Below are 60,948 nucleotides of genomic sequence, written 5' to 3'. Positions count from 1 at the left end.
GTGGCTGCGAAAAAGTGGCTTACAATAGCCCTGCAAGGTAGTTCAATCTTAGTATAATACTAATAATTTATTATTTCTATACCCCACCTCTCCCAACAGATCATTAAAAACACGATAAAAGATCAAACATTAAAAATAGTACAGGTTAGAGCCTGATTTGGATTTCCCGTCAAAGCTCCCTCCTCCAAACACGCCTCAAGTTGCAGCAAAGGCCAACCTCCTGAAATTACACCTTCCCGGCCCAAATCCAATACCCAAAGTTACATGCTCTTGCCCCATTGGTTTCCGTACAGACTCTCTGTTCTTTTCACAGTTCAATCCAATGCAAGTTTACTCGAAAGCTAGTCCCAGGCTGTTCCAATTGTGGGGAAACCTTTGGCCCTCCAGATCCTGTGGAACTGCAACTCCCATCAGCCCCCAGTGCACATGGCCAATGACCAGGAGTGATGCGACTTGTAGTTCAGCAGCATTTGCAGAGCCCATTGTTCCGTGCTTGGGAGTCAGAAGCGGGGGAGAGCGCTGTCGTGCTCCTGCTCTGCTTGCGGGCTTCCCAGAGTGAGAAGAACAGGGCGCCGGGCCTTATTTGCTTTAATTCAACAACATAGTAATGTTTGCTTATGTTCTTACAACGCGCGCACACACACACACACACACACACACACACACTTAAATGACGACGTCCTGATATTTTGAACTGCATCTCCTATCTCCCCCCCCCCCCCCCCCACAAACTGGCTGGGGCTGACGGAAGTCCAGAACAGCTGGAGGGCTCCACGTTACGTGGAGGCTGAAGTAAAATGGCGTAAAAGAAGCGGAAGTTTACGTCCGAGTGTTCCTCTGAGCTTCACGCGGCGCTGCGGGGGCGGAAGCGGCTCGGCCGGCGGCGATCGTGGGAGCGTGTCGAAGGCGAAGGCGAAGATGAAGATGAAGCAGTCCAAGGCGGCCAAGCTCCGCCCCGTTACCGGGTGAGGAACGCGGCCCGCGCTATGCCCTCTCTCCCCTCCGCCCCGCGGCTCCCACCCCTCCCCCTCACCTCGGGTGCTAGAGGAGTCCTGCGCGCCGGCGTCGCGGTCCATGCCGTTGCGTTTGCCTGCCGACCCTCCAGACTCTCTTGGGGCCCCCAAAAAAAATTTAAAGGAAAAAAACCTGGATGTACATTTCCAAAATAATAAGATAAAAAACAAATAAAATAAATAAAATAAAACCTACATACAGCAACAGTGTTTTGTGTTCTGTAGGCTCCTGTGATGTAAGTAACCAGGCCTGCTGGCCTGCTCCCTAAAATATCACTGGTTTGCTCATTTCTATATATAGGGTGCCTACATTCTGCATGTGCAAGTGGCTTTAGATACCTATTAGCTCCATAAATTACCATATAGCATATATTCAACACAAAAAAAGTGCGACAGTTTGTTGTTGACAAAGGACAGCTGGACATATAAAGGGCCCCATGAGCTTAGAGCCTCATCAAACCTAAATCCGGCCCTGGAAGGCACCCTGAGGGTTCTTTAGTCTAATCCCCTGCAATGCAGGATTCCTGCTCACTGCTGTCCCAGGATTGGCTCAAACCATCAACCTTCTGGTTTTAACAGCCAAACGCACTGACGCATTTCACCACAGAGGGTTGATTATGGGAGCAGCCATGTATCTGTTCAGCAGTTTGCCCCCAAAGTTCTCATAGAAGCAAGATTGGTCTCCAAGATTGACTAAGAGAAACACACACACACACACACACACACACACATACCAGGAGTCTCTCAAAATGAACACCTCCTATAGCGTCTGCATGGTTAGCTTGCTCCTTATCAACAAAACATAATATTGCTGTTGGTAGTTGTAACTCCTGTAGCATTTAAGAACATAAGATGAGCCTGGCGGATCAGGCCAGTGGGCCATCTAAGTCCTGCATCCTGTCCTGGCAGTGGCTAGCCAGATACTTATGGGAAACCCACATGCAGGCCTTGGGCGGGGGGCGCAACCCACTGTGCAATCTTCTAATTGTGTGTGGCTGGGGATTTAAATTGTGGAATTGTGTTACAGCAAGTCTGCAGTTTATGAGGGGGTTACATTACTGGGGATTGTGCCTAAAGCTAAAATCGTGTATAATCATAAACCCATTGGGTTCAGTGGCAGGTGGGATTGCCAAAATAATTTTCCCTGGATCCCCACCATGCTTTTTATTTTTTAGAAATCTTTTTGGCATGCGTGTAAAGCTGAATGTGCACAAGTTAAATGTGCATAAATTGTGGACTTACTGTAGTTCATTTCTGCCTTTGTTTTGATTTTTCTGATTACTATAAATTACCTAAATATAGTTAAATGAAGGAATTTGCCATACTTACTCAGGTTAGTGTGTAGTTTAGAAGGCTTTTAACACTTTAAGCTAGAGGAAGTAAAATGCTAAAGTTACACATTAATCTGAGTATGTATGGCAGATATATTGCAAGTGGTTTGACTTGCTATTTTTTAAATAACAAAACTGTAAAAAGTTATTTTGTTATGTGATGTGACAGAGATATGACAAAGCTTTAAGTTCAAGGGGTACCAGACTTGGTACACTAGGGGAGATTTATGCACTTCTGTAGCCTTTCACTCTTGACAAATATTTTTCTAACATTATTTCATTTATTAGATTTATATACCGCCCTTCATTATAAGATCTCAGGGCAGTTCAGAGAATAAAATAAAGAATAAAAGCAAGTAACTAAGTAAAACAAAACAGCAAAACAATACGCCCCTTCCCACAGACATCTGCAGGACCTACCTGCACCGGCAGATGAGCTGCAATGGTGCACGAATCTTTTCTAATATACCAAGACTGGTACCCCTTAAATTTAATATTTGTCACATCACACAACAAAGTAACTTAATAAAGTTTTGTTATAAAAATAATTTTGAGACAAACCACTTGCAGTATTTTTGGAAAGACAGTATAATTGCTCCTTCTCTCAAATGCATACCTGACATTGATTTCTGGCAATGTAAAAGTAATCATACAAGAATCAGAGCTGTCTCCTGTTTGTTTTTCTCCTCCTACATAGTGATTATCTCCTTGCAGTCTATGATTTTTGCAATATATTTTCTTTTAATTGGAAAACTGCTGCGGAAATTATCTTGTAAGATTGAAAGGCAAGGTAGAAACATCTAAGCAAAAGTAGGAAAAACTGCAGGCTGTTGATTGTGAAGTGCCATGTGTTTATTTTTCCAGAAGTCCATGGCCCATTGGCTCTGGAAGCAGACATATGTGCAGAGACTTCTCCGTCTGTATACTTACAGCAAATGAAACACTCATATTGTACTAATTCTTCAAAAGTAATGACATGCACAATCTGCTTGGTTTTTTTCCATGGATATTATTGGTTTGTTTTACCTGTAGTTTGTGCTTTATAGGACAGTACTAAATGGGATCTGATGATCAACTTTATCTCTTTAATAGCAAAGCATGTGAGAAAGATGCTGCCACTGTATCGAAGGAAGATTATGTTGTGGGTGAAGTGGCCAACAGTCTGTTTCAAAATAAACCCACCGCACGTGGCACAGGTTCCCTGGTCCAGCTCTTCAGTGCTCCTGAGGCTGAAATACAGCCAGTGTATGTTGCTGTGCCAAGAGTAAGCACATTTCTTTACCTATGTAATTCCCAAAATGTGAGTTCAGTTCCCAGTACTGAAGTATGCCAGCATTTGGAATGCTTGACGTCCCTTAAATAAGACTGTAGATGTTACCTGTTAACAGTTCCATATTTCAACTCCTTAACCAGGCTATGAGACTGTTGTTTGCATTCATGTTACGGACACTGAAGATGACAGATCATAAGGATGGTCATAGCACCCTTATTTTTCACACTATGTTCTTGTTTGAAACTGTTGATACATCCCTTTTGGTGTTGCGGGCGGAGGAACAAGCAGCTGATATATTTTTAAAAAAGATTCTCAAAAACAGAAGCTGTGCCATCATGATAGGTCTTGGGTGCCATAAAATATTTTAATGATTGTTCCTTCATTGAAAGCTTATGAAACTTAAAGGTGCTCTTAAAATATATTTGTCAGCTGTCATTGGTAATGCTTCATCTTTTTTTTCTGACAGAGAAGAATCAACAGAGTGCTTTGCCACCAACAAGTATTATAGACAGTGCCTCTAAGTTACATTGGGCTTCTGAAAGCAGAATTTTATCCAGATGTTCATCCCCACCCTCTCTCAAATTACCTGATGAAAATCTGCCACCCACCCAATACAGTCTTGTTGGTTGTGTGATTACCGATCAAAACAACATAGGATTTTCTTTTTAAAATAAATAAATGTCTTTTTCAGTTTTGGTAGAGGCCTGATTAATACTTCACCAGTGTTGCATGAGAACTGTTTTCACTAAGGCTGGTCCAATGCTGCACAGTTCATGTTTGTAGAAACTGCATTATAAACCCAACTCACCTGCTTTTTGCGGGGCTTCTGTAGTATGGGAATAGCCCATGTAGTATCGACTCTGATTATACAGATGCAACTTATGAAATGACCCTTGTGTGAAGTAAAAAACCTTAAAAAGAGAGTCAATAAGCCCTTTACACCTGATTCAGTTTAATTCTAATCATCACTACCTTTTAAAAATAGCTGTTTAAAAATACCTTTCCCTGAGCAATTATCTCCCATTCTAAAATTGCAAACTATTACAAAAACCATCTCAAAAGTGTGAGATCCTCAAGATTATTTTATACAGTGGTACCTTGGTACTTGAACAAATTGGCTCCCGAACAAATTGGCTCCTGAACGCCGCAAACCCGGAAGTGAGTGCTCCGTTTTGTGAATGTTTTTTGGAAGCCGAACATCCGCCGCGGCTTCCAATTGAGTGCAGGAAGCTCCTGCAGCCAATCGAAAGCCGTGCCTTGGTTTTTGAACGGTTTCAGGAGTTGAGCCGACTCCCGGAACAGATTAAGTTTGAGAACCAAGGTACCACTGTATCTGAAATCACATGTGAGAAGTTGCTTAAGGTATTTTTTCACATAAAAATTTCATGAATAAAGGAGTGGGGCGGGGGTAACATAAAACTTAAGTTGTCCCCAAAGTACATATTATCTTATTGCTGTCCGGTGACCTTGTATTTCCCCAACCCCTTGTATGACCACGTTCTAACTAATTCTTTAAAATCACTTTTCTAAAAGGAATATAAGAAACGGAAGCTTACGGAAGAAGAAACTGCCACAGAAGTTCAGAGTTCGTCTAGTAAAGGAGAGCCTTTAAAAAAAAAGCTAAAAGCTAAAAAGAAGGATATCTCTCTTGCAGAGGAAAGAGTAGCAAGCAGGTAAGTTAAACACTTTAAAACTGATTAAGTTCAGAATAATCTATTAAAGGCAACCACCTGTCCTCACTCCCCCATGGTCTGACTTGAAGACCATTAGTAAGTCTTACCAAATTCAATAGCACTTACTCCCAGGTAGGTAGGGTTAGGATTACAGTCTAAACTGTTTGTTTTAGTTTGCAGCACTTAATATAAACCAAATTTTATCATACTTGTCATTTCTGTTGATTGGTTATCTTCTCTGGGTCAGAATTTAGAAATATAGAGCGAATTAGGGCACATAATAAATTTTGGGTTTTTTCGTTGAGCAGTGTACATTTTATAGAATGGCACTGTTGTAGAAGTAAAGGTACTCTGTCTTCGATTAAAACAATTTGAAGGCCAACAATGATTAATAGAACAGAACTATGCATGTTCCTTCAGAATTAAACCCAACTGAGTTCAGTTAGACTTACTCTCAGGTAAATATGCACAGAATTTCAGCATAAGCATGTGAAATATGCACTGGCTCTTAAGAGTATAAATTGTATGCATATCTACTCAGAAGCAAATTCCATTTAGTCCCATTCAGTTCAGTGTGATTTACTCCCTTATAAGCGTGTAAGACTGTAGCTTTCATTTATGTCACGCTCAGCCCCACTAAGGTTTGTTGACTGCTTGTTGCTTGAGTGACAGTAATTGCATGTTTTCAATATCGTTGTTGTCAGTCTCTCTAGCAATGTTGTCCGTTCCCCCCACCCCACCTGCTGTTTCCCCAGACAGTGGATTAGTAGAGGTAAAATATAGATTTTTTGTGACTATTAAAAAAACACCTGCTAACAAAGTTGTTGTACTTTTTCATCGTTTATCAAGGGAATGTGCTTTGGATGTAGCAGATGAAGAGGAGGAGAAAAAAGAAATACAAATTAAACAAAAACTGAAAAATAGACGTTCTAAATTGGTTTCCCAAAAGCTTTCAGATGAAGATGCTGGACTAAAACAAAAGAAAACACAAGTTAACCTGGCTGAGGAAATGCTAAAGAATAAAAGAACAATTTTTGTGGGCAATTTACCTGTTAGTTGTAAGGCACAGGTAAGTTTGTGGGCAGAGGAGTTATGGTCCCCAGTATAGCAAGTGTTCAGGAGTTTGTTGTCACATACGGTATCTGCATTCCCCCATTTTTTATCCATGTAGAAGTTTTAGCACCATATATTTTTCTGTGCTTCTTTGACCTAACTGAAGATTATATAATTCAGTTACAGATAAACCAGATTTCCCAGTTCTGTGTTTTACTACTCCCTCCCATTTATTTTTTTAGAAGATTTTGTACTTCTTGTCCTTAATACCATGAGCCAGATAAAAGTTGTGTAGGGACCATCACGCTGTATGGATGAAATATTTGCTGCTTATTATTTTTGCTCACATTTGCTCTGACAAATTACACCGTATGCTTGTTTCAATTTAGATGCTGAAAACGTTTTTCAAAGAATATGGGCAAATTGAATCTGTTCGTTTCCGCTCTTTGGTATGTTTTGGTTGTTGATTTTTATAATATTAGCTGCATGTATCTTCATGGGGAGAGAGTCTCTGGGGAAAAGCAAAATTGTGCTGTATGTGGGGAAAGTAGTGGCTCTTTATACTTTTACCCATGAGCTATTGCTACTTTGTTCTCATACAGCTTCCATAGCAAAAGGGTTAGTTTTGTGGCTGGCAATTTGTCACAGTAGAAAAGATGCTGGTTTTTCCTTGTTACCTACCTACTGCTTGTTCCAGTATTAAAGGGCCACAACAGGCAGCTGCGATGGTGCTGCCATTTGGAACTGGAAGAAGTAAAGCTGGAGAAGCAAAGGAGGTGAGGGAGAATATGGCAGGATAGGAGCAGAAAAGCATCTTACCCAGTGTAAACCAGTTTTGGCTTGGCTTAGCCAAGGCATAATTTCTAGTTAGCACACATCCTCCCAAGTTCTGTATCTACACTCTTCCAAATAGTGCTGGGCTTTGTAGCTAGCAGGAAGTGCATCAACGTGACCTCAGAAACCCATGTCCTTCCTCCAGCAAAAGATTAGGGAAGGATCTAGTGTGGTGTTGAGTTCATAATGTGATATGATAACAGAACAACACCAACCAACTAATGCACTACTTTTTTCCCTTCCCTTTCCAGATTCCAGCTGAGGCTACTGTATCCAAAAAAATGGCAGCCATAAAGTAAGTTATAATTTTTTAATAATTTTTTATAAAATGTGTTTAATTTTTAGAATAGGGAAACTCTACACATTTTCATTTCATTTTTTTTCTTTTTAGCAGTTAAATTTTGTTAATTGTTGTTATTTTCAAAATAAATACATTCAGTAGGTTTGCTAAAGACCAGGGGTTCTTTCTACTGTTCTGGAACAAATTGGGAACTGAGGTTATTCTGCCATTCATTGTGTTGATTGGTATAAATGGTAGAGCAGTGAGTAGCACTTTGTGCTATAAGTGTGGCATAATAAAGCCACATCCAACTTCCTACTTGGAAAAGGTAGAAACTATTTTTCTACCCAATTCCTTACTATTGCTGATTGATTTCAACATCCATTGTGCCGAAATAATGCATTTTTTAGCTAAATGAAGACTCCTTAAGATGCTTCCCAATGGGGCAGGAAGGGGCCCTGTCTCTCATTCCAGCAAAATTGTCTTACATTTTTGTACTGATGAAGAAATATCAGGAGAGACTGATCCTGTGTATTCCAGATCAAGAATGTATACAACTAGACAGTTCCTTAAAAAGTTTGTTAAGTGCCATTGAATTCAGTAGAATTTGTGTCTTAGCAAACATGCTGAGGATTGTGCAATATATTCTAAAGCAGGGGTAGAGAACCTTTGGCTCTCTGATGTTGGACTCAAATTCAAAGGAGGATGAGAGTTGTAGTTCAACAACAACTGGAGGGCCACAGTTTCCCCACCCCTGTTCTAAAGCCATCCATTCAGCTTGCAAGCGTACATATGTAATTTGTAATTAAATGTATAGTAAACTTCATTTTTTTCCCTTCAGGCGAATGGTGCATCCTAATATGAAGTACATTAATGCTTATGTCGTTTTCAAGGAGGAATGTGCAGCCAATAACGCCTTAAAATGGTATTTTTAAAAAGAATACTTGATGCTGGATTTTATAAAGTATTATGACATGCATTTAATTAAATAAATCTTAACAAAAGACGTATCCTAAATTGTAAATACCTTTTCTGAAGTAACACGCTGTGCAAACTAGGAAGGTAGCTGACTGTTTTTTTTTCTGATTATTTTTTCCTGTTGTGGCTTTAATAGTAATGGAACAGAATTTACCAGTGGATTCCACATAAGAGTCGACCTTGCTTCAAAATCTGCATGTGTAAGTAATTCAATTGCTGTAGGAAGAACCCTCCCAACTGCTTCCTTAGACTGTTGATTCAATTCTTCTTGTTCACTTGTTTTACAGCACGATAACAAGAGATCTATTTTTGTGGGAAATCTCCCTTATGGTAAGTGTTCGGTGAAATTTTACACTCTTCCTTTCAAATCTATGTAGAATTCTCTTGCAGAAAAATGACAGTTTCAGAGATCCTTATGAAATACATTCTTTTTGTAGCTTTTGCAGACTATAAAAGATTTAGACTGCATCTAGAAAGCTTTTAATATACTGTAAATATATACTCATTTATAAAAGCTGCTTTCAGATATATCAATAATAATTTGTTTTGCCACAAACAATAAGACGATGCACATGATGTATTGTTACAGCTTAACAGAAATAGATACACTGCAACAGTTCACATTAAAGTAGTTGTTGCTGGTAGTAAAAAGTCCTACATTTAAGTCTTAAATGAAAATATTTTGAATTTTTGCCGCATACCTAAAACTATTATGTTTTAACACCAGCATACTTTTTTAAAAAAATGTTTGCTTACAGAAATTGATGATGATACAGTAAGAGACCATTTCTCTGAATGTGGAAATGTAATCAGTGTACGAATTGTGAGAGATCGGAGCACAGGCATTGGCAAAGGTTTTGGTTACGTTCTGTTTGAGGTACGTCGATAGCTATTCAGTATCTGTGATGACAGAAACTTAACATTGTATTAACACTGACTGAAGGGTAGCTGGTGTCATATGCTCAGCTGTTAGCAACATTGTAACATTAAAACTGTTATGGCAGTTACAATGATGCACCTTCTAAAGAGTTGATGGAAATTGCTGCCAACTCCACTGAGGGTGACATCATAGCTAGACACCTCTGCAACTGAATGGTGCAGCATTGGGGACCTGTCATCTGTGACAACTGACTGTGCTGAGTGGAGATTTTGAGAGTTGGAGTCCAAAGACACAGGTTCCCAATCCCTGGCGTAGGGAAGGCACCAGTTAACATTCAATAACTTCTACAGAATTGAAAACACAGTTCAAAGCAAGCAGTCTCACACAACATGGTTCACCTCTCCACTCTGAAATATCTATAATTGAATTTGTAGCCAAGCAAATAGAATTGTTCTCGTAAGAACTAAAAGCTCAGTCCTCATCATGTCTTATTCAGAAGCAAGTCCTACTGAATTCAGTGATCTTACTTCCAAGTAGGGACGTGGGTGGCGCTGTGAGTTAAACCACAGAGCCTAGGACTTGCCAATCAGAAGGTTGGCAGTTCGAATCCCTGTGACGGGGTGAGCTCCCGTTGCTCGGTCCCTGCTCCTACCAACCTAGCAGTTCGAAAGCACGTCAAAGGGCAAGTAGATAAATAGGTACCGCTCCGGCAGGAAGGTTTCCGTGCGCTGCTCTGGTTCACCAGAAGTGGCTTAGTCATGCTGGCCACATGACCCGGAAGCTGTCTGCAGACAAACGCCGGCTCCCTCGGCCTATAGAGCGAGATGAGGGTGCAACCCCAGAGTCTTCCACGACTGGACCTAATGGTCAGGGGTCCCTTTACCTTTACCTCCAAGTAAGTGGAGTTAAGATTGCAGACGGAGACAACAACGTTCAAATCCTGCTGCTAGCAGATGGTGTCTTTACTCTGTCTCACTTCTAACACCTTCACAGAGTCAGTATTTTTCAACACACTCCCAAGCTGATGTGCTGGGCCATCTATATTTAATTTTTCAGTGACATGTTCATGGGGGGGGGAGGATTAAAGGAAGAAAGTTGAAGTAGGAAACCTTGTTTGCAGCACAGACTTGCTCATACTTGATATGTTTGCAAGCAGGAAAATTTGCATCCATTTCATGCTCCAAATAATAATTTAATGCGAAAGAAGAAAATTGTAGGCAGTTGGATAGCTTTCCAGTGGCTATGTTGCTTCTATTTACTGTGCATTTGGGGCAGACCTGTATTTGCCTAGTTTTAAAGTGGATGTGCTGGCATGATTTTAAAAAAAAACCAAACCCCCCTTTTTTTACTTTAGTTGCTTTAAATATTTTTGTTTTTTTGTTTATTGATTATTTTGTAAAGTGGTTTTTTATTTTTGTGAATTTTTCTGAAAGGATAATAAATATTAGTTACCAAGATGTAAGATGAATGCCTAATTTTAGATGTTGCCCTTTATTTTCCTTAAAGACTACAGATTCTGTACACCTTGCACTGAAGCTAAACAACTCTGAACTGAAAGGAAGAAAGCTACGAGTGCAACACTGTGTTCAAAAAGAAAAAGCTCCACAGAAGAGTTTAGTCAAGAATGTAAAGAGCCCTGTTGGACTGAAGTATTCAAAGTCTTCTTCACTGAAAAATGCAAAAGGATTATCGAGTAACTCTTTTGCTGGTGAAAAAGCAACCCCAGTGACAAAGAGCAAAAAAACCAAGTCAAAACACATAATGAAGAAGAAACCGAGAAAATCCATTTGAAATAGTTACGCTGCAAGTTTTGAATTGTATTTTTAAATAAATTTTATTTCATAGTCTTTTGGGAGTTCTGCATATTCTGTCTCCAGAGTTTGAGTTTAGAAATTAAGCTGGATTAATTCATAATATTAACAACAGAAGTCACACTAAGAAAGTTCAACACATAACAATTCTACTGGCCCATCTTCACTCACTATGTAGTCTAAAAGGGAAAGAGACAATCTACTCCAGTAAAGTTTACTTAAAGAAGATTTGCTAACCACAAGCATTTGATCATTTACAAACCTGTTTTTACTAGTGATTGTCCTTTCTACTGTTACATTATGTTTGTTTCCAAACCTTCAGCAGTATACTGTTGCATGCCACCCCAATCTCCAAGCAGTGTAAGATTTCAGGGGTTCCTGGCGCTTACCTCGGGTTCGTGCCTGGCGTGCTCTGGTCCATGGGGTCACGAAGAGTCGGACACGACTAAACGACTAAACAACAACAAGGGTTTGTGCTTCCATTGGAATGAGTTAAAGTGGAGACTAAGGTGTATTCATGATATATGGTCTGTTTACATATATATACCACGAGCCTACAATGGAAGAGTTCACAGCATTAACACCCCAAGAGATTCTTGCTTCTCCCATAGCTGCAGCCGTGGATTCCAACAGTGTTCTGTCTCTGGCTTCCCAGCCTGTTGCTTCCAGCTTCTAGCTCAAGGCATTCTGCTGCCCTCAAGGCCTTTTTGGGTGGCCTTCGGCAACATTTGATGCCCCCCAGCTCCGCTGGAGGGAGAGGATCCACCTATTTGTCCTCTGGCGCTGAGCCACTTCTTTTGTTACCTTAAAGACCCATATTTAGAGGGCTATTATCAAACCAGGAAGCTAGCCAGGCTATTTCAGGAATTTGAATCCTTCCTTAGATTTTAGCCCTTGCTGGATCCAAGAATTATAAGGGTCTCTGCATATAGCCTACTTCCACCCCCCAAAACTCAACAATACTTTTAAGCTGAAAATCACCACATTATCAAATTGCATCTCCATGTCCAAGTTTAAATGTTCCTGCTTCTGGAGATTTTTTAAAAAAAGATTTCCCTTATGTGAACCAATTGATGAAAATACTTTTAAAGAGAAAGCATATTACTTCATTCCTGTATTTCAAACTTGCAACTGTTCCTGTTGTATTGTTATAAGAATTTTAAGGTCATATATATAAATAATAAATGTTCATAACTGTATATATAAACCACATGTCTGAAACCCACACAAAAAAAGGTCCTGAACAAATTGACCTCATATTTCTCTGCAAGGTCAAAGTGGGAAACCTCCCCATTGTCTCTTTCCTCACAAATCCTGTCCTCACAAATCCTGTCTTAAAGGCACATTCAAGATAAGAACAGGGTGTGAACCTGTGACCTAGATTCAGGAATTAAGTACCGTATTTTTCGCCCTATAGGACGCACCGGCCCATAGGATGCACCTAGATTTTTTGGGGGGGGGGAATAAAGGGGAAAAAATTTATTCCCCCCCCCAGGCGCAGGGCTGGGGCAGGGGAAGCCCGAGCTTCCCGCGACCCCAGCCCCCAGAACAGGACCCAGAGCCATGCCGAAGCTGTGCGCAGCTTCGGCATCGCTCTGGGAGCTTGCAGGGCTGGGGGAGGGGGAAGCCCAAGCTTCTAACCAAGTCGGGGGACAGCGGGATGGCGGCGTTCCGCCTCTCCGCTGTCCCCCGAGCTTGTGGGGCTGGCGGTGGGGCTCTCCTGAAGCCTGGAGAGCGAGAGGGGTCGGTGCGCACCAACTCCTCTCGCTCTCCAGGCTTCAGCGAAAGCCTGCATTCACCCCATAGGACACACACACATTTCCCCTTTATTTTTGGAGGGGGAAAAGTGTGTCCTATAGGGCAAAAAATTCGGTAGTTATAATAACAAAAGAGTGGCCAAAACCCAGATAATGAAATCAGGTAATGGCTCAGGGGTAATGGCGCATATGGCTCGGGGTCCTCCTCTCTCCTGTGTGTGGGGGAGCACCCTGTTGCAGCAGTCAATAAAGATCAGGCTTACTAGCTGCTTTGCTTCTCAATATTCTCTGGTTGCGCTGTTATTTTCTCCTACCGATAGAGAACCTACAAAAGGACTTTATATGGGCTCTTGGGTACCCCACAAGGGAAAAGGATAAGTTTTTATTTATATCATTATCTTTGCAGCGGGTATCCCAAAAAGGTCCATGTAGCATCTAGTCAGGAGAAACTTGGCCATGCTAATCATGGATTTTTGTGGGTTGTGTAACAGAGCAGATTTCTTCGATAGACTTCGTTCATGAACCCAAACTGACTTCCAGGTTGCCACCAGAGCTGGCTGAAACATGTAAACAATTTATTTATGATTTTGGTCAGTTCAGAGACAGGTTATAGGGGAAATGAGTGATTATTAACGAAACTTAAGAGGCATTTGTCTAATGTAAGTAAACTTTGATTAAGCCATCTGTTTCTTTGAAGACGACCTGCTTGACTTCTAATCTTGTACAGGAAACTACTGTGGAATTTTCTGTACCAGCCATCAAACATATTGCATGGAAACTGCAGCAGTGCTGATCCCACAAGATTTGCTGGTACTGTATCCTAGCAGTTTTATGCCTGCAACGTAAGAGCCTCTGCGGCGGTTAAATGCAGCGAGCTCGCGACACCCTTACGCAGAGGTTAGCCTGGGACACGCTTAGCGTAAACGGACTCCCGGGGACGCTAAAACAGACGTGACTCCTTCCACATAGTTTAAGGGGGCGGGGGGGAGGAAGAGTCCCGCGCGAACCCACCACGCATGCGCCGCGCTCCCGCGGAAAGCGATGCGCGCGTGCGCAGTGCCGCTGGGAAACGGCTCGATTTCCTGCCCATGCGCTCGGGTCTCGGTCGCTGGCTGATGACGCATTCCGCCCGCCGAAGCGAGCGTGTGTGTATGTGAGCGAGAGGAGCCGCGGTGGGCGGGGTCTTCCTCTTCTGCTGGCTCCAAGGTGCCTGTGAAGTACGAGGCGGGCTCGGCAGGCAGGATGATGGGGGGAAAGAGCAGCGCCATCGCCGCGGGCCTCTGCGGGGCTCTCTTCATCGGCTACTGCATCTACTTCGACCGCAAGAGGAGGAGCGACCCCAACTTCAAGAACCGGCTGCGGGAACGTGAGTCGCTCTCGGCCGCCCGCCTCCTCGTGCAGCCGCTGCCCCACCCCGCGCGGAGCCGGCCCTGGGTCGCCCCTCCGACCTGCCCCCCTCCCCGCCCCGCCCCCGCTCCATTGGCGGCCGGGCCTGTCAGGGTGGCCCTCCGGGGAAGCCCCGCTGCCTCCCAGGCTGTGGTTCCTTCCGCGGCGCGATGGAGGGGGGTCCTTGCTCGCCATGGGCGGGCGCGGGGATTTTGCGGTGGCCCCGAGGACAAAGCAAAACCAGGCCTCCCAACTGGGCATGCCTCTGTCGTGGCCGGCCTTCTTCCCCATGCTCCCTTGCATCGCCAGACTGGCCTTCATTTCAAAGGTCACAAGCTGCAGGTGTTTGGATGAGGATCGCTTCACACGCTGTTAGGACCCACCTAGTGTGTGTTTTTTACTGGATGCACGCAGAAACCTAGTGTGTGTGTGTGTGTGTGTGTAGCAAACACATTCTCCCTGCGGCATGAATCCTGGAATTTGAGATAGGCTGTAGCATTCTGCGGTGGATATGCATGGTGTCTCCTGCCACGTGTTTTGAGAAGGGTCCCTGGGAGTGCAGAAGCTTGTTGCATTTTTGATACTTTGTTTTGCACAGGTTTCCAAAAACTTAAGTATCTTAATCAAGCTGTTGAGATTTTTCCTCCTGCGTGGAAACATGACTAAAGACCACCTAGGTTATTTTGTCCCATGTTCATCCCTCTCACGCTGTGATTGGGTTTGTCACCTTTCAGGTGTTGCAAAGTGAACATATACGGCCTTTTCTACTCATGTAGACTTCCCATGTGATTTAGAATCCTAGAGAGTTCAAAGTCCCCTATTACACAAGTACCCCCTGAAAGCTGATGAAGCCTCCAATGAGCCCAGATGGAGGAAGTGGGCTCACAGGGAGTGGGAGAACGAATTTTGTAAAGTTAACCTGACTTCTTAGGTACTTACCATACTGTTACGCATTCTCAAACCCTCCTGGTACTGTTGCTGTTATAACTTCCAGGATAAGGATGGATGCAAGAGGAAAATGTAGAGTTATCCAAAATGCAGAACGTTCTCTCGTACTTCTGCATTATTTCACCTCTTCAATAAAAAACTCACATTCTTTAACGTGATCATTCTTCCTTAAAACACACGCTCACAGAAACTGTTTTAAGTGCCAGATTGTGAAACATGTTCTCAGAATTGAGCTGGTAGCTTTTCTGTGCTGAATTTTTTCAGGGATTTATACAAACAATGTAAATATTTTGTGCTTTGTCTTCACTTCTTGATAACATTTTCTTCCAGTACGGTTTGCAGTAGAACATGATAATGCAATAGGAAGCAGTTAACTTGTCTCGGGGTGATGGGGCAGTCAAGTGCTGTTGGGACATGTGATATGTTAACTGTTTCTCTGTAGCTGTTCAGTATTCCTGCCATTCTGTCACTATTCTTATAGGGCATGTGACAAATTGAGGCAGAATAGCTCCCCCACCCCAGAAGTGTGCTTCAAGGCAACATTGTATTTAATTATGCCACTAGGTGGTAGGGCTTCTCACAGTTATTAAAATGTTACCTCCACTCCTGGTAGCAGTGGTCCTCCTGCTCTATAGAGCCTGCAGTGAGCTCAGGGAAATAGTTTTATCCTAGGAAGTGTGTTTACAGGCAGTATAAGATGTAATTTTGCATAAGTTCTTATAAATAATTCTCTATATGCAGGCCTTTGTAGATACGAAATGTCCAAGTATTGTTCTTCCCCCCACGTCAGTTTGGAGTACAAATAGTATTGTGATTCAAAGATCAATATATCCTTTTTTCAGTAGATTACCAAAATATAGAAACTGAAAATGCGCGGTGTGTTTAATTCATAGGACGGAAGAAGCAGAAACTCGCCAAAGAAAGAGCAGGACTTTCAAAGGTATTGATACCCTGTTGTCTTGAGTTCAGTTTTAGTTGTGGTACATTATACATGGTGTACAGAATTCATTTCAAATTGGATTTTGGCTTGAAATTATCATACAGGCAGTGACCATTTTGCACAAGGGTTCTGTTCCTGACCCCCACACGCATCAACAAAGCACACATAAGCCTGCCCATTCCACCCCATTTTGGGGCCACTTCTGGGTTGGCAGCGACAAGCATGTGCGTGATTGTGCAATAATTGGACACGTAAAATGGTTGCTGTCTGTACTAACAGCTTTTTTGATCTATGTTAGTCAACTTGAAACCAGATAATTTCCTGCACCACTCACCAAAAGTGTATTTCGTGTTTTCTGGCAGTCGCCCTTGCTCCCCAAATCATAGGCAATTCAGGAGAATTACTGACCCTCAGAAGATTGCTTTTTTGAGGGGGGGAGTGTTGAGGGGCTGGGGACAGCACTTTCCATAGTCCCCCTTCCATGGATATATGTCTAAATTAATTATTTCCATGGAAAGAAGTTTCACAGTGTGGCTCAGTTCTGTAACAAATGCTGATGTGGAGGTGATCTCAGGAGTTCAGGCATCTTGCCAATGTTTAAAAACCTAACTTTAAAAAACCCCTACTAGAATGCTCTTAAGTACTGTATTTAAAAGCATATGTGAGGAACGGGATGTTGTGACATAAACGGCTGATTGCATAAATGTCATTATTACAGTTGCCTGATCTAAAAGATGCTGAAGCTGTTCAAAAGTTCTTCCTTGAAGAGATACAGTTGGGCGAGGAACTGCTAGCACAAGGTTGTTGAAATTTTTACAAATGTGGGGGAATGGGGGAGTAAAATATATTACAGTTCAAATAATGTTAATTTTTGAAATGGGACATAATGGGGAACAATAGTTAACTGAGGACTTCCTGGTTTGTATGCATGTGAAGTGGCTATGTGTAAGGCAGTGAGATTTGTTTATATCTCAGCTTAATAAGCCTAGATATCATCATCTGGATACAGCCATTATTTAACAAGATAGCACATCTGAACTGTCATGTCATATAAATCTAATACAGTGGTACCTCAGGTTAAGTACTTAATTCGTTCCAGAGGTCCGTACTTAACCTGAAACTGTTCTTAACCTGAAGCACCACTTTAGCTAATGGGGCCTCCCACTGCCGCCGCGTTGGCGGAGCACAATTTCTGTTCTCATCCTGAAGCAAAGTTCTTAAGCTATTTCTGGGTTAGCGGAGTCTGTAACATGAAGCGTATGTAACCTGAAGCGTATGTAACCTGAGTTACCACTGTACAGTGGAACCTCTACTTATATTCACCTCCGGTTACGTATCCTTCAGGATACATATGTGGCAAACCCAGAAGTATTTTTCTTGGTTTCACCACATGCGCAGAAGTGGTCTACCGTGCCGCCTGCATGCGCAGAAGTGGTCCCTCCGGTTGCGGAAACCTCAGGATCCAACTGGAGCTCCGGAATGGATCCCATCCGCAACCAGAGATACCACTGTACAGATTTAGTACCCTATCCAGACCGGGAATCACCAACGTATTGGCCAGATGTGTGGACTGCAACTCGTGTAAGCACAGCCAGTGGTCAGGGATGATGGGCATTGGAGTCAGTAACATCTGGAGCTACATTGCCATATTGGCTACCCTGATCCAGGCTGCCAAATACCAGTCATATTTAAAATTGCTTTGTTAAAAGTCAGAAATTTCCTACCATGATTACATTATCATCACAACCACCCTATCTTAAAAAGATGACACTCAGTGAAATGGTGTCAAATTGGGCATTTCTGCCTTTCTCAAAGTCTCAAGTCAATAATGTATTTCGTTATCAGTCAGCAAATGGAGGTTTACTGTCCTCTATTTACTTGAAAAAAATATTCTAGTTGTAATGAGTACCTTGACCAGAAATCCTTCTCGGTTCTGGGATACTAAGCCATCCAAACAACCCAAATATCATCTGAAGGGTAGTTAGGAATTATTTCTATTTTATTTTCTATTTAAAAATGGCATCTGGGAATAAAGTGTTGGTAAATTGACTTAAATTCCCTTGGATATACAGTAAGATTTGCTATTAACTGAAGATGAGTGACAAATGAAGCCTAAAAGTGCAAAGCTAATGATTGCCAATTTAACATGCTTCGTATTTTACAGGAGAATATGAAAAGGGTGTTGATCACTTGACGAATGCCATTGCTGTGTGTGGACAACCGCAGCAGTTACTACAAGTTCTGCAGCAGACGCTTCCACCACCAGTGTTCCAGATGCTTCTCACTAAACTCCCCACAATTAGCCAGGTATGGAAAGCTGTTTTTTGCACTCCTTTTAGTAGTTTGAAATAGGAGTAGTTGCAATCAACATTGTTTGCCTGCTCCTGTGCATGTTTGTTCCCACTGCTTTTTAACAGCGTTGCTGCTCCCAAGAAAGTGTGCTCAGGATTTCAACTTTAAAATTGATTTTGGTGGTTTTGCTGATACTGAGACAAGTGCCTAATTCATCACATTGGTAGACTTGGCTTTAAAATTAGGGAGGTATTCTAACTGGAATTGAGCAAGTGGTGGCTCTGTTTTGTTTCATTTAGTGCAAATACATCCCATTTTTAACTCTAGTCCTCAAAGCAGCTCAGAAGATACAATGGGCACTTGAAACAAAACAGCTTCACTTGAGCAGGAACTAGCATCCCACAAGGCAATTGGTGTTAAAAGGCCCTGGGGAATCAGTCCAGTGGGAACAGAAGCAGGCACCTGGTGGTGTTTTTGCCTGTCTCATATTATGGCACGATTCTGACTTCTCAAGCAGCTCATGCAAGCAGCATTTCTGGCAATTGTGCCTACTGCCTGCTTGCTTGCTTGCTGTCCTTGAGACCAAGGACTGCTTGTCAGAACAACTGTAGCTCTCAAATCACGTAACATTAATTCCTACTATATGCAGCTACTCTGGGTTATATCCAGAAGTGTGTTTCTGTTAACTCTTTTGATGCCTCTGTGAATGGAAGGAGGGGGGAATTTATTTTCTATCCTGCCTTTCTTCCATTATGAAATCCAAGATGGCACACGTGGTTCCCAGGCAGTCTCCCATCCAGCCACTGACCAGACCCAGACCTGCTTAGCTTCAGCAAGTTAGTGGCCTCGTTTTGCCTTCAGGCCATCTCCTGGGCAGCGTGGAAGTGCGTTGCAGAGGGAGGCGGGGGAATTAGTTACCTCCTGCTTTCCATTCACAGAAGCTTTCATTGAATCAGTGAGCCTTCTGTGAGTGGAACAGCACAATTCGATGCAACCCTGTTGAAAGGGTTGAAGCAGATTTCCAATGTGCAAGAGCAATTATTTGCTTCCCTTTAATAAGAAGGGTTTACTGCGTCTGAACAAACTCACATATAACTCAGAATTAAAGGGAAAAGATGATCTAGCAGTTTTATATATTCCTAGCTCCCGAGATGTCCTCTGATAATGTGTTTTGTGAAAGGCCGCTTTTGAGGATTGTCTGTAAACTTCAATTGGTTCATGATGCAGTTGCCCACCCAGCTCCCAAATCCTAAATGACTGGGGTTCAGAGCTTGCCCTTAACTTCATGTCCCATCATATCTGACCATTTGCTGTTCTGGTTGGGGCTGATGACAGTTTTAGTCCAACTTCCTGGAGGCCACCATGTTTGTTACCCCTGTTCTGTGGTACAGTCTTGCTTTAATTGTCAGTGCCACCTGATACTAGTGCTGACAACGGGTGGTATAAAGGGCAGGGTGGCATGTGTGGTGGATTCCTCACTATAGAACTTTCCCTATACCATTTTGACAGCCCCATCTGTTCAGGAGGTTGGTTCAAACCATATTGTTCAGGTGAGCATATCTGGAAGAATGAATTGAACAAGATATTCCTGAAAGAGAGGCGTTCCAAAAGTGGTTGCAGCACCACAAGGAGCAGTAAAAACCCCTATTTGTGCATGAGTTCCTTTGCTGGAAACCACTGGGTAACATTAGATGCCATGCAAGCAGGCTTCCCCTTTCTTCCCCATGCCCCCAACCTACTCTGGAGGGTCCCCCAACATTCTTGAGCATATTTTAGGCAGCACTCGGTTGCAGAGGACAGGAAGTGGACTCCCATAGCATGGCTGGATGTTGCTTCCACTGGCAAATGGACACCTCTGGATTTCACCCACAGCCTGTTGCTCGTCAGACATTTCTGACAGATCTAAAACTTGAGTTTAAAACAAATAAAAACAAATCAGACCTGGGGTTCTTAAGAACTTGCAGCTGCAATCAGAATTTGGAAAATGGGCCACACTATAACTGCTAAAGGGCTATTTCAGTGTTTTCATTCTGGCTTAACATAAGAGACCTGCATAACCAAGATTTCTTGGTATTTGTTTCATTTAGTTAATTTCAAGCTAACTAAAGCAAGCGGAGTAAAATATTAACAGCAGCAATAGATGCAAGTTTAATTACTGGATCCCAGGTGCATCAAGTTTGGTTGATGTTCGCTTGGCCAAATATTGCACAATTTCATTTTTATAATTACTGTACAGTGGTGCCTCGCAAGACGAAATTAATCCGTTCCGTGAGTCTCTTCGTCTTGCGGTTTTTTTGTCTTGCGAAGCACGGCTATTAGCGGCTTAGCGGCTATTAGCGGCTTAGCAGCTATTAGCGGCTTAGCGGCTATTAACGGCTTAGCGGCTTTAAGAAAAAGGAAACAAACTCGCAAGAACTCGCAAGACGTTTCGTCTTGCGAAGCAAGCCCATAGGGAAATTCGTCTTGCGGAACGACTCAAAAAACGCAAAACCCTTTCGTCTAGCGAGTTTTTCGTCTTGCGAGTTTTTCGTCTTGCAGGGCACCACTGTATTTTGATTAGGAAGCTTATTAGATCCTTGCTGCACTTGCTGTTTACCTGCTGTTTTCTTACTAATGTTGATTTTCACAGAAGAGGGAGAATATAAATTTAATTTTGCAGGTTGCAACTCATTCTGTAATTCACCTGATGAGAGAGAGTCTTATTACTCTAAGATGATTCAAATATTTTCTTTTACAGAGAATTGTAAGTGCACAGTGCTTGGCTGAAGATGATGTGGAATGAGAAATTTCAGCTGGAAAAACAAGTGTTTCCTTAGCCCAAAATATGAGCATCACTGGGGGGGAAGAGCAGGGTAAAGGAGTAAGCATAGAACTCATGAACTGTATACCACATTTGAACCAAACAAAGTTAATTTTAACTTTGAGTGGGTTGGTTTGGCTGGACTTTATTTATTATCTAGTGCAAAGTGTATTTTGATAAATTCATTTTATAAATACACCATGTTGAGTTATAAAAAGTATCATTAATGTCATTTATTACCGATACAGTTGCAGCATTGTACATATAAAAGATGTATTACTACAACATAAAAAAACCCTGTGCTCATTTTTGAAAAACCCAAAGCTAAGGCATTAAAAGACGTACCTGCCCTCCCATGTGTATGTGTGCTCATTCAAATGTCAAAGGGATAGTGACAAATTTCAGCATGTTCTGTACAGTGCCCAGGACTGTTTCAGATAGCTCTTATTAACTTTATTTTGTTTTTGGTTCTTTGGATCTTACACCAAGTAAAATAACAAAGCAAAACAATCATATTGAAATCCTAAATAATTTTAAATGCAGTTTTATTGTAATCAATCTTGAAAAATATAACTAAGAAGAAAAATGTATTATGGGGTGCACAACTCAGAGGTTCATAGAATCATTTTCCTATTAACTCATTAGGACCTCACTACCAAATTATTATTATATAATAATATATTCATTTAATTTCTATACAATTTATATGTTTAAGAAAAAATCTCAAAGCTTTTTACAGCTGAAGAAATATAAAGTATGCATTCAAAGCAACATACTTAACAGGAAACTAAAATATTATCTTAAAGATTTCAAAATAAAATGTTACAAAAGAGGTCAACTACAGAATGTACATATAATACAGCATATTATATATACCTTATACAACACACACACACACACACACACACACACACACACACACACCTTAAAACATTTCAAAAGAAAACATTGCTAAAGGAAGTCAAATATAAAATTTATCATACAGAAGTGTTTTACTTACAATTTTAAATTGTTTTGAAGCCATTCCTGGTTCTTTTTAATATAGGCAGAAATGTCAGGCAGTCTGATTTTTTTTCTTTTTAAGAGAACGGAAATGTAAGAGAAAATATTTATGGTGGTCTTTTCCAGCTTGACCATTTCTTTACAAGTAATAGGGCTTTGTATTCCAAAGCTTATAGGAAGCCATGGCTGAATTTTTTTATATTGTTTGCCAAGCACCTTGTCCAAATTTTACAGGATGCACAACTTTGCTGTATTTTTTTTAAGTGACAGAATTACATACTAAACAACTTTGTTCTCCAGGAAATATTCAGACCATGCATTATGTACTTGTTTCCCTTCAGAATTCTTTATCATTGATTTGACCCAGCTGTGTCCATACATATTTCCTTTATGAAATATTTTTCTGCTTATTTAACATTACTTAACATTAGGCAGCCAAATAAAATACACACATTGGGTTGCATCTAAAGCAGCAGTTGCCCACGGGAAAATTTTCCATCCTCTCTTTCCACTTGTTACAGTTGCAGGTAGGTAGCCGTGTTGGTCTGTCGTAGTCAAAACAAAACAAAACAAAACAAAAAATCTTCCAGTAGCACCTTAGAGACCAACTAAGTTTGTTATTGGTATGAGCTTCCGTGTGCATGCACACTTCTTCAGATACACGGAAACAGAAGTCGCCAGACATTACCAAACTTAAAACCATGGAGAGACCTGGTCTGAATAGAGACATTGGATTCTTATCTCATTATACATGATAAAGCATGATTTACATGAAATACATGATTTTAGCCATCTCACCCCTTGCTTTTTCCTGTAAGACCATTTGCAGTCGTTAAGTCATCAACAGGTTTACCACACCTATCAGCCAATCACCTATTCCCACCACCCTTCTGAGTAATACCCCTCCCCACCCTCTCACTATATATGAGGGTCTGGTGACTTCTGTTTCTGAAGAAGTGTGCATGCACACGAAAGCTCATACCAATAACAAACTTAGCTGGAAGGTGCAACTGGAATGATTTTCTTTATTTTGTTTCGACTAGAATCATAGAGTTGGAAGAGACCACAAGGCCATCGAGTCCAACCCCCTGCCAAGCAGGAAACAAGTTTTGGAAACTAGTTTTGTTATGTTGCTTTAGCTACTACAAGCGGTGGTGCATTGCTGGTACAAGAGCCAGAAAAGCAACAGAGGTTGGGGTGCAGTGGGTGAAGGAGTTGAGACTAGTTGGAATCCTATGCTCACACTGAAGTTTTGCTCACCCCCAATGCTGGTAGAAGGCTTTCCTTGTGAAACTAATGTTGCAGTTCTCCCACTGAAGTAAGTGGAGAGCACTAGCTCGATGGTCTGCCAGCTTCTTCCTGACACCTCCTACCTCCAAGATGAACTCTACAGCTAATAATGACTTGGCCCTGCAGATGTATCAGTCCAAGTTAGGGTAAGGCACAGCATTTATCAAGGCATGTATTGTGGACTCGCATCAACTTGTCTCCTCCTCACAACTACTTTCTGTCTCAGTATATTTTTAACATCAGCAAAAATATTGTTATTCATTACTTGCTTGTTACCTAGAAAGGTCTCCAAATGACATGCATTTATAAACATAAAGAAAAATACATTGTACCATGAAAGGAAGGAAAGCCACAAAATATGTAACTTTTTAATAAATTTATAGCAATCCCTCCCAACAACAGAAAGCTTTGGTTCTACACTAACAAGAAAACATAACTCAGCCCAGCAAAGGCCTGGGGGAAAAAGGTAAGTTTATACCTGGTTCCAAAAAGATGTCGGTGAAAGTGCCAGGCAGACCCCACTGGGAAGAGCATGGCACAGGTAGGAACCGCAACTGGAAAAGGCCCTCTCCCTTGTCATAATCCTCAGAGGAGCGATCTGGAGAGAGACCTGGGATGAAGATCTGAGGGTTCAGGTAGGTTCCTATCAATGATTGCTGCAGTTCAGTATAAACAATACTATTTTGAGTTATTCCATCTTCCATCACAAATTGTTGCTGAGTGCCAGCTCATATAATTCCTTTGGGAAGTGGCTTCCTCACCAGGTGACTGGTTCTGGTGGTGGTTTTAGCTGCAAGGGATGTAGGGCTGGCCAACCAATCTTACTATGTCCTAGCTAGTGCACACACCAACCCCCAATGAAATCCTGGTCATTGTATGTTACCATGACCCATTATAACAGGGAACTTGTGGCACAAGTACATGGGAGGGACAAGGGTATCAATGGCTATATATTGCCTCCAGTATCAGTGGTAGCAGGCCTCTAAATGCCAGTTATCATTATCCCCACCTCTTCTTTGCCTGATTCTCTCCTCCACAACTTCACAATGTCTATGACAGCAGTATCTAAAACTGAAAATAACTGACCTGTAGAAAGGACTCTTATGGTTGAAAACAGGCTTATGTACCCTTGCTATCCATGAAAATATTTCAATAAAAACAAATTTAAAAATAAATAAAAATAAATGCCAGCTGCTGGGGAACAGGAGTGGGAAAAGGTTATTGCACACATGCCCTGCCTCCTATAGTTTGTGCAGTTATGTCATGCTCTCAGTTAATAGAAATCTTATTTAAAAGACCAGTAAAGTTAGGCACTGTGGAAAGCAGGATGTTGGATTGCACAGGCTTCTTGGATTTTTGTGTCTGACAGTAATGTAACAGGCCCAGCAGAACTCTACATCAGGTGTGGGGACCCTTTGGCCTTCCAGATGTTGCTGAACTACAACTCCCATCAGCCCCAGCAACCATGGCCAATGGCAAGGGATGATAGGAGTCCAGCAACATCTGGAGTGCCAAAGGATCCTCACAACTGCCCTACATGGAGAGACAATGTTATGGACTGTAACTGTAATTCTCAACTAGCAGTCTGGACAGGCCAGTCATGCAGGGTAAATAGGCTCCCACCGCAGGCCCCTTACATTCCCTCGGCTTCAGGGAAAAGTGAAGCCCCAGGGTGCAAGGCAAATATTTACAAAGTAAGACAGAGCATCCAGCTCTCCCCTGTCTCTTACCTGAGCACAGGGTAGCTTTCTTTTCTCTGTCTGACCTTACTGATAGACACACATAGTGTGAAGCCAAATAGCCTAGCCACATGAGGAGGAAATATCCCTTTGTGTCCATTCAAAATGCACACAAGAACCCCCCACTACCCACTTTTATGATAATTTATTAAGAATAAGGCTTTGGTGGGGGCATAATGGTGCTTTAAGAAAATAAAGAGAACTAGCTTGTTTTGGAGAACTAGCTACCTCAGGTCTAGAAGCTGCATACTCATGCAAAGGGTCTTTCTTCACAAGTTATGCAGCTTCTTCAGTGGTCAGAGGGGAGGATGAAGGACCATGAGGGACAAAGGAATGTTAGCAACATTCCTCTTTTAAGAATCTGAGCCAGTTCACTGCATTTGATGTCTGTGGTGACTGAGCTGGCTGTAAGCTAACTTAGCAGACAGGAAGTGTATACACAAAACCTGGTCTGCATCCTTTGTGTAGGTCATGGTGGAACAAGAAATCATAGCTATCCAAGGCACCATATGCCAATCACCATCCTGATCTCTTCCAGCTGTTTTGGACTATAATTCCCATCAGCCCAAGCCAGTGAGGAGTTGTAGTCCGAAGCTGGAGAGGAACAGTCTGGTGATGGTTGGATAGCAGATTTCCTCCTGAAATCAAAAGTGATGATTTGGCATGTGTGTGTGTGTGTGTGTGTGTGTGTGTGAGAGAGAGAGAGAGAGAGAGAGAGAGAGTACTTGAAGAGTGGAAATCACTAGAATGGAAAGCAAGTTTTGGTTCACCACAGAATTTTTTAATTCAGACTTTTGAAGGGGCTCCAGATATCCACTAGCTTTCGTTCACTTTGCATTATGTGCTACAGGCTGACTGGAAACATTATGCAACAGGGTTAAAACAAAATTAAAAATGGGTAGCCATGGCTGCTACCACTCCTGAAAGGAAAAAAACCTAAGTCAAGAAGCCCAGAATTTAAATGGAGTTCCCGCTGGTGAGGCTGTCTTGATAAAACTAGTAGTGGTGAAAGTGTTGGACTACAGATGTAACAACATTCAGATCCAGTAGTTACTTCTCTCCCATTCTGGAGATGTAAGAATATGTGACAATACCCAAATTTTCTGGAAATATAAACCTTGATATATCAAGGCCTGAGACCACTCCATAGGGAGGTTGAAGCAGGAGTTCTACACCTCTACCACTAGATGGCAATGTGGCACTCTTGCAGTTAGATAAATTATTTCCCCTCCTTCCTGTAAAACTCTTCCCACCCCCCTCACTTTATCTCTCACGAATTGATAATTTCATCCACCACCTTATGAAGACAGAGGGGGAAATTGTTTGATGATCCATTATAAATGTTGTAGTTTTGGACCCGTTCCCAGCGTTGTGTCTCATTGTAGGAAACAATGGTTCAAAATCCATCCTTGCTCCCTCTCCCAAAACAGGTAAATGTAACCCCCTTAGGAGCAATTAGTTCTGAGAAAAGCTTTTCTCAAACAATTGCCAGGAAATATTGTCCTGACCGATATTTCTGATGCAATGTCGGCTTTCTCAGCATTGTTATTCTGAGTGATTCCAAAGCACAGGGGTTCAAATCCGCATGCTGCCTTGGGCCCAGGGTCTCAGAGCCCTGGACTAGAATCCTAATGGAGGATTTTTGGCACCTCAGCCCACCTAGTTGGGGTACCTTAAAACATTAGACTAATTAGTTTGAGCAAAGGTGGCTTTATCTTTGGAAACAATAATATATATTCCCACACAAACTGACTGCTTCCCACCCTCTCTCCTTCCTCACCACTCTCTCCCAGCCTACTGGGGACAAAATTTGATGGAATCTGCTCTGGGTTTGCTGCTCTTTGACAATAACGTTTTAGGTATCTAAACTTAAAAGAAAATGTCTGCTGTAAGGACTCTTGTTCTGACATCACCTTCTGTCATGTACAGCAGCCATACTGTACTTCTTCTGGCCAGGAATCAGGATAGATGTTTTAAACTGCACTCCAAGTGAAATATGGAAAATAAACCCCAAAGGATTCTTGGCACAGCCTGCGGCCTATAGCAGACGTTTGCAGTGTGCAGTACAAACAAAGGGAGGGAAACTGCAGAAACTTTACTAAAAACAGGAAAGAGTAATCCAGTCCCAAGTTCGGTATTAAAGTCATGATCCTGTAAGTCCATTCATTCTGTCTTAAATGTCCTGGATCAAAATGTGGGCTTAGCAACACAGTGAGAAGGTAAGGAACAGTGACTTGTTTATCTTTGACTATTCAGGGCACACTCTGTTCAGCGCAGAATATCATATCATAGTTGGCACAGTGCTTGTCTTTAGTTTTCCCCTTGCTTTATTAGGTTGCTTCCAGATGACCTGTTTACTGAGCAGCCATCCTGATTTCTTTGCACAAAGTTCAGTGGGGAGGTTATACAATGCCAACTGTTTATTGAGCATTAATTGATTGCCGGAAGGTTATATGTTGCCGCATCAAGCCATCGTTATCCCATGCTTCCAAGTGCGTTTTCCCATCCCTTTGCTTATTGCAAAATGGCCAGTTTTATTGAAGCAGGTGTGGCCAGCAGGACCGTCACATCTTCTTTAGTTGTGCAACCTCAGTTGGCTGGCAAGTGATTGAATCCCACACGCAACACAGAGACACTGTGGAAGTGTCCTTACATCATGTTTCCAGACCTCATGATACACGTTTGAAACCATGCTGTTTCTGATGTTTGGCACAGAGTTGTTAAGCAATCTGCTAACTCCCTATTGGAAAAATTTCCCAGCGTGGAATTAAAGCCGTGGTGGAATGCTTCATCTGCGTAATTTCTGTGCATCGTACTGGTGCTGAAGGCACTGGAGCAGGGTTTTGTAAAAATACCAAAAAAACTTCACAACCCTTTGAATATGTATATTTGGATGAGTTCTCTTCTACAAGAACAGTTCTTGAGCTTCTCCATATATCCTTTTTGCTGTGTTTTCCTGATGACTTGTGCTCATGATGCTATTGGGGTGGCCACACACAATCACACTTGTCAAAGAGCTTGTGCCTGCAAAAGTTTTGGCGTTGTCACACTGCTTCACTGCCCATCAGTGCAGCTCTTGTAACCTCCTGCTGAAATCCTGTAAGTTTTTAGTCTACAAAGGTTCTTGTTTATTTCTGTCCTGCTTTTGTTGTGCTCAAGTCCCTCTGGACAGCAATAATGGGGAAGCACTGGGGATGCATAGGATATCAAACCAAACCAGAATAAATCTACCACTAAGGCACTATTACTGTGTTAAGAACTTGTTGCAGAATACATTTCCAATAAAGGACCCGTCTGCAGGGGCCTTCACAATCTCAATCTCCCTCCCTCCCCCCCTCTCTCTCACACACATTTTGAGCACCCAAACATGTGTATACACAAATTTACGGAGGTTTGAGAAATCAGCTTTGCTCTCTGGGACAGGGTGTGAACCAAAGCACATTCTGGAAGGCAGACAGCAGTGTAACCCTTCCATTCAGTCCCGTCTGCAGCTGCTTTTTATAAACTTGGCATAAATAAGTACTTCGTGAGGCCAGGCCTGTGTATCTGGAAAATATTTTCCACAATCCCCCACCCCACCCCCTCACCCTCCAAAAAAAAAGAAAAAAAAGAAAAAAAACTTGGACAAAGAGCCTAGTAATTGTGCATAGCGTGGAATGGCCTTGCTTGTGGTTATTTTCCATTACTTCCTCTCCTCATTTTTCTGCTGCCAATTGTAGAAGCCCATAAGTCATCGCTGTTAAACTTTCTCAGTTAAAATGTAACTCTAAGAACAAAGTAATCTGATACATTAGAGCCAAGTAATCGTCCTTTTAGAGGCTCTGACTTGGGAAAGGCTCCAGTGTGCTGGCAAGCTCAGCGAGCAGCAGGGGCTGTGATCCTGGGTCAAATGAGTCATGTGTGGGCCCCTGGTGTGTGGCTCTGACAGGCAAAGCGTTCCCATTGGACTGAATGGGGTTTTTTATTTTTATTTTTTTGCCTCCTGCAGCACAGCCAGCCCTATACTGGGAGGAGGCTCCCCGGCAGCTTCCAAGCATTCTCCCCCCCCCCCCCAGTCATGGATATTTGTTGCTATTCTGCTGCTTGCCATCCGCACTGGGGGACGGAGTCTGACAGGATGTCTCTGGGTTGTGTTTTACTTTGCTCCTCAAACAGTCCTTCTCTGCTCTACACTTCCTCTTCTCCATTACAGACACGCATGCACAGCACACTTAAAAATAAAAAATAATTATAAAATCATAGGAAGCGTGCAAGAGCAAATGTTACCAGCTATAGCTAACGTGTTTCTCCCTCTCATGGTTAATCCCCACAGCAGGTTAGGCTCAGAGGCAGCGATCAGCCCAAGGTCACCCAGTGAACGTCAACGCCAAGGGGGATTCGAACCCTGATCTCCCAGATCCTAGCCTAACACTAAGCACTACACCACATTACCTCTCATTTGGCTCCTGGATCTGAGATGCCCACTGCTGCCCCAAGGCTTGCACAAGAGTGAATAAGAGGTCTTGCACAAGACCTCTGTATTTGGCTTTTGTTTTGTTTTTTAAGTTCAATGTATGTTCTGCAGTTGCAGTCTCCATGCGCGTTGTGTGGAGATTTGGGGAGAATAGCTCTGCCCAACCGGCTTGTTGAAGTTTTGAATGTGCCTTCCAGCCTGCAGTAGTTGGTGGAAATACCCTTGTATCATTTGGGCCACTGGAAACAAAATGGCTGGGTTGTGCTCAGCTGAGGAGCAAACACAGGTAGGGGTGTGGCGATAGATGGCAGCCAGCAAAACATCACCACAGAGACAACATCTTGCCTGCCAAAAATGTTCTGCTAATGAGCTTCCACCCCAGCTGTGATTGCAGCCGTATAACAAATTAGTTTCTGTGGTAAGAGGAAATCCGGATTAAATGCGAAACGTTCTGCTCTATTCCCCCCCTTTCTTTTATTTTACTTGCGTTGACCACTGAAAATCTTTGCTATTGTGTTGTTTTGATTGATGTATTAATTGCACTGTATTCTTGTTGCATATTTCCTGTATATTGATATTGTTGTATGCCACCCCAATCTCTGAGCGATGTGAGATTCCAGGCGCTTATCCAGGATTCAGTTTCCTCAGAATGAGGGACAGCAGAGACTGTGGCATCTCTATGGTAGTATGGTTTATTTACACACATATATACAACCTGAGCCAATGATGGAGGGGCTCACAGCATTAATACCCCAAGGCGGTCTTGTTTTTCCTACAGCCACAGCTTTATGGTAATGCAACTGCATGCTGCTGCTACTTGTGGGACCATACATAGGGAATATTCAAACAGAAATCAAGCATGGCTCTGTCTCTCCAGTTGCTGCTGCTTCTAGCCCAGCTCACACACATAACTCTGCTTTAGTCATTCTAACTACCAGCCAATTGAGGGAGGAGGGTCCCCCCCCATCTGCCCTCTTCCTTGACCCATACTTAGGGGGCCATTGTCAAGAAGCTGGCCTGGTTATTTCAACAATCAAGTCCTTGATGGATCCAGGAATTAGAAGAGACTCAGGTATACAGACTACCCACCACTGCCTGCGCCCCAAATCCTGCTCTCAGCACTATGTACTTGTATTGTTTGCCACATGGGAGCCTTTCCACTAAAAATGGTGAAATATACTCAGAGTCGCAAAGTGATTTCATGCTCTTTATTCAGCTCATAGTGGTGAGGAGGAATGAATAAATGTCCCCTCACAGTATCTGCTTTATATACATTATTTACACAATGGGCTGCACATGATTGGCTAATTCTGGAATTCTACTGTAAGCCAATCAGGTTGTGGATTCACTTCTATCTGGAGCAGGATTGGGTGGTTCCTGCCAACCAATCATACTGCTGCATTGTTCTAGGACCAATCAGACTGCTGCATTCTGAATCCTATTGTTCTAGGACCAATCAGACTGCTGCCTTTTGGATCCTATTGTTCTAGGACCAATCAGACTGCTACAGTTTGGATCCTATTCAACTCAGTACATAACACCCCTCCCCTCTAAGTTCCAGTCCTGCCCGGGAGGTCGCATTCATAGTCCTCAAGGTATGCCGGCGGCCTACGTGTGCGTTGTGGCCTGGGGTGTTCCCTGGTCCGGGCTCCGGGTTCTGGCTCGTGTTCCAAGGATGCTGGCTGTGATGCGGCTGTTTGGTCTGGTGCAACCGGCTCGCTCAGTCGTGGTTCTGGTTCCGGTGTCCTTTCGGCCTCACGGGTCCTCTCTGTATTTACTGATTCTGCCTCTCCTGCTGGCCCCTCCTGCTCTATGGGCCTCACTGCCCCGCTGTTCCCTTGGGACTCCTCTGACCTGTCCTCCTCCTGGTTTTCTCCCGGGAATCGTCGCCGTATCTGGTCGCAGTGGCGGCGCCAGCATTGCCCCCCATCCGTTAGCACCTCGTACGACACGGGGCCAGTGACCCTGGTGATTGTGGCGGGTACCCATGCTGGGCCTGCCCCAAAATTCTTTGCGTACACTGGGTCCTGGGCCTCGAAGGTCCGGGGGTTCCTGCCTTCCCCCACCACTACCTCATCCTGAGCTCTATCGGGGTGAAGGCGGTCCAATCTGATTGCAAGGCGCCGACCCATTAGTAGTTCAGCGGGGCTCCGGCCAGTCGTTGAGCTGGGGGTGCTGTGCTGTGCTAGAAGGAATGTGGCAAGGCGGTACTCCCAGTCCCCTTGCGTCATGCGGCGAAGGGTGTCCTTGGTGGTCCGCACCATGCGTTCTGCTTGGCCATTGGTGGCAGGGTGGAACGGCGCCGAACGGATGTGGCGGATGGCGTTCTGCGCTGTGAAGGTTTGGAATTCTCCTGACGTAAATGCAGTCCCGTTGTCTGAGACGAGAGTGTCAGGGAGCCCGTGGGTTGCAAACAGCCTGCGTAGTACCCGGATGGCTGCGGACGTGGAAGTGGACGGTACCAGTGCGACTTCCAGCCATTTGGTGTAGGAGTCCACCACTATGAAGAATGTTTTCCCCTGAAAGGGGCCAGCGAAATCCACATGCAGGCGTGACCATGGTGCTCGGGCGGACTCCCAGGACTGGACTGGGGCCCTTGGGGGATCTGGGCGGGATTCTTGGCAGGCCTGGCAGTGTTTGACCCAGGCCTCTATCTCTCCATCGATCCCCGGCCACCACACATAACTCCTGGCAAGGGCCTTCATTCTTACTACCCCTGGATGTGTCTCGTGTAGGGCTGTGAGGACCCTTTTGCAGAGGGGCTGGGGAACAACGACTCTGCTTCCCCATAACAGGCACCCCTTGTGGGCCGACAGTTCATGTTTGCGGGTTGTGTAGCCGGCGAATTCTGGCCCGGGGCTGCTGCTGGGCCATCCCCTCCACACCCAGTCCAGGACCCGGGAGATGACCCTATCTTTCTTGGAATGGTGTGCAACTTCTTGTGCCTGAATGGGGCGGTCGGGAAGCAGCTCCAGGCTCATAACCTCTTGTGCAGGTGCTGGGTCAGGGCCTGTTTCCGGTAGTGGTAGCCTGCTGAGGGCGTCCGCATGGCCCATCGCCTTCCCAGGTCGGTGAATCAGTGCATACTGGTAGCTGGCAAGGAAAATTGACCACCTGAGGACGCGAGGAGACAGCACTTGGGGGGTCTGCTTTTCGGGGGCAAACAAGCCAAGCAACGGCTTGTGGTCAGTCACCACGGTGAAGGGCCGCCCGTACAAGAAATCATGGAATTTTTTTACTCCCTTTACGATTGCCAGACCCTCCTTGTCGATTTGCGAGTAGTTCCGCTCGGTTGTGTTGAGTGTCTGGGAAAAGTACGCCACCGGTACCTCTCTTCCATCCGGGAGTTGGTGCCCCAGGACAGCTCCAATGCCATAGGGTGAGGCGTCGCATGCTAGCACCACCGGCAGCCTCTCGTCGAAGTGTGCCAAGACCGAGTTTGAGACAAGCAAGTCCTTGACTGCCTGGAATGCGGCCTCCTGGCGCTGGCCCCACACCCAAGGGGCCCGCTTGTCCAGGAGTCTGTGTAGGGGCTCCGCTACCGCCGCCTTGTGGGGAAGGAAGGAATGGTAAAAGTTCAATAGTCCCAAGAAGGCCTGAAGTTCCGTCTTGCTCTTGGGCGCTGGGGCATCACAAATGGCCCGTACCTTGTCCCCAGTCGGGTGGACCCCTTCTGCGTCCACCATAAATCCCAGAAAGTCCACCTGAGGCACTCCTAGTAGACATTTTTCCCGTTTCACCTTGAGACCCGCCGTCTGGAAACGGTGCAGAACGGTGCGGAGGCGGTCCTCAAACTCCTCTGGTGTGGGGCCGGCAATCAACACATCATCGAAGAAGGGGGTGACGCCAGGAATCCCTTTAAGGAGAGAGTCCATTATATTCTGGAATATGCCTGGTGCCACGCTGACACCGAATTGCAGCCGCTTTACCCTGAACGCTCCTCTGTGCGTCACAATCGTCTGTGCCTCTGCTGTGGCCTCATCTACTGGCAGCTGTTGATATGCTTGGGCCAAGTCCAGCTTGCCAAAAATTTTCGACCCAGCCAGGGTGGCAAGGACATGGCTGACCACTGGCACTGGGTATGCGTGGGCCGTGAGGGCCTTGTTTATGGTACATTTGTAGTCTGCGCAGATGCGGACCGAACCATTAGGCTTGACGGGTGTGACGATTGGGGTTTCCCAGGGAGCATTAGGCACCGGCTCCAGCACTCCTTGCTCTACGAGTCGGTCCAATTCCTCGTCTATACGGGGTTTCAAGGCGAACGGGACCCGGCGGGCCTTGAGCCTGACCGGTCGTACTGCGGGGTCAAGCTGTAGCGCAATGGGGGGGCCCGTATACTGTCCCAATTTCCCATCGAAAACCCCTGGAAATTCCTTGCATATGGCGTCCACGTCCACTTGTAAGCTAGTGTGGTTCACCCCGGTGACAGCTAGCCCCAGTGGTCCAAACCATGCCAATCCCAGTAAGCTAATGTAGGGGCCCTTGACCACAAGCAAGTCCAGTTGCCGCGTCCGCCCTCGGTATTGCACCCTGAAGGTCCCCACCCCCATTGTGGGGACCTTACGTTTCTGGAAGTCCCGGAGGGTGAATGGGGCCGGCCTGAGTTTGGGACCCCCAGTGGGACACAGTTTCCTTAAGGTCCTTGCCGAGATTATGGATAGAGTTGAACCCGTGTCAAGCTCCATGCGGCATGGGGCCCCCTCTATCTGTACCTCTACATAAATTTTCTCTACGTTGGGGTGGGGCAACTGGTATACCTGGAAGTCCGTGAGCTCCGTCGAGTTGCCTTGGTGCGTTGGGCCCCGGGACCTGGGGCTCTTGGATTGGTCATCTGATGCCTGGTGTCGGGTGGGCCGAGCCCGACACACCCGGGCGATGTGTCCCGATTTTCTGCACTGCCTGCACTCTGCGTTGCGGAAACGGCAGGTCCTCCTCTCGTGACTCTCCCCGCAGCTTGCGCAGTTCCCTCCTTCTCGTCGAGGCAGCTGTGGTCTGTGCGCTGCTTGAGTGCGCTGCTGTACTCGGTGCACCTCCTCCCTGTCGGATCCTGAGTCGTCGGTGAGGTCTTCATGGTGGACCCTCGGTTGGGATGGCAGGCTCGGCCGTGCCTCTTGGGTCGACCTCTCGGCAGCTTCTGTTGCCAGGGCCTCCTCCAGAGCGACCTGGAACGTTAGGTCCTTCTTCGCGTAGAGGCGTCGTTGCAGCTTCTCATCCTTCAGGCCACCGACGAGGCGGTCACGAAGCATGTTCTCCAGCTCTGAGAAGTTGCAGAACCGGGCGGCTTGGCGGAGAGAGGTCACAAACCCAGTTATGGTTTCCCCAGGGGCTTGCCGCTTTGCGTAGAAGGCATTTCGACGAGCCACCACTGAGGGCTGCGGCGAAAAGTGCCCCTTCAGCTGTTCCATTATTGTTTTGTATGGAACAGTAGCGACGTCTTCAGGCGCAAGGAGAGCCCGGGCGATTTCAAACGTCTCCTCTCCGCAGACGCTGAAGAATATCGCCCTCTTCTTGGCGTCTTCTTCGTCGGTGACCCCTTTGGCTTCTAGGAGGAAGGTGAAACGGGAGGCGTACGCTTCCCAGTCTCCAGATGCTGGGTTGAATGGCGAGAAGCTGCTGTTGGCTGCCATTCTGAGTTCCTTGTGCCCCGGAGCTGAAGCCTGGATACACGGTGCGAGGCAGCGGTGCGGCAGTTGGCGGTGCTGCGGTGCTGTGTGTGGCAGTCAGCTCAGCGGGATCCCATCCTCGTCGCCAGTGAAATATACTCAGAGTCGCAAAGTGATTTCATGCTCTTTATTCAGCTCATAGTGGTGAGGAGGAATGAATGAATGTCCCCTCACAGTATCTGCTTTATATACATTATTTACACAATGGGCTGCACATGATTGGCTAATTCTGGAATTCTACTGTAAGCCAATCAGGTTGTGGATTCACTTCTATCTGGAGCAGGATTGGGTGGTTCCTGCCAACCAATCATACTGCTGCATTGTTCTAGGACCAATCAGACTGCTGCATTCTGAATCCTATTGTTCTAGGACCAATCAGACTGCTGCCTTTTGGATCCTATTGTTCTAGGACCAATCAGACTGCTACAGTTTGGATCCTATTCAACTCAGTACATAACAAATGGTATACAAATAAACCATGTTTTTAAAAAGAGTAAGTTTGGGCTGGCATTCTGATGCTGTGGATGGGGCAAAACCCGCACATCCATGAGGAGCATTGATTCTGCAACAAACTCTCCTGGAAGCATCCTTACGGTAATGCAACTGCATGCTGCTGCTACTTGTGGGACCATACATAGGGAATATTGAGCCCAAGATCCTTTTGAACAATAAGAAGAGTCTCTTGCCTTCATGAAGAAGACCCTCACCTAGAGGAGAAGTGAGTTTCATAAGCATCATAAATAATTGTATCACACCAGACATAATACTTCCCCCTGCTACCTTTTGATAGTAATTTGAACAACCCCTGCCCTTTGAAAAGGCCAGTCCTTGAGGCACCATCTTCTATGAAAGACGACTGCTCCTTCTCATGGGCACCCCAGAGTAGCCATGACAGATCTTGAAATTTTCCCCTCAAAAGCATTCACTCCAGTTTTTGCTATTAACTCCATCTCTAATCACCACAGTCTTTGGTTTCTTTAGATTTTCTTGGTATCGGTCACTATGTGCCACATGATGGCCAAGTTAAAAAATCATTCTGTGGAAGATCAAATCATTTCTATTAAAGTGGGGTGGGAGTGGTCAAGTATAGGACTAGTGAAACATCATGGGGGAGGGGTGGCATTCCTCCCTGGCTTATTTCCTGAACATAGGACACCAACAAAGAAAGCATGGTGGTAAAACCTAGGAAGCTGCCTTATAGCAATTTAAACTACTGATCTATCTAGCTCAAGCATTGTCAATACTGACTGGCAGTGGCACTCCATGGTTTTTGAAAGGAATTTTGGCCAGTCCTACATGAAAATTCTGGGATTGAACGTGGGACCTTTTCCATACACTCCCCCTTGGTGTGGTGGTTGTGCTCTTGGTCCTATCATCGTCCCTGGCAGTACAAGTGCCCGTGTTGTTAGAGCCTGTCACATGCTTAGGCAGATATCCCAGCTACATCCCTATCTAGATTCAGTTTCTGGTGTTCGTGCTGTGAGAGCCTCCTGTTTGGATTACATTACTGTGTTGCCTGTGGAACTGCCTTTGAAAGTGGTCCAGAAATTTCAGCTGGTGCAGAACATGGTGGGGGAGACAGTAAATAGGGACTAGGGAATATGGACACAATACTTGAGTGTTTTCTCACCTTCGTTGGATTTCAGTTTGTTCCAGGCTCAATTCAAAGTGCTACAAAGCCCTACACAACTTTGGACCTCAGTACCAAAAGGAACACCTCTTCCTATCATTGTGAGTTGTGTTGGGGGGGCATGGCGGCTCCCTAAACCCAAGGAATTAATAAATGGTAGGATTTTGATTATTTGAAGAGGGAAGTGCAGGCCAGTAGAAAAATACGAGCTAAGCTTCCTTTCTAAGCCAGTTCCACACTTGGAATAGAGGCGTTAACATGGCAAAAGGTGTTGATGGCCCATCTAAGAGGCATCTTGGGCCTTGGAAGACAGAGGTTGCCAAGGTGATGGGGTGTGTGAGAGAGACAGGAAGGGGAAATAGTGTTTTTAGCAAGGTATGCTGGGAAGAAGATGGGAGAGAACCAAGATCGAGATCCTTTTAAATTTTTGTTTTGTATTAGTATTGGTATTAGTATTAGTAATTTTCATCACTGACCACTGACCAAATTACCAATTTGCTGCAACCACTTGGAAATTCAAGGAAGGAACAGGGTGTAGATTTTTGGCTGGCAAGCCTGCCTCTGTCCTCATTGTTTTGGACCTGGGATAGCTAAGTTGGCTCAGAGATCTGGCAGATGCAAATGTTGGTCTCCAACTACTAGGGGTGACTCAAATTGGCAGAATCCTAACATCAATCTGTTCCCAGTTCTCCATGTTTCATTTGCAGAATAGAGAGGCTTGGTGGGGAGGCTAACAGCTGCTCCTTCCCAGTTAATACTGTAGCCAAAGCTACTCTACCGCACAGTGATCTGCACATAGAATTACCTTTTTAAAGCTAAAGGGTCCTGGAGTTGGTTCTGTCTGGCATGTCCCAGAATAGTGAGGCAGGCAATAACAAAGGGCAGAAGGTGGGTGGCGTTGACTCCTGCTAGTTCTCTGTCAAAAGTGCAGAAGATTAAATTCACTGCACCCAGGCTAAATTGGGAATAAATACAGTGAAATCAATGGGTGTTGTTTAGCTTTTAACCAATATAGTAAAAGAATCCAACACCATGTAATTGCTGGAGATGAGGCTCCCTTTTCCAGCCAAAATGAAATCTCTTTTCAAAATTAGTCTAGTCTCCCCTGATGGTGAGGAAACAAACAAAGCCAATGAATATTGGCTGTGTGACATATTTTTCCAAAGTTAATTTTCAGGATCTTTCCTGATGTCAGTTCCTGGACCATGACATCGTACATGGGAGGTGGTGGTGATTAATGCCTCCTGGTCACTTGCTCAACAAAGCAGGCAGGCAGCCAAAAAAGGGAGGGAGGGAGGGAGGGAGGGAGGGAGAGAGAGAGAGGAGATCTAAGGCAGGACCTGCCCCCCCCACCATTCTATATAATACGTGTTCTTCAATTTCCAGGTGATTTAATATGTAAGCAAAGCAGAAATTACCGCTTGCATTTTCCTCTCCTTTTCCCTTTCCACAAAAAGTGTATTAATTTACCTATTTGCTCATCTGACATCATTGCCTGTCAGCCAAGTTTTGTTTTCCTGCAGCAATATTGTAAATAAATGCATTGTCTGTTTATTTAAACTATCTGTTCTTCACATTTCAGGTGGGCTGGAGAAGATTAGGAGGGCGGTGGGAGAATACTGCCCAATTCTATTCACATCTTCCGCCTTCATCTTCCTGAACCCACCCACTCCAAATCACGTGACAAATAAATTGCGTAAAATGGCAGCATTAATAGCATTTTTTTTTTTTTTTGCTGAAGAGTTGCTTGACAGATTTTTCAAAGATCTTTTTGCATGAGCCATGCTCAGTAGGTTTCTTGGAAACTGACTTTGAAAAGAGACTTGCTTTTATACTCACTGTAATTTTGTACTCATTGATGCTGTATAAATCTGAGCCAGAAGCAAGATCATTAGATATTTGGGAAGGATGCAGGGCTCAGCAGTAAGGCTTTCCATTGTCATGAAGTGCCAGTGGTGTGTTACAGATACCCTCAGGAGACATCCATCTGCACCTTGCACAACAAAGGACTCTCCTATTCTTCCTGAATGATCTGCATCTTTTAAAAAGCTAGTGAAACAGAACTGTGCTATTCATAATTTTATCAATTGGCTATGGGGGCGGGGGGACTACGACCATTGATATGCCAGCTACCTGGAGCTTTTTAACATGCACCTGATGTTTCAACATTTCCCCCCAAATCATTGATTCCTTCTCCTCCCCTTTGAACAGAACAAAATTGTGCATTAGTACTGTTAAATGAAGTAGGCAAATTTATTTTCTTCTTTTCACACAGATTTTTTTTTTTTTAAATTAGGAATATCTTACACCAGGAATTGTCTCCCAATGAAAATGTAGGCTATTCAGACAAGTCCATAATTCAATGGTCATGAGAGTTGGTACAAAGCAGTGAATAAAATGTTGGACTTGGACCTGGGAGATTTGAGTTCAAATCCCAGCTTAACTTTGAAGCTCCCTTCATGATCTTAGGCCAGTCAATATCTCTCAGCCTAACCTATCTCAGGGGGTGCTTGTTTCACTTGTTTGTTTTATGAATTTGTATGCTGCTCAGTTGTCAGAACCTCTAAGCAGTTTATGTGGAATGGAAAATATACATTGAAGTCTGGAGTTCAAAACAAACTGCCCAAAATAAAATCAGTAAAAATATACCTGTAAAAATGCACATCAACTTTACATATCTGGGTAGGCTTTTCTAAACAAAAGGATTCTTGGCAAGTACCAAAAACAATATGAGAGTGTAGGTATTTCCACAGATAAAATGTTATTATTTTATTGTTATTTGTACCCACCCATCTGACTGACTGGGTTGTCCCAGCCACTCTGGGTGGCTTCCAACGTATATAAAAACATAATAAAACATTACGTATTACACCTTGTATAAGCTGGTATTTACACTTCTTAGAGGGCAGGTGGGAATGTAATACGTAAGCATTCGACCTCATACTTCTTGGATGCCTGAGGTTCAAATAAAATGCTAAATTTATTATTTGATCGAAGGATACTTCTCCATGACTGAGCTTGACAATTTCTCTTCTAGTGACCATGAGCTCAAATGCCCTCATCTCTAATCCCAAACATGTTACTCTGTGGCGATATGCACCATTCTGCTGTCCTTTACCCAGCTGAAAGCAAACCGCCTGTTGCTTCCCCTTCAGATTCCTTAGAACCAATTGGCACAGGAATATGTGGTCCATCCCACTGAATCTGAGCCTGAATCATCTCCAAACAACCTGGCATCTTTTCAGCAGAGCAAAGTGTGCATTTCTGTGGAAAAGCTCCTCCCATCAAATAGGACATGAGTGGGAGGGAAAGAGGGGGAGAGAAAATGACTTTAAGCATATTAACACAGAGGCGTACCAAGTATTGCAGCAAGGAAACTGTGATGCTGTAGGTGTGGTGAGGTTAAAATTCCTTCTGGCTGGGATCCCAAGAGGCCCATGCATCTGTCCAAACAAAAAAGGTAGTAGTTGGTATGTTGCATTTTATTGGCTGCTGTGTCTGAGGGTGGTGACCTTCAGGGAAACTTTTCATTGGGATGTAGCTGGAAAGGTTAGTTAAAAAACCCACAAGTACCTGCAAGGTATTTTCTGTAATGCTTTTGGGTCTCAATGACAGTTGGGATAGTTAGAAGGACAAAGGCTAAGTTTATAGAGTGTGAAGTTATAAGACCTAGAAGTAAAGCAACAAGCTGGCGAGAGAGTCAGAGCAAAGTTTGAGAGCAATGTTTGATTTCTGTTTGAATCCAAGGCTGTGTCTATGAGAGAAACAAAATCTTTTTGGGGTGATAACAACAACAACAACAACAACAACAACAACAACAACAACAACAACAATTTATTATTTATACTCTGCCCACCTAGCTGGGTTTCCCCAGCCACTCTGGATGGCTTCCAACAGAATATTAAAATACAATAGCCCATCAAACATCAAAAGTTTTCCTAAACAGGGCTGCCTTCAGAGCTTCATCACAGGCTCAGGTTGTATATATGTGTAAATAAACTATATACAGTGCTACCTCGGTTTCAGAACAGCCTTGTTTACGAACTATTCGGTTTACAAACTCCACAAAACTGGAAGTAGTTTGTGAACTTTACCTCGGTCTAAGAACGGAATCCGAACGGTGGAAGGGCACCGGCGGCAGGAGGCCTCATTAGGGAAAGCACACCTCGGTTTAAGAATGGTTTCGGTTTAAGAATGGACTTCTGGAATGGATTAAGTTCATAAACTGAGGTATTACTGTATCATGAAAACACCACAGTCTCCACTGTGCCTCATTGCAAAAAGGAAACATGAATCCTGGGTAAATGTCTGGAACCCCTGCAATCTCACACCGCTCAGAGACTGGGGTAGCATGCACAGTAGATATCGTTTTCCTTAACTAGCTGCTTTAAGCTTACCAACTCATCTTAAAAAACAACAACACATTACCATTACTTTCATACAGAATGACTCCACTATGGACTCAATTTCTCTTTCAGATCTAACCATTATGTTTACTGCACAAGGGTGAGATCATGTCACTGATCTATATCATGGCATTGCTGGTCTAGTGTCATCCTGTGCCAAAGCTATTTTTTTTTCTGAAGGGGGTTCATTTTTAAAAAAAGAATTAGGAGGTCACTGATACTACTTTGCATATTTTCCATTCTTCGAACACCCTTTCACTCTTACAGATGCACAGATAACATCACTCAGAAAGCAGGGTGAATTATGAGACAGGCAGACAGCTATAATCCTTCCTCCAGGGTTGTTCAGAGATTTTTTTTTTTTTGCTGAGTCCAAACCTGTACCACCAGCCTCTTTTGCAATGTGGCTGAAGGGCGAACGAAAGCTCTTTCTGCATTCCAAGGTGCAAGCAACATTTGTGTTACATTTTATACCAGGAAGCCTACATGATGTGGGGGAAATCCCACAGCTCATGTGTTGTTTTTCAGTGGTGGTGGTTTTTCTCCATTAGTCTAGATTATTTGATGTGCTAGGATTAAGGTATTTAGCTGACAGAGGTACAAATGAAATGTCTGCAGGTTTACTGCATGCCATTTGTGCGGCGCTGTGTTACACTATGACCAAGTAGCTCGGAGGTAGGCTAGTGGGACTAGGTAACAACTTCACCTGATCCAATATGTCATTGCAAGCAAAATCAGCAGATGTAATGAAGCTGAAAAAATAATGAAAATAATGAAAAAAGTGTTCTTATTTGGAGGCAGAAGTTGATTATCTTGAGATGCAGCACAAGACCCTTTGAAGATGATACAGGTTACCATGTCCAGCATGATATAAATGATTGGTCTTGGGTGAGCATGTGGTCAAGATTTGCTTCTGGTTGTGATCGTTTTGTATGTGACCAGATAGTTTTGTGCAGGGAAGGAATAATAAGGAAAAGGAGTATTAGAGTGCAGGTAAGAATGGAGATGTATTCTTACTTTTGCTTTCATTGTTCTAGGACAATAATCTTCAACTTCCCCCATGTTGATTAATTCCAAAATAAATGCAGTGTCCGCCATGGAAATCAGGTGTTGCAGAAGATTCTAGGGCATGTTCTTGAAAAGACTTCCCCAACTTAGTGCTCCCCAGATATTCTGGACTACAACTCCCATCAGAGCCAGCCAGCACGGCCAACATCTGAACAGCATCAGGTTGGAAAGGTTATTCTAGGGTGTAGGTAAACTTACGAGTGCAGTCTATTATGCTCATCAGGGAAGATGAATGGCAAGTGGAAGGTTGTCTGCTATTGCTGATCTTCAGTTCTCAGTTATTTTTCTCTCTCTGGAAGCCACTGTTTCAGGACATGTCATGAGGCAGTTTGCACTGTTGCTGCACCTTGCCTATGGATAGAATATTCTTAAGTTACAATGCTGTCAACACAGATCCTTGCTCACTGCATTAAATCAATATTTCCTTTTTCTCAATAGGGTGTGTGGCTTCCAAGATACCTGAGATATTGAAGTATTTGGACAACTCATTCAAAAATAAAAAGGCAGCAATTACTTTTTATAGATATCTATTAACAATACACAAGTTCAATATGCAGACTGTAAGAGATGATTGGAATAAAGAATTGGAACTTTCCTTATTACCTAGACAGTGGGAAAATGCATTAGGTTCAATACCTAAGGTTTCATTAGATTTAAAATTAAGACTAATACAACAGAAAATAATATTTAGAGTTTATTGGACTCATTTAAGGTTGTATAAAAAAAGGCTTAGCTAGAATAGCTCAGTGTTGGAGATGTGGCAAGGACAATGCCTCTCTGAAACACATGTTTGTACAGTGTTCTTTGCTTAAGAAGTGTTGGGAGAAAGTGCTAGACTGTAATTATGACTGTGCAGAAAAAGTTAAATTTTTCAGCGGAGACTATTTTATTGAAGTATATACCTGCAGTACGGAAATTATCTTTTTTTTAAAAAAATGATATTTATTAAAGTTTCAATAAAAGATTAAACATAAAACATAAAAAAGAAATACACAATTCAAAAATACACAATACATAATCTAAAAGAAAGAAAAAAAATAAAATAAAGGAACAATAAAACAAAAGACAAAAAAGAAAGTAGAACAATTAAAAACAATATCACCTTTTCGTCTCCATTTTTAAATTTACTTATTTTCTGGACCTCCTCATACCTCCCTCTTTTGTATTCCAGTTCAAATTGTTTGTCCAGCAATTTCTTTCCCTCTTTTTTAATCCCAATCTTAACTCTTAATATAACATAACATAACATTAAAATTTTACCTTTTAAAAACCAAATTTCCATTTCCTTAAACTTTTTTTAATCCTAATCCTTAATCTTAATCTATCCATAATTTTAAATCCTAAACAGCTGGAAGCCACTTATTTTTAATCCAACATCACTCTAACATTCTTTAATTTTGCAATGTTTCTGCAGATAGTCTTTGAATTTCTTCCAGTCTTCCTCCACCGACTCTTCTCCCTGGTCACGGATTCTACCAGTCATTTCCGCCAGTTCCATATAGTCCATCAGTTTCATCTGCCATTCCTCCAGTGTGGGAAGCTCTTGTGTCTTCCAATACTTTGCAATGAGTATTCTTGCTGCTGTTCAGTACGGAAATTATCAATGGGACGACGGAAATGGATTTTTTGTGCCATAATGGTAGCCAAGAAATTGATCTTGAGGAATTGGAAAAATAAAGATATGATACTGGACTGACGCTATGACATCACTGACACAGACTCTGTGTGGATAAATATGATAACATTTGCAATGAGTTTATATAAAATGTGGTAGGCTATTAGTATTTGCATAAGCACTAGGACAATAACACTATACCAATTTATACAAGAAGGTATGGGAATATCATATATACCGGTACATATTTTCCTTTTTTTGGGGCGTATTTTCGCTTTATATGTATGTATGTTTGTTGTTGTTGTTTTTCTCCCTCTCACTTTTCCTCCCTCCCCCGTATATCTTTATTTCTTTCAACTGAAATCACCTTAATAAAATATAAATATTAAAAAAGTAAGTCGAAATGTGCTGTCACTGTCCCATATCCATGCCTTTTTGCTAGTAGCCCCCTGCTACTATGGAATGCCTTCATTGGTGAGGTGGGTGTGTCCCTCTCATTACTAACATTCAGAGTGGATTTAAAAATATTTCTGTTCACCCAGTTTATCTGTCGGCTGAAAGACATTGTTTTGGGCAACTTTGACGTTATTAGTTGTGAGATTACTTGGTTTGTTTGAAAAATGTTGTTTTTAATGTGTTGTTTGTATTACTTTGCTGTTTGTTGCTGGTTTCTTCTTCAGGAGGAAGAGCGGGCTAAGAATCCAGTGAGTGGGTATGGACTGCAACCCAAGTGATGAACAAGTTTTGGCTGCTTCGCAATTTACAGCCTTGTCTTGGTTGCAGCCAAAGCCTGTGAAAAACAAATCCAAACAAATCCTATGAAATCCACAGTAAAAGAACAAATAGCCAGCTTCTCCAAGCATCAGATTCCCCCAGGTTTCATCCCAAAGTAGAGAATTCACTTTATTCATGCAGGAAATAACTATTTAGAAGTCTGAGGAAATGTTACACATTTTACATACCTGCTGTTTGAGCCTTCTGAGTTTCTACACGACAAGCAATTGGCTTGTGTCAACACGCAGCCAACGTGCTGTTTTAACTTTGGGCTTGCTGCAAGATCCCAGCTTCCATTTTTATTAGAATGTATAAGGCGTCTTTCACAGAGGAAAAATGATGATAGGTAAAGGAGAAACTGTGCTTCATTTAGACATTTTACACTTTGGAATTGTCTTTGGCTATATTCTGTAATTTTCTCTCTGCAGGCCCAAAGTGCATCGTGGCTTTCAGACTTCAGCTCAGTGTGGCATCAATTACTTCAGTCTTCCAGGAAGGGCAGTCACACTCACTCCATTTGTCCTCCCCATGTCTCCCAGGTTTCCTGCTATGAGAACACTGCAAATTATTGAAGCGCAAAGGCTAACCTTGCCAGAAAATAAAAATTTAACCTGTTCCATTTACTTCAGCTGAAAAAACCAGCTACAAAAAATAAAATAAAAAATGCCTAGCTTAGCTCTTTTTCTCAGAACATTGGGCAAATAGCATTAAAACCATAGGAACATCAGAGCCCAAAGGCCCATCTAGTTCTGTATCTTGTTCTCACAGTGGCCAACCAAATGCCTAAGGGAAACCGACAAGCGGAACATTAATGCAACAACACTCTCCCTACTTCCTGAGTCCCAGCATTCAGAAGCATACTGCCCTTGACAGTGTAGGCAGAACGCAGCCATTATGGCAAGAAGTATCCACAACAGATATCTAAAGCTCATGGCTTCCTGCATATAATCTCGAGAACTGTAGTTTGTTAAGAGTACTGGGAACTGGAGCCCTATGATAGGTAAATTATCCATTTTTCTATTCTCTTCACAGAGAATGGTCACCCCAAGTGCCCTAAGCATCAATCCATTTTAGAGGAGAGTTCGGAGAACACATCTATCTATCTATCTATCTATCTATCTATCTATCTATCTATCATCTATCTATCATCTATCTATCATCTACACCTCCTTTGACTTTTTAGTCCAAATGTGTCACAATAACCACTGAGCAAAAAACATGGTCAGGAAATTTGGTGTTCCATATTATGTTCAGATAACTAGACAGCACTTATTTAAAGGGGATGTGATAAATGTTTTTCCATCCAAATGCATCATTCCCTGATGTATTGTTAAAAAAAACCTTTGATAGCATTTAATTATTGGATTCCAGAAAAATTGCATCCACACTATTTTCTCTAGTATTTGATCCCTTATTCTCTTTCTTGATAAGTCAGATGTTGTTTGTCTCATTGCAGTCACATTCTGTCCCACGCGTTTAAGGGACTGGTTTGTGTTGATTTTTGAAGTGATAGCACAAACTTTCTGGTAGGAACTGACATAGTGCTATTACCTCACCTCTTTGGAGGTGTGGCTTTTGATGAGCTGTGTGATAAGAGTAGAACGCTGTCACTCTTTATTACATGTTTGCCTACTGACAATTAACCTGCCCTAATATGACATCCTACTGCTGCAGAGTTCTTGCGACTGAACCTGCAGCTAGTCCCAGAACATGTTTCAAGATGAAATGAGGTGCAATTGACGAATATCTTTTCAAGTTCATTTTTTACCTACCTCACAGCTGTACCTGGACTTCAGAGATGAATAAATAGTTCATCAATTTCATGTGGCAGAGGGAACTCAATCTGAGGAATGGCTTGGGATGGATGAAGTTTCCCAGTGTGGCTCTCCCCCTGGAAAAGGGGGATCCATTGCATAGGAGATGCACTTTGAAGGACTAGCACTGAACTGGGCTAAGGCTTGAAGAGCATTAGAAAAAGAATAGCTTTTTGTTGCTGTCTAGAAGGACCCATTATTTCATAATTACACAAAGAAGCTAGAACTGGCTATAGGGAGATGCTCTTAAAGCTTCCTTTGATCACAGCAATGTTTTTTATCCACTCCTTCCATCTTACGAGGCCATGTTTGCTTCAGTTTTATGGCAACATCTTGGCAGGGTGCCACTTGGACTCATGGTAGGGAAGGTATGAAAGAATGGCAAAATGAGTGAGAGGGGTAAATGGAATCCGCAGCTGTTAAACCACAAGAAAAGAAAGTCTGGCCAAGACACACACACCACCAGATGAGATAACGTGCCCACAGAGCTATACATGTGTGGAACCAGTCACAGAAAGGCTCCTATGCGCCAAACTTGGTGTGTGGCAAATTCTTATCTGTCATCGTCGCTTGTATAATTAGTCATGTGCTTCACTGACATAAACCACAATTAGTGCCAGCTCCACCAAATATCAACTGGGTTAAAAAGAAAGAAAGACGTCACAGATTCAGGCCTAGACTGCAACATGGATAGGACTTTTATTTGGTTTAGCAGTGTGGAGCACCTCTTCAGCAAGGGTACACCAAGGCAGTTGACTTGCAGCTTGCTGAGGACACAGAGTGTAGCCTCTGTCCATTAGCAAAGCAGGTTGTTCACCTATGGAAGCCTTATAAGCCCTATTGAGGCACTGCGGTTGTGATGGGAAAACATCAACAGAAAAGGGCTTTGGGGTCACGCCTCCAAGGGTGGGCGACCTGTGGCCCTCCAGATGCTGAACTACAGCTTCCAACATCCCTGACCATTGAACATGCTAACTAGGGCTGATGGGAATTGGAGTCCAACAGCATCTTGAAAGCCACAGGTTCCCCACTCCTGCCCAGGTGGAAGCTACTATCTATTAAAAACACCACTGCCAAAATGCCCATAGGGCGATTCTGCTTCTGTTCATCATATCTGGCAATAATACGTTTCTCATCTTCTTCTACTGACCAGTGAGGAATCTTAATTATAAATACTAGCTTGGAAACAACTGAGAAACAACTGAGAACAGGTAGGCAGAGATTCTCACACCTCCACAGGACGCTTGCTGTTTGATTTTAAAATAATGTAGTAGCCTGTGGGAGGGCAAGTTAGGGATTATGCTATAATTGGCATTATGTTATCTGGAAGAACTTGCTCTGCCCATGCAAGTCGAAGACTCTGCTTCTTCAAACATGTGCTGCTTGTTGTGCATGTCTGGCTGTAGCGATTAGAGAGATAAATGATGAAAAGGCATGGGAGGTTTTTCCCCCTCTTCCTTTTTTATTTTTGCACGTATGGATGGATGTTAAAATACCAGCCCACATGGGCCCCTCAGCTCCTCAGGGTAGCTCACAATGATACTACTGAGAGAAACTGCAACAATGAAAATGTAAATAAAACAGAAATCAGGAAGGGGAAAAAAGCAAGCGAGTAGTGGGAAGCTTTGCAACTCTCCCCAAAATGCCCCCGAAAATCATGCAAATAAGTTACTGGATAGTAACACCAACTGCCAGGTAAAATATAAAGCCAGATCAATTGCTGACCCTGTAAGACTGCAAGAACAGAAGGTTTTATGATCTTCTTAATGCACATAAGTAGAAGTGCTGGGACTGGGAATTATAGAGTAGGTTCACTCCACAGCTGAGAAGAATGGGCTCCTTGTGCCAGGTGCCCTAGCCTCAGACAAAGTTGGCACACAGAGCTGAGCCTCACCTGGCAACCCCAGTCTACTGCGAGCTCATATGGTAGAAAATAACTTTGGCCTAGTCTTTTAGGGCTTTAATGGTCAGCACCTTTTGATTGATTCTGACAGGAAAGTAACAGGGAGCCAATGCAGGAGTTTCAGAACAATGTTATTATATGTATTCTGGCTCACTTCTGTCAGCAGTTAGATGGATTAATTTATAAACACAGTCTTTGCATAGTCTTCAAATGCAGTCCCATGTAGAACACATTGCAGCAGTCCATGCCAAACATTTCTAAGACGTATATCATGGAGGCGAGGTTCTCCTTTCCTAAAAGCAGCTGCAGTTGACAAGTCAGCTTAAGGCTACAATCCCATGCACACTTACCTAGGGTGCATAGAAAACCCCACTGAGCACAGTAGGACTTACGTTGATAGGATTAGACTGCATGCATGAGGAACTCCTAGCCACAGATAATACCTGAGTATCCAGAACTGGAAACCTGGATTTTTATTGGGAAAGCAGTGTAGAAGAGGATCACAAATTGGATCTAGATATTTCCCTTTCATCCAAACCTGGGATTGGTTACTGGAACTTTAAATATAAGCTTAGTCATGCCATCTACATGGACTCAATACATTATGTCAATAATAAACACTGTTATTGATATAATTACATAAAAATAACTCTGCTGGATCAGATCAAAACCCAATCTAGCCCAGTATCCTGTTCTCACAGTGGCGAACCAGATGTATATGGGAAGAAGTTTTAGAAGAAGACCTGGACCAAAAGCACAGCAGAGTCTCTCTTCTGCAGAAATCCCATACAGGTGTGTGAGCACAGGTATGTTTTTCCTGCCAGAGAAAAAAGTGCCTTACTAGGAGCTTAGCTCACCTTCTTTGTTCCTCTGCCAGCAGACTCCTTAACAATACTTTTAATTATCCTGCTCAGTAAATTTCAGTGAAATGTATCCAGTCAGAAGTAAGTCAGAAGTAAATTCTGCTGAATTCGGTGGGGATTTCACCCACTGTGAGCCTTTGTTTCCTTAATGCCATGTTCATCCTTGCCATTAGGCAGTGTACAAACTCCCATTGACTCTGCACCCAGTGCTCTCTCACACTGGTTTGAGCCACAATCCATATCTATCCTGTAGTTCATATGCACCAACTCCCCGGGGTCGTGGGTGCCCAGGCCACAAAATTTTAAATGAAGGGGCTGCCCCCCCACATTTCCCTTCATCATTTCCAAAGCTTTCTTCGACTGCACATAAGCCAAACTCCACTTCATTTTAATACCCCTGCTTATTCCTGGCCATCATTTGATAAAACCCAAAGCTAAGTCTGTGGAGAAAAGATGGAAGTCCTCAGAAAGTTCTGGTAAATAACTCTGCAGATCCTGGTTTTGACAGTGCTGGCAACTCTTTGCTGGAGGCACTAGTAAGATCTGGGACACACGAAAACATAACACACCCATTTGGGAGCAGATCATGAACACTATTCAAATTTCACTTTCCCTGCAGCTACCTTGTGTAACAACATTAGTTGGCAAGTTACTCATTACGCGTATCTCATGAATCATTCGTTGGTCCATGATGAAGTTGCCAACACTGTTATTTTCCATATAGATTCATATTTGGAAGAATTAAATTCCCAAATGGAAGAAACTGCCTTGTAGTTATCTACAATTCTTTTGACAAGTGTTGTTTCCTCATGTGTTGGTGTCTGTAGAAATGCTGCATTTTTCATTAACTTGCATCTTACACTGCAGTTGCAAATTGCTTGGTCTATCTGGTTGTAACAACCCACATTTGTAAAGACCGGAGGGTAATGCATTACACATGAAGATCTTTATCATGAAGCTGGCATAATGGTTTCTTTAAGAATGTAATTTAAAAGGAAAGTTAAAGCCCCCATCCTTCATTTGGCACATACCCAACATTCCTACAGAAATTCTACTTATATTTCCTCCCCACCCCCTTCAATGTAAGGTAATGATATTTTTGTTGAACCAATACAGTATGTGTCAGAGTTTTTAGGCCAGAATTCTAATCATACTTATGTGGGAACTGGTTATACTGGGTTCAACCTTTGTAAATTTGCTTACAATGGCAGCCCTGTGTCTATATTAAATGTGCATTTGCTGGTAGATTAGGGTTCTAATATCACAGTCAATACTCTGCTACTAACTATGCAAAATGGTGTTCAGCCATTTACAATTGCAGCTATGACCTAATTCTTAGGTACCATGCTTGCTGCCAAGAAACCAATCTGTGTGGGCTGCTATCAATGCAATAAGTTCATTATGGGAAATGGTTCCAGCAATTTCCCACCACGCAAGGGAACCTCCTCTCTATTGATAAGTAGGTGTTTCCTTGGCGTAGTTGAAAATGGCCCAACCAGTGTGGGTGTTCACATGGATAGCCCACTATGTAGATTAGAATCCATAAAGTTTGACTTCCTGTTGACAATCTCACAGTTGGAGTAGCACGTAGGAGTCCTACAGTTCCCAGAGTTCCCTGGGAAGAGAGACTGGCTGTTAAGCTGCCCTGAGAATTGTAGCTCTGGCCTCCTAACAACGCTAACCATCCTTAACAAACTACAGTTCCCAGGATTCTTTGGGGGAAGCCACAACTGTTTAAATGGTGTGATACTGAATACTGAGGGGGCTCAAGTCAACATACACTAGGTGACTGAAAAGCTTGGGCAAATAAAAATGTCTAAACACCTGCAACAAATAGAAAGGGAATTTAATTATTTGAGTGAAGTAAAACAACAACAACCATCTCCTCCTGTTAAAAGTATCAGAAAAAATGGCCTCACCTTAATCAGTCCCTGGTGTTTTGGTTTTTTGTTTGACCTATTATATGACTCATCAAGTGTGTGTGTTCCTCAAACAGTCTCAGATTTAGCTGGTGAGCACTAGGCAAGCTATATCCTTGCATGGCATATTGCAGTGTTGCCATAGCAACAGACACAGGATGAGTTAGCAAGCGCAAGGAGCTGCAGTTGGGCTAAGTAGGTTAGAATGAAATGGAGGCCAAGGATTCTCTTTTATCCTCTGTGAGACCCTGCCAGCAACCCCCACTCCTGCCTGGAGTATCAAAAATATGATTACATTAACAGCACTGGCGTTCAGGCAGAATCCATCACAATATTATGCTATGTCTGGATATATAAGCTGGGGACACACACACACACACACACACACACACACACACACTGTAATACTTCTGTGAAGGTTTGTTGAGGAATTTAATCACATAACTGGTAACAAGGATGAACATTCAACATATAGAAGCAGAAAAGGGCTGTATTTTCCTTGGAATGAGGAGAGGTGCATTCAGGACACATTGCGAATAATATGCAAAGGATTCCTGGCAGGAGATACTCTACACAGCGCCAACAGCTGGGGAGTCAGGAAGGAACAAGGTCCAACACACAGACCTTCTTGCTGTCCAGAAGGCTGCTGATCTGCCTAACAAAGATAGGAAAGGTTCTAACTGAAGAAATGCTCCGTATCCTAAGGCATACGGAGTGGTACCAATGCCACTCAGTTAAAGCTTTTTTTTTTTTTTTTTTGCTTCCCAGACACTCAGACCACCTTTGACTGGTGACAGGTCTGTTTTACGGCTGCACAGAAAACACAGCCACTTAGCTGTCATCCCAAAGAATGCTGGGATTTATAGCTTTGTGAGTGTATGGAGAAGTCTCAGTTAAAAATGGCGACCTTCCTCCATAGAAGCTTAAGCCTAGGAGGCACAGCTGAAGCAGGTGTGGTCAGCATGCATGTCAGTGGTGAGGGGTGGGGCCTGCAGAGGTTTGAACTTTCCAAATGAAAAGGTTGGCATGACCTCAGTCAGAGATAGGGAACCCGAGGCCCAGGTTCCAGACGTGGCCCTCCAGTTCTATCTGGATCTTGGCATTCTCCTCAAGACACTTGCCCTCCACAGCAACAACACCCCTCACTAGTCTGCTTTGCCACCTCCTTGAGTGTTTTTGCCTGACTGGAACGTGTCCTTGAGCACTGATAATGCTTCTGGCTTCCTTGGATGGAGCAGAGAGGGACTGTGTGTGAAGAAATTAGCCTATTGAACAGAGGTAGCGTTCACGTTGAATGCCCCACCCACTTTTGCCTCTGGCCCCGCACACCACTGTCATGTGGCCCCCGTAAGTTCACTCAGAAGGGCATGTGGCCCTTGGCTTGAGAGTCTCAAGACACCTGAGTCGGAAAGGGCCAATAATCTTGGCTGAAGAAAAGCAGGTTGCTGTTCTGGAGCATTGCTTTCCACATTCTGTACTTTTTTTTTCAAATAGTTTGCATCCATGGCTGGGAACCTGAATTATCTTTTTCCAAAGCTGTAATACATTTCTTGGAAGGAGCTACCATTCATATTTTACACGAAGCTTTCTTTCCATTCCGTTAGTGTCATAATAATAAATATCGGCTTTCTCATGCATATCAATGTTTTCACCCCTTAGGATCTCAAACTGCTTTCCAAATGATTGTATAATAACAACATTAGTGACTTCATCATAGCAGTTGTATATTGCCTTCCATTAAGGCTCGGTTCTGGGAAACATAGAAGCACTTATTTCCAGCTGAAACTGATTTGGCTGCCTTGCCAGCAAGCAGAGGCAATCCCCATGCTGCTCAATTTAACTGCACAACTCCTCCCAGGGTTATTGAAAGTTTTATAAAGGAGAGTTCCTCTATGCACTGCATGACTCTTGGTGGGAAATTCAGTGTTTAGGGTATGTTATAACTCTCCCAAACAACTTGGTTAGGAATCTCCATGTTTAATTAATTTGTCCCTCTCCCGTTTTATGAGTAGCAAATGCCAAATCTAATTTCTGTATCAATATATGTCATCTGAATATTTAGCCAAACATCTGGATTGTGTGGGGACAGCAACAAGAATCTGAATGGATGATTATTGCATCAATATGTCATGTAGGTGTCTTCTACTGGTCTCAACAGCATTTCAGCAGTTCATATATATTAAGGAATGTAGCCAATGCACCGCCTTTTTTAGAGGTAGAGATATACTAAATTATATCTGCATCTGATGCACATCTGCATAATGTTGATAATTGTTCATCTTTTTAACAAAGCCCCGAGAGGTCTCTGCAGTATCAGAGTGCCAGGCTTTGGGGCTTTCTGCACAACATCAGGGTTAGTTTACAATCTCATTATTATGTAATAATAATAATCTAAAGATATCCAAGTGTTGTCATCATGTGATAAATTATCATGGATCATTGCCACAATTACATGAAGGCTTTCTCACTGATTATGTTGTGGGCAGTGGGAAAAGGGATCCCTGCTGTTGGTTTTGCCTCACCAGAGCTTGTCTTCCTCTCTGATTGGGTGAGCTCTGCTGAAGGCAGAAGTGGTCTCAGAAATTGTATGGCCCAGTGCAAAGGATCATGGGGAAACATGGGAAATAGACTGTGTTGCATATATAGTAGTTTTCAAGGAACTCGGGGTTGGTCAGAGAGGAGTTCCTTTGGCTTCTGGTAGAACTTTGCATTTTGTTTTATTTCTGCTTGGTCTTGAATCATAGGGTATATACACATTATAGGCTTAACGCACAACAAGGCTGCTTTTTCTTGCTGTGTTTCAGTTCAGTTTTTTTTTCAAATCCTGGTACGCATCACCATGGTTTGGTGTGTTTACTTTCCCGCCATTATCTACCTCCAGTTGCTCCCCACTTCCTGACCCATGGCCAGCCCTACTTTCCTCAGTCCTCTTCTGTTGCGGCTATGTTGCTTGTCCTTCTGTTTCTCTTCTTCGGTTTCCTTACTTTTCACACTGCTGCCATCAACAGGCTTCATCCGTGGCTCGGCTGGCTGCTTTGCTTGACATGCTGGTGGAGAGGGCAAGCTAAGAAATGTCAGAATGCACTTATGTTCTCCCAGGAAGCGACGTGAAGGTAGCTAACCAATGTGTGTCCAGTGGCCATTGAATAAATGCAACTTAGCTTGCTGTGAAGTAGGAAGAGACACAGTAGCAGACTGGGCTTGGTCCCTCTTTTTATGCTCCTGCTTGCTTCAGTGACTGCCTCTGTTTCTTCTCCAGGGCAAGATAAAACACTGCTGGATACATTCATCAACCGATTCCAGGTCACTTCTAAAGGTGGTTGTCGGTGTGTTTGTGTGTCCCTGCCTAGATATATGGAGCAAATGACCCACTCATCAAACAGCTGGCCCAGCTGTTTTTCTAAGTTCTTCCAGCTTTAGGAATAAGTGTGTGTGTGTGTGTGTGTGTGTGTGTGTGTGTATGTGTCATCATTTTGGGAGGGAAGCCCTTTTTATTCCATATTCTGTTGCTATCACTTTGCATCTTGACCTTTTTAAAATTGTTGTTGTTGTTGTTGTAAAAATGCACTCCTATCCCCTGCCAGCAAACTGCTACTATTTGCATGCATATTTTCAAGTTATATAAGTTGTTTGGCAAATGAAGCAAGCTGCATCATGAATCAGCACTCATTGTTTATCTCAGTCACTGTGCATAAGCGCCAACCCAGCATTTCTGAAAGGTTTTTATGTTTCATTTATTATTGATCAAAGGTTGGTACCCATGAATAAAAGCTTGATAAAAAAATCTCTTTGTTCCACTCTTGTCTCCATCAACAAGAGATTAGAGATATTGGCAGTGGAGTCTACAAGGCAAGCTTAATCTCTGCATTTTACATGGGTTCCCTCACCTGCAGGAGGGTTTAAAAGTGGGCAGATCATGGGATGCATTGGACCCACAGGATCCAACACCACCAACCCCATTTCCCCAGTATGTTCCGAAGCAGAACACGAAACTGTGCCAGCCTTAGAGCTGGTGTAGTGATTTTCTTTCACTTGGATGCCGATGGGATCCAAGCGTTGGCCCTACCATTAGGCAGAGTGAGGTGGCTGCCTCAGAAAGTAGATGACGAGGTTCATGTAGTAGACTCAGCTGTGAAGCCTTCTCTGTGTCCCCTAACCTAACCTCCTGGAGGATAGTTGTTGTTTTCAATTTTAATATTAGAAAGTCCAAATAATGCAAGAAGGAAGCTCAAACCATCATAGATCTGTATGATCTACTGCCCTAGAAGCTGATATATCTATGATTCATCCTATTTCACCTACCCAGGATTTTGTACAGGTCTTAGTTAAGTGATATTAAAGCAAATCTGTTTTCACCCTCCCTAATGAATCTAACTTCCCAGAATAGAAAAACAAGGAAAGAATAAAGAAAGGTGCTTCTGCTTTTATTGTCTGCTACCAGCTTCTGGGTGTTTTTTTTCCTGTTTCAGATTTCCTGATGATAATGGCTGATTGATTTACATAACACTTTACATAAAAACAGAAGCAAGCAATGAAAAGCTGTACCCAAAGAGTTTGTCATTTTATTTATTTATATTTAGAAGCTCAGGAGAGTTGCTGGTGTAAGTGAAAGCTATTCCTTTCTGATGTTAGTGTGACATACCCACACACCAATTGGCAGAAGCCTACTAATTTGTTCTCAGACAACTGGTTTTTTTTTTTAAAAAATCAAATAAATTTATATTTATCAAATAAAATACTGCCCCTTCCAATTGTTATAAAAATAATTAGAAAGAAGCAATGAAAAAGAGCAATTGCAAATAAGGAGCAAATGAACAGGAAGGAAGAAACCCCAAAGTGGTAGCAGAAAAGGTGATGGGGACCTCATAAAGTGAGGTCAGGGGTCATGTGTAGGTCCCCAGCTACAGGTTGCTCACCCATTGTTTAACCTCAAAGGAAGGAAACAACAATATTTTTCAGGAATAGAGACCCTGTGTCTTAGAATGGTTTTGTTGTTGTTGTTTAGTCGTTTAGTTGTGTCCAACTCTTTGTGACCCCATGGACCAGAGCACGCCAGGCACTCCTGTCTTCCACTGCCTCCTGCAGTTTGGTCAAATTCATGCTTGTAGCTTCGAGAACACTGTCCAACCATCTCGTCCTCTGTCATCCCCTTCTCCTTGTGCCCTCAATCTTTCCCAGCATCAGGGTCTTTTCCAGGGAGTCTTCTCTTCTCATGAGGTGGCCAAAGTATTGGAGCCTCAGCTTCAGGATCTGTCTTTCCAGTGAGCACTCAGGGCTGATTTCATCTTCCAGCATCATAACTTTTATATGCCTGTTGTCTTTGTCCATGGAGTTTTCTTGGCAGGGATACCGGAGTGGCTTGCCAGTTCCTGCTCCAGATGGATCACGTTTCCTGCTTGGCAGGGGGTTGGACTCGATGGCCCTCTATGATTCTATGATTCTATGGTCAAAAATCTCCACTACGACCTGTCCATCTTGGGTGGCCCTGCATGGCATAGCTCATAGCTTCTCTGAGTTGTTCAGGCCTCTTACCCTTAACAAGGAGAGAATGGTTTTACACTGCTTCAATGAGCGCTGGAAACATTATCTGATAGGATGAGGTTCAATAAGAAAGGATTGCTTAGCTCGGAAGCTGCCTTTCCCTCCATTTTTATATACAAGCCAATCATAATGTCAGTTTTATACCTTCCTCAAAGTTCCCCACAGTGTGGAGGAAGCAGACCCTACAAATCTGATCTCCTGTCAACAATAACATCAAGTATAACATCAAGTGTGGTTCCTTTACTCCAAGCAATCTGAGCTTCCTCCTAGCTTGCTAGCAAAGTAGAAATGTGTGTGTGAGAGAGAGAGTGAGAGAGAGAGAGAAAGAAAGAAAGAAAGAAAGAAAGAAAGAAAGAAAGAAAGAAAGAAAGTGCACATGTGTGGAAGTGCCTTTCAGGCACATAATGATTTAGCATCTCAGCTGAAGATGGCAATTTAAATGCAAGCCAGCTAGACAGGCAAATGTGACTAGAAACGGGTATATTGCAGGATGTAACTAATGTGGTGAGTTTATTGTAACTTTACTCTGAATGGTTAAGTCTTTAAAGCAGAATGCAAAATCACAGTCTTGAAGGGACTGCTGCTTCATTAATTCCTGCTGCCTGAGTTAAAAACAGATCCAGGCTTGCCACAAACCCAAGTGAAGCACTGCTTTAAGATACAGATTCCCAGTGGACATTTTCTTGCACCCAACTTTCCGGGCATTTTCTCCATCTTTTTTTATTTACTTCCCTGATGTCTTCATGGTTAGCACTGGTTCAGATAAAGACATGAAGACAAATATTTCCACGAAGAGAAGAAGATTATTTGTTTCTGGTGCTATAAACCTCTTACGTCAATGGAAAACTGCCCCTGCACCCTGAATACTCTAGAGGGAAAAGAAATGGCAAGTGTTGGTGAAATAGGATGTGTATACCTGCCCATGGATGCTGCATTGATGTGCAATTGGTCACCATCTTAGTGGGTATTACAATGACGAAATGTTTGATTTAGATTACTGGAGAGAAGAGCTTTGATCCTCACTCATCACAGCCTAGAAACATATTCTACAGATGAACTATACCACACTTGTATTCCATGTGAATCATTCACAAAAGAGGCATGTAATTTGCATTCCATTATGGAGGTTTGCTGACTATCCTTTGTTAGGTTGATCACTTGCCAATGGTTAGAATGAATTGGATCATGTATCAAATTTGTAAATGTGATGATGCAACTGTCACAGGCATTTCAATGAGCTGTTTAGCATGATTGATTGTGGAATCTGCTTCACTGAAGCACCTTTTTTTTTTTTTTTGAGGTGGTATTAGATGCTTTCAGAATTAAACTTTGCTTTCTACTGTTGGCTGTTAGGTGTTTTGCCTTGTTTTTGCTTTGGGTGAAAGAGTGTCTGTTTTAGTTCCAGCAGTGATATGCCAATAGAGGGCTGTTGTAGCTAAGGCTAAGTCTCATCTAGTTACTAATAATGGCTGAGCTTGATGAGAGTTGCAGTTCAGCAACATTTGGAGGGCCAAATGTTCCTCTGGAGGACCAAAATGCATTCTTCTGAAATCACTCATGACAAGTGAACATGGACTTTATTTGCCCGTCACTCCAGTTGCTAACCCATTGACAAAGGACCAGTCTAAGCCTTCAGGCCACAGACTGTCTGCTAGTGAGTCTGACTGCTGTAGACTTACCTGTCAGGAAGACTTTGGCAGGGGTTGGGCTGGGTGACCCATGGATCACTTCCAGCTTTAAGATCCTACTGTTCTCTGCAAGTCTATAGACGAGTTTACGCTGGTGTTATGAAACCAGAAGATGAAAAACATCATTGTCCAGAGACCAGTGGGAACTACAGGCCCATAATTTAGACCATGCTTTTAAAACATAATAATAGTTATTCCATACCACGGCAATCTGAAATGGAGCATCTGTCTTTCCCACCAGCAGCCTTTCCAAGAAAAGTGGCCTCTGATATCTCAGCAACAACTTTTAGGACACACACCCAGGTGTCCAGCCTTTGCAGAAGCCCCCCACTCCCTTCTCACAACAACTCTTGCACAAATGTGTCAGCCTCCAGATGTTTGTTTTGTTGCTCAGAAGATGTGTTGGCTGCCTCCCAGATTTCCTAATTCTGTAATGTTGCATCAGTGTGACTCACAAGTGATTTTCTGTATGTGCCCTGTCCAAGCTAGATTTTAAATTAACCATTTAATAGGACCATTTACTCAAAATCTCCAGGACTATTATTTTTTAAATCATTATGATACCAGAATAGAAACAGACCAATAGAGAAAAGTAATTCAGACCAGCTTTTCCCAATGATTTAGATGCCATGCTAGCTGAGGCTGATGGGAACTATAGTTCAAAACATCTGGAGGGTGCCTGATGGGCTGGTTTAGATTTTAATGCTAAGTCAAACTTTGCTTAGTGGGACCGCTAGGGAGGAGCTTGCAGCCTCCCCAGTCCTATTTGCTGAGCTAAACCAAGATTTGGCTTGGCATGCCATATGGACTGGGGCTTGTGGTTAAGATCTCTCTTCACTAACCATGAATTGTAACCACAAACAACCCTGGTTACCTGCTCGAGGGTTCCATCTTCCCAGAGTCTCCTGGATATCACATTTCAAAAGCTAGGGAGAGATCTCGCGTGATTCACTTCCATTGATGAACCACCAGCCAGTTATCTGGTTGTCATGCCTATAATTACGTATTGCAATTAACCCGTCAAAGGAGGACCTCTGAGCACCAGCAGACCTGGACCTACCATTAGGCAGAATGAGGCAGCTGCCTCAGACAACTGATTTTGGCTTTCATGAAAGGGCAGGAAATAGTTAGTTAATTACTGTAGTTTTGCTGTCAGGGAGGGAGAAAGATGCTGGTGGGCTTTTCTGGCTGAAGTGCCAGAATAACTCTCGGATGGCCTTAGATATATGCACCCTGACTTGGGCTGGGGTGCCATTCGCTGTTCTGGGCCAACCCTGAGCACCTGTGACACTATCTAATAAAATCAATTAACTAATACAATCAAGTCTATCATCTTTGTAATGGCAAATGATATAAATGGTACTTTAGAAAGTAACATAAAAGAAATTCCTGCCCTGAGAAGCTTATAGCCTACATTTAGATCGTGGGGCAGACAACAGAACAAGGAAAAGGGAGGGTATGGCTGTGTACACTTTTTCTATGTACACACTTCTGTTTACACCCACTGCAAGCCCAATACTGTTTTGGGATGTGGTATACAGTAGGGCTGTGCACTAGATCCAGTCAAATCCCAAACTGAATTGGGCTGATTTGTGCCCTATTGGATCAGACTGAAGCAGCTACAGATCACTTCAGATTTGTTTGGATTGTCCTAATCAATTTGCAGAGATTTGTGCCGATATTATTATTACTATTCATTAAATTTGTATCCCACCCTCCATCTGAAGATGACTGGGCAGTTTACAACATAAAAATACAAAATGAAACCACAAAATACTGAATAAAACAAAATCAGACCAACAACCCGTTTCCTACACACACATTTAAAAGGTCATATAATTTTTAATCAGCCAAAGGCCTGGTTATGGAGAAACGTTTTTGCCTCGCACCTAAAGATATGTAATGAAAGTTGCCTGGGGAACCTCCCTGGGAAGACCATTCCACAGACGAGGAGCCCCTGCAGAAAACGCCATTCTCGTGCTGCCACCCTCCAGACCTGTAGCGGGAGAGGCACACAATAAGAGCCTCAGATGACAGTCACAGGGTTGGTTCATATGGGGAGAGGCGGTCCTAGAGGTATATGCAGTGAAAAGAGCCTCTCAGAAAGTCTGACAGACTGTCCCCAAACTATTGCATGTCTTCATGCTGCTGCCTGCCAGTATCTGCATGCTACCTGTGTCTAGTATCTCAAGCCAAATTTTAAAAGCCCTATTTTTCTTCAAAAAATACTGATGGAATAGAGCAAGCACAGGTGCCTGAGTATTGGCATAACGAAACAGTTGTTTTTTAATAATTTTTTTGAAAGAGCAAAATGCTTAGCATGAAATCCCC

The 60,948-nt window shown here is 43.1% G+C and overlaps 2 protein-coding genes across 2 annotated transcripts; both read left to right on the top strand.

Moving 5' to 3' along the window:
- Positions 1–795: 795 nt before the first annotated feature.
- Positions 796–11,162, top strand: RBM34 (RNA binding motif protein 34). Its single transcript, XM_080998492.1, has 11 exons — positions 796–965; positions 3,437–3,608; positions 5,151–5,290; positions 6,140–6,359; positions 6,733–6,792; positions 7,429–7,472; positions 8,299–8,382; positions 8,572–8,635; positions 8,723–8,765; positions 9,194–9,312; positions 10,822–11,162. Exons 1-11 carry the CDS (start codon positions 919–921, stop codon positions 11,104–11,106), a joined length of 1,278 nt encoding a protein of 425 aa, XP_080854618.1. The 5' UTR covers positions 796–918; the 3' UTR covers positions 11,107–11,162.
- Positions 11,163–14,008: 2,846 nt separating this feature from the next.
- TOMM20 (translocase of outer mitochondrial membrane 20) lies at positions 14,009–21,605 on the top strand. The gene is made up of 5 exons (XM_080997820.1): positions 14,009–14,249; positions 16,111–16,157; positions 16,876–16,957; positions 18,322–18,464; positions 21,187–21,605. The coding sequence occupies exons 1-5, from the start codon at positions 14,126–14,128 to the stop codon at positions 21,229–21,231; spliced, it is 441 nt and encodes a 146-aa protein (XP_080853946.1). The 5' UTR covers positions 14,009–14,125; the 3' UTR covers positions 21,232–21,605.
- Positions 21,606–60,948: the final 39,343 nt, after the last annotated feature.

This window comes from Podarcis pityusensis (genome assembly GCF_964106645.2).
Source record: "Podarcis pityusensis genome assembly, chromosome: 3".
In the NCBI taxonomy this organism is placed as follows: domain Eukaryota; kingdom Metazoa; phylum Chordata; class Lepidosauria; order Squamata; family Lacertidae; genus Podarcis; species Podarcis pityusensis.
The sequence above is the reverse complement of the archived record's forward strand: the minus strand, read 5'-3'. Positions and strand labels throughout refer to the sequence as shown.

What these genes read in the sequence shown, in the direction of transcription:
- RBM34 (XM_080998492.1), top strand. Translation starts at nt 919, where the DNA reads ATGAAGATGAAGCAGTCCAAGGCGGCCAAGCTCCGCCCCGTTACCGG. An exon ending in GAGGAAAGAGTAGCAAGCAG is followed by an intron (nt 5,291 to 6,139) that starts GTAAGTTAAACA and finishes TCGTTTATCAAG; the next exon opens with GGAATGTGCTTTGGATGTAG. An exon ending in TTGGTTACGTTCTGTTTGAG is followed by an intron (nt 9,313 to 10,821) that starts GTACGTCGATAG and finishes TTTTCCTTAAAG; the next exon opens with ACTACAGATTCTGTACACCT.
- TOMM20 (XM_080997820.1), top strand. Translation starts at nt 14,126, where the DNA reads ATGATGGGGGGAAAGAGCAGCGCCATCGCCGCGGGCCTCTGCGGGGCT. An exon ending in CAAGAACCGGCTGCGGGAAC is followed by an intron (nt 14,250 to 16,110) that starts GTGAGTCGCTCT and finishes TTTAATTCATAG; the next exon opens with GACGGAAGAAGCAGAAACTC. An exon ending in CGAGGAACTGCTAGCACAAG is followed by an intron (nt 16,958 to 18,321) that starts GTTGTTGAAATT and finishes CGTATTTTACAG; the next exon opens with GAGAATATGAAAAGGGTGTT.